This window comes from Sinohyriopsis cumingii, unplaced genomic scaffold (genome assembly GCF_028554795.1).
Source record: "Sinohyriopsis cumingii isolate HCF-2022 unplaced genomic scaffold, ASM2855479v2 utg002349l, whole genome shotgun sequence".
NCBI classification, from domain to species: Eukaryota; Metazoa; Mollusca; class Bivalvia; order Unionida; family Unionidae; genus Sinohyriopsis; species Sinohyriopsis cumingii.
Genome location: NW_028316190.1, coordinates 196,733 through 268,821, shown reverse-complemented (window position 1 = coordinate 268,821; position 72,089 = coordinate 196,733). Strand labels below are relative to the sequence as shown.

Genomic DNA, 72,089 nt, shown 5'->3' with positions numbered 1-72,089 from the left:
TATCTTGGCATTGTCGTTTCAATGTTTCAATCATTGAATCTCATAAGTATGTAATCAAAAGCGCTTCATTCTTTTGTGGCATTTTAGACTTGAACACATTATTATTTCATCTTGTACATGTAAGCTGTAGTTCCAAATTGTTCTTTAAGCCTATTTGGGAGTCTCTCGAGTTTGAAAATAATATTCGTAAACTATACTTAACTGATTTTCTCTCTTGGTCATGTGGTAGAGGTAGATGCAATTGGTTCGGGCTCATTCATGCCATCATCGAAATCACTGGCATTCACGTTTGCTGACACTACACTGTGTAAACGAGGTGACACCAAAATAAGTCGTTGTTTCTTGGCTACTCCTGGTTTCTATTCATCCTGATTCAAAACTTTGACTAGGGGGCACACTATTTCCCTACATGTAGAGTTTCTCACCCTAAAATTATATATTAATTCAGATTTATGTATATGAGTCAGAACAGGTTCCCCTTCTCGTCAGAGATTGATAGAGTCATTCGAAACAATGCTTTCAGTAAGATTACAGACTACTCCGCTCGAGATAAAAGTCAAGATACTTTATATGTTTATCAAGATAACGGACATTGGGTTCCAGAATGACCACAACGTAACAGGAAAGTAAAGGCAATGAATCATTCATAAGTTAACATTATTTTAACTGTAAATCTTACTTGAATTCAAGACCTTTTAAGAATAGTACGAAGAGCGTAGGATTTTGGTGAAGCTGCCTCTGATAATAATACTAATAGTAACATTACAAATATACAACTTTGGGAGGTACATTGAAAACAGTTTGATTATTAGGTCAAGTATTCATCAAATACTTCAGGCATTTATAATGATATTAGAGTTACAGGAAGCATTATCTGTAGTAGTTACACTTCATTCAGATGTCCATTTCATATTCACCTGTATTTATATTATTTATTTAATAACAAAGATAACCCACGGAATCTTTTTTTCTTCGTTTCCTTTTCTTCAACTTCTTCTTCAGGCTATCTCTTAAAACACCGAGCATTTAGATCCACCGATAGTACAGTCATAACAGGAACTTTATATTTATCTCCAGCAACGATTGGTTCATGTGATTATTTTAACAAAAAAACGAACGTGCTGAAACTCACGCAAAGTCAGTTTCAATACGCCTTTGAGTGTTTTGTAAGTATTTACAACTGTAAACTGTCGGAATTTGAGTGATAGAAGTGTGATGAAACAGATGCTTCGTATCCAAACTTGAAAAGTTAATTGTTAGCGAAAGTAAATACGTGAGTAATAAACAATGCCATGCCTGCGCAAAACACAAAAAAGGCCATGCTGAAATTAATGACAAATACACTTGTAAAATGCACGTAAGAAAACTAATACAGAAATCTACGATAGATCATGATAATAAATTCGAATTTAGTGTTAATGGTACACAAAGCTAATAAAGCCATGCCACTACCCCTCACACCCACCCCACACAAAAAGAATTAAAAAAATAAACGATACCAATTAATGAATAAATACAATGAAATGGAATCAAAATTAGTAGCAGAAACTAATTTAAAAATAAGGATGTACCATATCTCAATGTAACCAAATCTGTATGTAAAACGCGTATCTCAGCACATCATCGGTTTGGCCTAAAACTGAAGTGAGGCTCTTGATAATGGTTGTGGGTAAGGGCTGCCCAATCGGCAAATGTCCGTTTTCATGCTGCAACCCAGGGACTAAGTCCCCTGGAGTATTGATGGACCCCAGGGCATTTTCACTTTCATGTGTAAATATGTCTTTTCATGCAAAATATCTTTATGGTTTCCAGGTGAGGATCTTGATAGTTTTTAATTTATGATCCAGGGGCTAAGTTATTGATTGCGGGGATGCTCAAACTGAACAAAACCTGCTGAATGCAGAAAATCTTTTTCCATACCTACTCTCTCTCTCTCTCTTTCTCTGTATATATTTATATACACTTATCAAATGCTTGATACAAACAGTCTACAAGCTATGACCGATTTTCCCTGGAATATGGATGAACCATCTTAGCTGCACATATAAATTTGTCTTTTGATGCCTAGGAACTGTATATGTGGCTATACGTGGAGATCCCAATAGTGCTCATGCTATCATGCAGAATATTCATCTTTGGAAGTGGGGATAGACCCAGAAACATCGCCTTGGGGTCCTCATATCCTCTATGAAAGTAAAACACACAAAGCTAAAATTAACAACTATGTCTTATTCATAGTGGACCAGACCCATGGATGTTACGTAAGCAAAACAGGAGAGGGTAAGCAAGAGCGAATTTCACAATTCTATTCCTCCTGACAATCTACATCTTTCATGGCACCCATTCGGCTATTAAAAAGCTATTCTGAAGAAGAAAAAAAATGATAAATTCTGTTTGGATATATTAATTGATAACAATTGAGGAATAAATACTTATGTATAGCTATAAATTGCTTGTTGTTCTCTGAATGTAGTTACACAGCTGTTGTTCTAGGGTTTAACGCCATTTTTCAGCACAAGATAGGCTTGAGTTTGATATAGGCCTGATTTGTAATAAGCACAGTCAACGAGATCCTTGGCATAGTATGATAAAGAAGCGATGGGTCACAGAAGATATGATCGACCTCTGTGATTTAAGGAGAAAAATGAGGAAAAAGCGATGGGGGGGGGGGGGAGGGAGGGAGGGAAAGAGAGAGGGAAGGAGAGTCCAATTTAAGGAAGTTGAGAAGAGCCTGAACCAGAATACAGTAAAAAGGCATACAAGTTGGTGCCAGACCTGCCAACAGAGAAACAGGGAAAACTACCATTCTGGACAAGGCTGGTAAGAGTCTCTCAGAAGATTAAGAGATTCTTAACAGATGGACTGAATACTGTTCAGAGCTTTACAACCAGGATTCTTATGGAGACCAAGCTGTACTAAACTTCCCATTGACCACAACAGAGGTTGACTTCCAGATCCTCAGGGAAGAAGTAGAGGCTGCGGTAAAGGCACTAAAGAAAGGGATGTCAGCCTGGATCGACAATATAGCAGCACAACTTGTTCAAGCAGGAGGAACCTCCATGTCCTTTCAACAATCTGCAACAAACTTTGGCAAACAGGAGAATGTCCTACCCCACGGACCCAGTCTACGATCATCACTCTTCCTAAGGTAAGGAATCTGACGCTGTACTAAAACTACCGAAAAATCAGCCCCATCAGTCACCCAAGTAAAGATCATCTTCAACGGAATGAAACCCCAAGCAGAGCACATCATGGCTGAAGAAAGGCAGGTTTCAGAGATGGACGTAGGACTATATAACATACCTTCAATCTTAGAATCCTCTGTCAAACGTATTTGGAGCATGAACATATTTTGACTTCAATAATGCTTTTGACAGGGAATGGCATGCAGCATTGTGGGATATACAACATATGCGCAAAACTAATCAGCACCATAGAAAACTTGTATGACAAGGCGACTAACTCAGTTCTCAAAACCACATTCAGAGCCAGACAATGGTGCCTTCTCTCACCCACTCTCTTCAACATCTACCTGGAAAGGATCATGTCTGATGCCTTGGAAGACAACGAGGGCCGTGTCAGTATTGAAGGTAAACCAATCACCAGCCTTCAATTCACTGATGATATCGATGATTTAGTAGGAGATGAACAAAAACTGGAAAGCTTAGTGAACCGTCTCAACAAGGCATCACTAAGGTATGGGATGGAGATAGCTCTGAAAGGACCGAGCTAACAACAAACAAACCGGGTGGCATCTAGAGGAAATACGAGTGAATGGACAGAATCTGGCACAGTGACAAACTTCAAGTATCCAGATGATATAACATCTGTCGAAGGTTCCAAGCCTGGGATTCTTTCAAGGATTACGCAGACAACAACTGCACTGGTTATCCTGAAGCCTATTTATAAGGACATCAACATTACGCTTGTATCCAAGATAAGCTTGTGCTCTCCCTCGTCACGTCCATATTCCTGTATGCTTGTGAGACACGAAACCTGACAGAAGAACTAGAGAGAAGAATCCGTGCCTTAGAGATGAGATGTTGTCGAAGGTTCCTGAAAATATCTCACTTAGACTACGTCTCTAATGAGGTACGCATTAGAATCCAAGGTACATGAAGAACTGCTCAACAACGCGAAGAAACGCAAACTAAGTTGGTATGGTCGCGTCTCGTCTGACCTGTCAAAGACAGTCCTACAGGGCACAGTGAGAGGAAAGAGAAAACAAGGCAGAACGAAGAGATGGGAAGATAGCATCAAAGATTAGACAGGCATGGACTTTGCTTTGCAAAATCTCAAAGAGTTGAAAACAGTGCAAATGAAAAGAGATTGTCGCAAAGTCATCAGTAGCGCCCCTACGACGAACTAGATCAAGAGAGAAATGAATGGAAAATGAACGATTTCTTTGAATCTTATTCTGTAGTTTTGATATGGTCAAGTCAAAACAAAAGTATTCCTTATAGGCATCACCAATCTCTATCTAGTAGAATTAGTTTTCATTTTCTTTGAGACGAAACAGAAAAACTTCTGAATAAATATTAAATTGAGATATATCTAACGTTTCAAATAAACAGCAACTCTGGAAGTTTGATTTGCTGAATGTTATAGCTCTTCGATATTTTGACAAAAATCCTTCATGAAAAACCTACCAAGACACCATATTTAAAGAAAATTTGGTAGCCTATTGTCACGGCTCTGCATAGGAAGAGACTTAATGTGAAAGTAGCATGAAGGTATATTTCTTTCAAACAGATGTGACGAGAATAATTTTTTATGAGCGGTTATTATTAACAATATTCACAGACGTTAAATGTCAGTAAACACTACTATTTTTGCTCTCTCAGATATTGACCCTATAAGTTTAGAGTTGCTACTACGATAAGCAAATCTGAGAAATTTATACGTATTTACTGGATGAAAGAATATTAGCTGTACGGTTTTGTTACAGATCGAGGGTATCCCTTTTTTAAATATTCATTGCGAAGAGGTTGTTGTGTAGACAGGCACCAGTTTCTTATTGTATATGATATGGACCTCCAGAATGATGGGAGTTAAATTAATCTGTTATATGAACTGTATTCGTTGGAAACAAATTTCTATTGCGGTGAAAGAATCTACAGACTCGAAAGAAAATCCCAGTATAACCCCCTCCGAAAATTAAACATAAAATCAAGCTTTTTATATCAGTACACACGTTTTTAAATGTTCAATTTAATGATGAAACAAGGATATGAAGAAAGCTTCATGTCTGATAAATGCCGAAGAAATAGCTTTTCTTTTACATTGATTGGGAATCCATTCAGAAGAATTTATAAACAATCAAGCACGCATGGGAACACTTCCTCAGAGAAGACATCGAGCTGTTGAGCATCTGGTCTTTCTTCAAAACAGCATGTCATTTTGTTGTCACCCCCTCTGATGGCGTCACCCGGTGCAGTCCGCACCCCCACCCCCCGCATCCCCCTAGCGACGCCACTGCTGTGCCTGCTAGTCATGTATTTAACTATGATCGGTTATCCGCTTATGAAATCCGACTAGACCGAGCAGTGTGTGCTCTGTAAAATTTGCAATTTTTCATTTTGGTGTCACCCCTCTGAGATGGTGTCACCCGGTGCGGTCCGCACCCCCCGCACCCCCCCTAGCGACGCCACTGCAATAAATTCATTATGCAGCAACACTGGCAAAGTACTGAATATATGCTCCAAAAGGACCGTTACATTTTTCTAGTTAGAGTCATTCACATATCTCTCTCTGTCTGTCTCTCTCTCTCTCTCTCTCTCTCTCTCTCTCTCTCTCTCTCGTCACGGATGTTTTTAGTCAGATATCAATGGAAATGTTTATGTAAATTATAACGAAAATTCCTGTATAGCCATAGCTCTCTGATGATGTATAGAGAGGCATACAGCATAACACAGCCCCCTCTTAACAGATGCAGTAGATAAGATATCGTGACCTAAAAGCGATGCGTACAATTCTCATGCAGCAACAGATCTTATCCATTATAATTTGTGTAGCTATCTATTTTTTTTAACTTGAGCGGTGGCCTTATGAAAAATGCTAAAAACAATCTTTCTGAATTCAATTTACCTGAGATACGTGCCACCCCTTTATCAATTAGGTATCTACAATTTCATTTTTCCTTTATTGCGGTGGGGTGGATGGGTGTGGTGGACACGGTTGCTTAGTTAGTAGAGCGTCGGATTCGTTATCTCATGATTGCACTTGGGTGCGATACCTTCCCAAGTCACAATCCCCGTTGGCTATCTCGTTATGTCATATAAAAAGGTACTTAACTTATATTTCTCGGTATAATAAAGCAATCAATGTCTATAAACTGCTATTAAAACCCCATTCACCCACCCCGGCATTTTTTTGGGACAACATTTATTTGTAAGCCAACAGAAGAAATTGCAGTATTTTAAAGAGATAAGCAATATTTCGAGTTACTTTTAAGTTCCTAATTCAGAACTTTGGACAGATAACAGGGTTATTTATCAGAAACGTGTAACAAATGGAAATTAGGACTGAATAAAGAACTGGTGTAACAGAATACGCATGAAATACATATAATTTATGGCGTGCATAGATTAGAAAAATTATCATCAGCAGCATGGCACAATTATCAAACTATATGTGGGTCATGTGTTATATATATTTGATTTAATTTACATCTGATTTAATTGTTTTAAGTTTTGAAATCTTTTTATTTTTTAATTTAATTATATGTCAAAATAATGTAGTTATGTTTACTAGGAACTAGATAAAAATAAATTTATAAAAAACTTGTTGACGTGACTGTTACTAATTTTGAATTAAGGTCGGGAACATTTTTAATGAAATAACAGACAGGAACGTCAGTAGCTTCAGTTTCACTAATGGCCCTTTGAAACAAACAGGAGATCTCAGGATCTCTTTCTTGTTCGACGACATGTGATTATCGTTTGTCACCCTGATTAGAATAAAGAGAATGAGTAGTTAAAAAAGGATCACTGGGATCAATACCTTCTGATTGATCCAAACAAGGAGTGAACGTGACCTCATCAAAAGCCTGACCAATACACGTGTCAGCTAAAGGAATACTTTCTTATCAACATCATTCTCAAGAGCTTTCTTTGCCATAGCTCTGGTAACTGCATAAGCTGGGAATAAATCAGGGTATTCCTTTTCAATTGGATTGACTTTCTGATCCAAGTAAGGCTTGTCAACTACAAGTGTATTAACCACAACCTTGTCTCCAGCTAGGTCGTTGCCTAGTAATAAATGATTGCCCTCAACGGATAAAATAGACACTGTGCCGACTGTCACGGGTCCTGAGACTAAGTCTGATGACAAATTTACACAATGGAGAGGAACATTAACAAAGCCGCACTCTAATACCTGAATAACAACACTCTCGTTAGAAGAAGACTTCTCAGAAAAAGGCAAAATACCTGACAATAAAAGACTCAGAGAAGCTCCTGTGTCCCTTAAAATTTTAATAGGGATAGGCTTGGCCGAATCACTCAAGAGTGATATAGAACCTTTCGATATGAATAGTTCATAATTCTCCATAATAAAATCAGACTGGGGTTTATTAGACCCAACAAATGTATTGCTTTCAATACATGACCGTGACCTTGACCACTTAGAAATAAGAGCATTTGGAATAGGACTGTCTTGATTCTGATGCCTATTTTTCAGTTTGTAGCAATCATAAATAACGTGTCCTTTTGTCTTGCAATAGGTACATGTAGGAAGAGACAGTGATCTTAAATCAAGCTTATCAGAAGCTTGATTTTTAGAAGTTGTGCCAGTTTGAGATTTAGAAGGGCTTGTATTAGGCTGAAATACGTTTCTGCCAGAAGACAGTTGAGTAGAAGTCTTGTTTACAAAAGTCATTTCCTTCTATTGTAGCCAGTTTTCGAGTTATATGTTAATTTTTCTTCAGATTATCTGGATTCTAAAAGATTAATTCGTTTCTCTGGAAATATGTTTGTGCTCATGCAGAATTCTTGAACAAAGACATTTCTTAAAAATTGTATTCGGATTTCGAAAACCGGAGTGATATTTCTTGTGTTTCTACAAAGATATGTAGACTTCAACACAGTATAGGATACATCATACATCATCGCCTTCCATCTTGTTTTCTTCGTCGGGCTTTAGCTTGAATTCATTAGAACATTCATTATTAGGACTTCTAACATTTTTTCGTGGATTCTTCTTGGATTACTTTTGGATTTGATTCTTAAAACCGTAAGTACTTATTTTTTATTTTTACAGTATTTTTCCAGGGAAATAAATAATTTGTAAAATGTTTTCAAAGCTTGTTGTTTTGACTCTTTCCTGTGTTACTGTTTGTTAGAGCCTTAACACGTGACACATGAAAGTAGAGTACAGTTGATGCATTCACTACAAAAAGCAGAGATCAGAAAGTGAGACTTGTGTAAGGGGTGTTGTTATGATGAATAATCCAGGTGATTTAGTGGAGATAGTATGGAATGGACAATACAAAGATTTTATGTAGTAAGCTTATACAATTTGCGTTTTTTCAAAACAAACTTCTCTACAGATGAATTCGTCTGCTATTAAAAATCAGGAAGTCGTGTGCACGTGCTGATAATAACTTATCTACTATTGCAGCAGTGGATGCGAAAGTACGAGATAGTAACATGCTTCCAATTACCGCTATTTAAGGCATACCGCTACAGTGAGAATAGGGAGCGTAAGAGTACAATTCTCTCCAAAGATCGCTGGAGAGCTATACTGTATAAGGAAAACAATTTAATAAACAAGAAACGTATAGGTCATAGTAAGGTCGAATTCAGTAAGTAATATAACTGTAAACAAAACTCTCTGAAAAAGAGCGCTTCCTCCTGTTGACACTTAGACAAGTATAAATAGGTCTTAAACAAGGATGATTTTATTTCATCCACTGTTATAAATACAGATATAAAGAACGCTGTAGTCACAGATAGAGAGCAATTGACTGTCAGCCATGTGTCACAAGAAACTTGTCTTGAGCCTTTTCGTAGCCTTATGTATGAATATGGTGAGTATCATTGGTAAAGTGTTTGAGATATGCCGGACGTTTGAAAATAACTAGATTCATTTTTAAAACGGTTATACGTGTCATTTTTTAAACAAACACGAATGCAAATGTGCTGTCTGTAATGACCGACAATTTACTTGTGCATAACGTTCTATAATTATTAAAAAAGTTTATCCAAGCGTGCTATGAAAATTTCTGAGGAAAATTACCGTAGGCACATAATATTCCAAAATCATTTTCAGGTGTGCCAGGCTTCATCGTCTGGGGAGAGTATTGGTGACAGAGCCCGGTTGTACATCGGAAGTCGGAAGTGGTTGTATTCCAGTAGCCACCAGACTGGAAAAAACACCAACAAATGCAACATTTTTGTTGCAGATGTTCTAAAGGAGGAGGGTTGCCCCGCCCCAAACAGGTAGGCTGTCTCTTTCGTGTTTTGTTGAGCAAATACTAACATTTACCCCTATATTACGCTGTCTAACTGCGAGCAAGGTAGAATCTGGTGTGGAAATCATACAGCCCTGGGTTTCAGCCTGATATCGTTTTTATCTTCACCAATCACAAATGAAGTTACTTTGAAAGTTCTGTTTCTGACTGGCTTAAACTCAGTCTCAAACTCAGATTCAGGGTTTTGTGATTCCAAGACAAGGCTTGAACTTACAAGCCAAATGGGTAAGTATTTAGACTGAATTCCTATCATCCAGTGCAAACATAGATCAGAGATATGTGTCTAAGATATTCACAGTTTGATGCGCGCTGTACAATTGCTGTTTGACAAAAACAACCTTATATTAGAAAATTCGTTTTTATTTGCCTTCTCTGTTCTCAGACTCTTCACCGTGTCACTTTTATTTATCTGTCTTGCCCAAAGAGACGAAGAGCACAACGTTGTGCCGCGTATATCAGAGATGAATCTCGTTACATTCCAGCAACGGTGAAAGGCATGAACAACTTGACGAAAAATGGTTGACAAACATAAAGCTACAAGTTAGCAAAAAAATATAGTCGAATCCAAATACATGAACATATGGACTGCTTTATTGTTGTTTGTTTTAAACTGAAACAATTAAAAGTAATTAGACTATATAAACTTTGCGTGATTGCTCTTAAATTAAAAATTGAGTCAGGTAGATACTATTGTATAACGAGGTAATATGTGATTTGTGTTGTTGTTGTTGTTGTTCTAGGGTTTAACACAATTTTTCAGCACAATATAGGCCATACATGGCGGCCAGGATAACTGGTGGAGGAAGAACCCTGGAAAACCCAGGGAAGAACCACCGACCCACGAGAAGCTATTGGCAGGCTTTCCCACGTACCTGTGATTTGTGAATATAGTCTATGCATGAATAATCAGAAAACTGACGGGCCTGTAGATTTTTAATGTCCAAAATATGAGAATATGCACGAAGGCAGGAACATTCCTCTGTGTGTGTGTTGGATTTTTAACGTAGTTTTAACAATTTTTCAGTCATATCGCTACGATGTCTGCAGTGTGGCAGTTTATAGTGATGTCGAGCAGTGAGGCATCATGCCGCAGACATGTAGCATAATGTCCCACTCAGTCACATTATTCCTACACTAGTCCAACCAGTCCTAACACTAGCCTCTTAATGTTTAGCGCCAAGCGAGGCAGCTGTTAGTACCATATTTAGAAGTCTTTGGTATGACTCGGCCGGGGTTCGAACCCTCGAGCTCCCGCATCCGAGGCGAAAACGTTAACCACTAGGCGACCCGAGCTGTACATTCCTAAATGGCTAATATTCACATCATGGCTTTAAACTTAACTGAATTGATTTAGCGTAATTACACAAAAACAGTGGTAAACCTTTTAAAAATTGTTGGTATTAAATGTGGCTATACATCTAGTTCATTGGCTGTTATTATTATTATTATTATTATTTTTATTATTCCCCATTTATAGGTAGCAGTGTGTTGGGGAACCATTCCACTGACTACCTCACAATTTTCATTATATGGTCATATTACTTTATATGGGCTTATGGTTAACACTAGGATATAGTATTGCATTCTAATTCTAAACCCAATACAAAATGTAATATTGGCTACTTCATAGAGAGAGAAAAAAGAAGAAAACAAACGTATCAGCAGTCTCTTACAGAGAGAGAGAGAGAGAGAGAGAGAGATGAGTGCAATAAAGAAGATATTTTTATTGTAACCATTTTATATACGTATACTTATATACAAACAAGTGTACATACATACATACATACATACATACATGCATACATGCATACATACATACATACATACATGCATGCATGCATACATACATACATACATACATACATGCATGCATACATACATACATACATACATACATACATACATACATACATACATACATGCATACATACATACATACATACATACATGCATACATACATACATACATACATACATACATACATACATACATACATACATACATACATATGTAAATATGCATGTCACCACTAGACTCAAAATTTAACTTACTTGTTATTCAAAAGTTTATACGGTATTTATAGTATTACACACAAAATTCACCTTTTTACCCAGTGAGTGTACATAACACTAGAATTTACAATTTTGGTATTAGGATTCATCCATATTGGAACTTTAATAAAGCCATCCGAGTTCTCTGCAGTAAATTTGTTGTGTAATTCAATATATGCTTCAGATGCATAAGTCCATAATGCATTCATGAAATCTATGTCAAAAGTGAAAAACGTGTCTATTCATGGAAGTTATTAATATCTTTCCGCTTAGGTTCAGAGGTGACAAGTCTTCCCATCTAAGTGAGTTTCAACGAACGTACAAATATATTATATCGATCATGTTCAAACTGCTTTAAGAATACTCTTTACACAAATATTTCATTTTGATTTTACCTCCAACACCCTATACAAACGTATGGCAAATTACATCTAAATCTTGAAGTTTGACTTTAGGTGGGTTTGTTGAACTTAGAAACAGGTGAGCATCTTGGATATGGCTAAGTTTTTCTTTCACATCTACATTTTTCCAAGTGGGGTAAGTGATCTATTTGACCACTGTAAAAGTAAATATTTAAAGATCTAGTTTTGGTCTCATAATTGAGCTTGACCATGTCATCTAACTCCATAAATAATGCAATACCTAAATACTTGAAATAAAATGTATTCCATTGTAAATATCAGCAAGGTCTCTGTCAAGTTGGGTAACTCCCAAACTCAAGGCATATTAATGTGATCTTGGCACCATTTGGCTGATATTGTGTAAGTACTTGTGGTTTAATTAATTAACAGTTTTTGAAAACAAACAAACAACCTTGCTATGTGAAATTATATCAACAAAATCTCAGACAAGTTCGATAACCAGCATAATTCCACATGTTTGCTGAGTTATACCGACTCGAATGGTCGCCTTGGAATTTTTTGAAAGAAGATTTAAAATGATATTTGCGTTGTAGCGTGTTGTCAGAAAGATCTAGAAGAAGCCAAATACCCAACGGAATCACTGAACACGAATGATATGATCGGGGTTGTTACTGGATGATATTGAGGAAATACTATTAGATTTATTTTTATTTACAGTTTCTGACAAAACTTACTATGTAACTTTGTACCAACATTATCTCGAACACGTTCGACGAACATTAAAATGCAATTATGGTCATTTAGTCATTTGGACTTTAAGTGATTGATTTTGTTATCTCAGTTCACCTGACCGTATATTACTTGACCAACGGTTATGCTTTTAGTTATTATGCTAACATCAGCCAATCGAGCAATCTCAGGCCCGACTGGAGACAATTATTTAAGAAAAATGGATTTCTAATTTTGTTCTTTTTATTATCAAGACGGCGGTCGTATTCACCGATTGGAGCAAACGAGTGGGCTAATCCGAGTTCGACGTACTTAAGCAGTTCTAGCTGTTGGGAAAGATGCTACATTCCTGAGAAGGGTGATGTCATAGCAACGGGTGGTCATGTGGGTATTGTTTCCGATTACCAGAAAACAACGAGTGCTTCAGCAGCAGCTGACCCTCAAGGCTTGATCGTAGAGAACGACTGGGGATTCCGAAGCGGCCAATATCCAACTTGCTGGCGCTATCGACACGACGAATCCGGCTGTTAAAATGCGTCTCATATTTGAAAAAAAAACCTATCCGGTAATCTGAAAACTCGTTGTAAAACTGCAGTGACCAGAAGAATATGAAAACAAATGTTGATATAATCTTTTAATACTCATTCGGCACCACTTTTTTCCTCGTTGACCTGAAGACCAATTACGTCTTTGTTCAACTGGTTAAGAAAATCAATAATTGTTGCTAGTAATTGAAAATGAATCAGATAACATTATTAATTGGACTTCACTCCTGAAAGTTTTTTTTAAACAGATTTGGTTTTGGTTAGAATTTTTTATTTCCTGATTCTGTAAATTGATCAAAATATATTCCAATTCTTATATAAAGACTTACATATGCTTTCCTATCGGAAAATATGAGACCTGAAACTGGGAAATATGGAAGCTGTAGAATCGACAGAAGTGAAAAATATTGCATAATCTGTGCCAACCATAATATTGAAGACGAATATAATTTTAGTTTAGCACGTTCTGTATATACTAACTAATCTAATTCGAAAGTACAACCATCCATGTGCAAGCATACTGCATCGTTAACTTCTTGAAACAAGAAAGTAAAATGTTCGCTAGAGAAATTTGTTTATGAAGCATTTAAAATAAGAGATAAATTATTATTCTAGGGTAATATTTTACAAAGATTGTATATAATTGTACAACCTCTCCTTTTCAGCTCTTGATGATTTCGGTTTTGAATTTATGTTTAAAGATGTACATACAGCATTTGATAACACTACAGTATTTGTAATATTTGTAATATGTATTCTGTAAGTATTAAAAGCTTATGATAATAAACAATCGAATTGAATTCTAACTTTCTGTATTAACTTCTAAGTGTCTTGATTTCTGAAGGAGGAATCCGTTGTGGCCGAGTACTTAGATGAGAGTTAATTATTGTATCGCCTTGAGTGTCTGTACGCTACGCACAAATCCACGGCTATATTCATTTCTCTATGTGGGGATGTGTGTATTGGTGCATGAAGGCAGGGCGATTAAACCCATGGACCCGGGTTCCAATCTTAATAGAGGATGAATTAAGAATTATCTGACCTGTACAATAATACTCTTTCTCTCTCTCTCTCTCTCTCTCTCTGTGAAAGGATCCTGACTCGAGAAGCAATGTAATGGTGATCTGAAAAATATTCCAATGATGGTTTAAGCTTTTACCGCGCTCTTACCAACTTTTCTATGTATGTATGTATGTATGTATGTATGCATGTATGTATGTATGTATGTATGCATGTGTGTATGTATGCACGCATGCATACATGTATGTATACTAATATTCTTTCTCGCTTTTCTCTCATTCTCCATTTCGACAACCAAAATAATTTGCAGACATATTTTTATAAGACTTGTAGCGTGTTGTCCATAACATCGATCGATCGATCACTGACTACTAATAAACTTTGCAGCGTGTTGTCAATAACATCGATCGATCGATCACTGACTACTATTAAATGTATAGTGTGTTGTCAATAACATGCATCGATCGATCACTGACTACTATTACACCTTGTAGCGTGTTGTCAATAACATACATCGATCGATCACTGACTATTATTAAAACTTGTAGCGTGTTGTTAATAACACCGATCGATCGATCACAGACTACAATTAAACCTTGCAGCGTGTTGTCAATAACATCGGTCGATCGATCACTGCCTACCATTAAACCTTGTAGCGTGTTGTCAATAACATGGATCGATCACCATTTACAATTCAACGTTGAGATGTAAAAATATTCAGCAGTCTATGCCCCTCACTGAACAAAACATCACTCAATACTTTAAGGTATGATTGAAAAGATAGAGACAAACAATAATGGGTTGTGATGTGGGTGTTATTAGTCTGCAGATACACAGTCCTTAATCTCCTTTGTACTTGCGTATAATTTGCATAAGGCTCAATATTTGACGGTTTAGACAAGCCCATGCCCTCCCCCCGACCCTTTAATCCGGTTCTTGATGAGAGAGAGATACAACTCTAAACAGGCTTCTCGTCACAGTCGATTTTTTGTTTAAATGTGTGTGTTTTTCAGTATTTAAGAACATAGTGGGAGAATATAATACTTTCAAACTCGTTTATATGTAGATCATAAACTTAATTACTGTCAAAATGACTTTTTCACCTCATTCGGATGACGCATTACTTTAATATTCCCGTATGTTGATGTACTAATTTAAGCATTTAACTTAATGTTTGATCTGAAAACAAAAACATATGGTAATAGAAAGAACACATCCTTCACCCAAAAGTGCATCCATTTTAACGATATTAAAAAATTTGGACACATAATACAACGGTAATTATCATTAAAAATGAAACTGTAATGTCTGCCTTCCTAAGAGAGCAATACAACAGAATATTTGTCTTCGGCATTTTTAAAACTACTGTGTACACAACTTAACCACAACACCCAACTTCTTCAGAATCCATTACCTATATGATCTGTTCCTAAACACAAACACCAACACCAAAGATAGTAAAGTAGCCAACTGGATAGACGTGAAATATTTCAAAATGGATTTTATATTGAGCTATCAATGATATTATTGTCGTATATATGAAAGAGTTTGAAAGATCGGTGTCGGGCTCGTTACATATTATTACTCGTGGACCAGGCTGATTATTTATCAATAGTGTTTTACTTGACTCCATCCAATATAAAACCGGATGCAATAAATAAATACTGTCCAGAGGCGCGCTCTGTTAAGATTTTAGATTTATCTTTATCTTTATCTCAACCTTTTGATGTCGGGCCATATACAACCACATAATGCATTTGCGGTTTGATTTTCTGGTAAGTTAAGCCGAATTTCTTCTGGAGGTTCGTGATGACCGTTTAAACGCAAAGACATATATCTCTCCTAAGTCTTCGCCACGAACACATGTTTTGGTACTATAATACCATGTTTGGTATTTATTGCCATGTAGACTGTCCCGTAATATTACTTGGTGGGTGCGCATCTGTTGTATACGCGAGAAACGACGCGGTTGATGCGGTACCTGATTGCATAAACGATAACAAACGTGATTCTGTAGACAGAGAAAGGAATTGTTCTGCAATTGTAATTCTATGTTTAGTTCATTGGGATCCCAAGCTGGGTATGAGTTATACCGAGAATCTCATATGAATTTATCGACTTGCGCATGCGTGTCAAATGCTGGATCTTATGTATATTTGAAATGAGACATCATTTATATACGATTTATTTTTGCCTAATGCCTTTGGGTGACAGCTTCACGTCTAAATCCACTTCCCATTGACAAATTTGCAATCATCAAATCTGACAGTTGCTGATAAGAGTCCTCAGTAGTAATTTAACCAACTGCGGCCGTAATAGTTTATGTTAATGGTTGCTTAACTGGTTTTGATGGTGCTTGAGCCACTAATCGTTGTAGTCGATCTCGAATCGATTGGATCGCTCGCAATTACAGATCATTCAACCGGTTCCGGGCAACAAGCTCAATATTATCAACGACTCGCATGGCACCTTATTTACAACTGGTGCCAAGCTGGAAAACGATCCCTTAAGAACATTTGATGCACACGTGTACAATCCACGAACAACATCACCAGGGCCAGTTCGATAATGTCACGTTAAAGATTTCCTACAGTTTACAACACGGACTTGTATTAAACGTTCACGAACGACTGTCGTTATATTAACTGTAAGGTCGACCATTCTAAGGTGCATACTTGAAACCAATTTCTGAAAGTAGTTAATGGGGATCTTATAGGGTCTATGGGATTTATCATTACAAACACCCTTGGGAACATATAGGGTCTATGTAAATTTAACATGGAGAAAAATCGTGGGAACATATAGGGTCTATGGGAATTAACATGGCCAAAAACCCTGGGACAATATAGGGTCTATGTAAATTTAACATGGAGAAAACCCTTGGGACAATATAGGGTCTATGTAAATTTAACATGGCCAAAAAAACCCTGGGACTGTATAGGGTCTATGTAAAATTGAAACAGGGAGGGACTCTATTTTTTTTTAAAAAAAATAAAATAAAAAAAAGGGGTAGGCAATTCAAAGACTATCTCTTTTCGAGAAATATGGCTGGCCCTGAAAAGGGCCTTTGGTTTATGTTAATATGCCCTTAACATAAAGGGCATTTGCGACATCTTCTTGTCCTCAAACTTCGTCTTACAGCAGGGCCATACATCAGAGTCCTCTTGAGGCAACCTTGTCTCTCTATATAGACTCTTCTTATCCACAGGCTGCTGCTGGTCCTGTGGACAACGGTCCACTTGGATCGGACATACATGAGCATGTCCGTCCTGAACATCATTGTTGACACAAGGGTTGAAGATTCAACGTCGGTCCACATGTTGAGGCTCCGAGAATAGGTCAATCAATGCACTGAACTGCGCTTATTTATAGGGACAGGTAGGATTGAAACGGATTGAGTTCATTCACCAATCCGAACACGCGTTACAAAATTCAGCCAGCTGCATCCAATCCGAAGAGAGCAGTCTGTGACGTCACGTAGTCAATATAGATCTGCTAGCGCTTGTGTGCAGTCAATCTATGCGACAGTGATTCAACATGACGGAAACTCAGAAAACGATCCAATGGGGTGCACCAGCAGCGGAGACCGCCCAAGGGAACCCGGACTTACTTTCAGAAGAGGTGAATTGGGATTTTGTGGATTTTCTCTCCTCGCAAGAATTTGTTCCGGAACCTTCGTTACCTTCTTCATTACCGCAAGTGGAGAATTTTAGACAGAGACAGAAAGAAGAATTGGAGAAATTTATGCAACGACAAAAAGAAGCGGAACAGGCTTTTCTCCTACAGCAACAGCAACAAGAAGAAGAGGTAAGAAAAAAACAACAGCAAGAAGAAGTAGCAGCAAAGAAACAAGAGGGTGAGAATCAAACGGTCACGGTACTTTTGGATATTTTAGCGGAGTTAAGAAGTCTGAAACAAATGTATCAGACTTCTTTATCACGACCGAAGAGAATACGACCTTCCCGAGCTAAACACGTCAACCCTGTGACTAAGCCTACCGTACCACCCTTAGTGATTTCAACCCAATCATTATCATCATCATCAACATTACGCAGTCCAGAAGTAGGCCTTGGCCGTGGCAAAGGCATAAGGCAGTTAAAGTTGATTGCTTAAACTCACCCCTACATCGTAAAGAAAAAAGGCCCTTTTCAGGGCCACCCACATATCTCGAAAAGAAATACAATTTCAATTTGCCAATAACTCAAAAAAAAAATAACCCACCCATTTTACCCTTATAGTACGTGTCTGTGTATGAGTGCGTGAGTGTAGCTTCTTATTTTAAAATCATAACTCAAAGACTCTTACCTTATATCATTCATTTATTCTTTTCTCCATTTTTTACAATCCAATTCACAATTCACAACACAACACTTTAATAAAAAGTTCATTGACTTCTTCTTTCTCCTTGTTTAGTCTCTCTGTTTTTTAAATTTCTTCACCGTCACACTCTTTTCCTCTTCTTCCTCCTCGCTTTCTTCCCTTCTTCTTTTCGTCTCCTGTTTCTTTTTCTTCACCTGTCTGCTTTCTTCCTCTGAAGAATCCCTCTCTTCTTCTGAAGAATCCTTCTTTTCTTCTGACTCCTCTTGTTTCTTTTTTGGGCAATCTGGTGACCAATGTCCTTTTTCTTTACAATAATAACAGGTATCTTTACTTTTGTCTTTTTTAGCTCCTGTTTTTTGACGGTCTGGACACTCTGAAGACCAATGCCCTTTCTTCTGACAGATATAGCAAGTATCTTGACTTTTATCTCGAAAGGAAGGAGAGTAGTCCGTAGGCTGGTCTGAAGAGAATTTTCTAATGACCCCTCGCAAAGCTCTGACGAAACGTTCCATCTGGTTAGTCTCTTCCATCGTTGTGCTCGGCTTGAGAGTGAAATGAATAGTGAAAGGACAAGACACACACCCTTTTATATACGCTGGTCTGCTATGACTATAAAGTAGTTCATGGTGTTTGAACTTGAGTCATTTGACTTTTTGCTTTCAAGATGAAACGATCCCATTCATTCGAGAAGAAAGAAGAAGAAGAAAGTAAGAGGCAGAAACGTGATCTATCGCCTCGTACCAGGGCTGAAATATTGGCACAAATTCATGCCAGTGATTTTGAAGAGGACATGAGTGAACCAGAATCCGAACCCTCTAAACCAAGTCCACCACCCTTTGTCAACCCTGAAAAGTACTATTCCATTCGAGAGACGGAAAAGCGCTCCTCTAAAAAATTTAGAACCACGGCTTACAAATACACGGTGAAGTTTAAAGATTTCAAGTCCGAAGTACCGTTAGAGAAAGCAGAAGGGTTCATCACCGGAGTGTGGGATTCTCTGCTCACTGCACTCAAGCGACAATGTCAACCCAAAGAAGACGATCGCTTGAGACTTTCCATACAACACGACGGTTTGAAATCCCCTGTTTGGATCGAGTTTAGCACCCCTGCAGAATTGACCGCTTCCAAAGTCATGGACAAGATTCAACACGTGCAACAATCTAATGACCAGTTTGACATCACCGATGGAAAAGCCACATTGGACATGACCCACGTCTCTCCTCCTCAAGGGACCGGACGCAAAAAGATGTTATTGGTGAACGACCTTCGCAGCATTAAGCGTAGCCTTGTCCAAATTCACAATCCTCATGACCAGATGTGTTTAGCCCGTGCCATCGTGGTGGGACGAACCTATGCCAACAAGAACGACACGGTAGAATGGAAAAGAGACTGGGAGAACATTCGACAATCGGACCGAGCCAAACAACGAAGTGAAGCAGAACTCCTGTTACGAAAAGCTGGCATGTCCAAAGACACACCCTGTGGCATTCCTGAGATGCAAAAATTGCAAGATGCCCTAGCTCCACGATACACTTTGAAAGTGCACCCTCAAGAAGTGCGCGGGTCTCTGTTGTTTCGAGGGCAAGATTTTAAGGACGGAAAATACATTCACGTTTATCATCACGATGACCATTTCGATACCATTACCAGTATCACTGGATTCCTGGGATACGGTTATTACTGTGAGAAATGTGACTATGGTTATAATAATCGAGAGCAACACAAGCATTGTGGATGGAAATGCTCAGGATGTTTGGCCTCTTCACCCTGTCTGAGCGAAGAACCAGTGCCTTGTTCAACTTGTCTGCGCACGTTTGTCAGCCCTACCTGTTACCAACAACATCTGAAAACGCAAGGTTCACAGAAGAAATGTGCTTGTCAACTCCTGAGATTGTGCCCTACGTGTGGACAAGGCATACGTACCAATAGTACCAAGGCACACGTATGTTCAGGAAAAAAGAAATGTCACATTTGTCACCACATCGTGGACTTGGAACACCAATGTTACGTGCAAAAATACCAGCCCCCACCAGAGAAAGAGGACGGTCACAAGAAGAAAGGCAATTTCATCTTTTTCGATTTCGAATGCATGCAAGAGACTGGCATTCACATTCCTAATTTCTGCGTGGCTCATCGAGCGTGCGAGAAGTGCATTCAAGAACCTATCTTCAGTCATTGCCCTCACTGCAGCAAGATTCCTGGAGGGCGTGAAAAAATCTTTCGGGGGCCAAACACGTTAGCCGATTTTGCCCAATGGGTCTTAGACCCCATCGACAAGACGTGGAGCCAAGAGGACATCGGACTTTACGGAGATTGTCATCGTCATGCCACGGTGATGGCTCACAATTTCTCCGGATACGATGGACAGTTTCTTCTCAGATACTATACGGAACATGGCACCGAACGTCCTAAAGTGACTTTGAACGGAGCCAAAATCATTTTCATGCAAGTGGGACAAGTACAGTTTAAAGATTCGATGAGCTATTTGGCCATGCCTTTGAGTCGAATGCCTAAAACGTTTGGAATGACAGAAATGGCTAAAGGGTACTTTCCACACTTTTTCAATACGGAAGCCAATCAACACGCCGTTCTACCCCATTTACCTGAGGCTCACTATTACGACCCTGACAACATGCGTACCGAACAACGAGAAGCTTTCTACGCTTGGTACCAGGCTCATGCCTCTGACCCCTTCGACTTTCAGGAAGAAATGCTAAAGTATTGTCGTTCCGACGTGGACATTTTACGGCGTTGCTGTGGAAAATTTCGAGAACTGTTCATGGAACACGGAGGGGTCGATCCTTTGAAAGAAGCTTGCACCATTGCCAAAGCGTGTTCCTTAGTGTATCGACAACGATTCATGCCTGAAAACACCGTGGCTGTCATCAGTCCTCAAACGACCCACTATGTCAAGCGTCAATACTCGGTCAAAGCCCTACGTTGGTTACATTACTTGTGCGACAAGGAAGACAAGTGGATTCAGCATGCCCGCAACGGAGGGGGCGAAAAGACCATCGGAACGTATTCGGTCGATGGCTGGGACTTAGAAAACCCCAAGATCGTGTACGAGTTTAACGGTTGCTTATTTCACGGATGTCCCGTTTGTTATCCTGACCGTGGCACTAAAAATCAGTTTTTGCAACGAACCATGGAAGACTTGTACCAGGACACTTGTCAGCGACGCCTAAAGTTAGAACAGGAAGGATACCAAGTGGTGGAAATGTGGGAACACGAGTACGATCACCGTATGAAAACCGATCCCGAGTTTAAACGCCTCGTGGAAAGTTACCAGTTCATGGACCCGCTGAACCCGAGGGATAGTTTGTACGGAGGAAGGACCAATGCCACCTGTTTGCTGTACCAAGCCGACGAAGAGAACGGAGAAGAAATCAAATACTTGGACGTGTGTTCGCTTTATCCCTACGTGTGCAAATATTGTCGCTTTCCTGTAGGGCACCCGCAATTGTTCACGGAACACATCGACCTGGTCAACATTCGACAATACGAAGGCTTGATCAAGTGTAAAGTTTTGCCTCCCACGAACCTATACCATCCCGTCTTACCTCACCATTGCCAAGGCAAACTGATGTTTCCTTTGTGCCGTACTTGTGCCGAAACGTGCAACCAAGACCAGCCTTGTCATCACAGCCAGGAAGAACGGGCCTTGACGGGAACCTGGGTCAGCGTAGAATTGTTCAAAGCTATGGACATGGGATACCAACTGTTAGAAGTGTACGAAATTTGCCACTTTCCCAAGACACAACAATACCACAAGGGTGACCCTACTCAGAAAAGCATTTTCGCAGACTACGTGGATGCCTTTTTGAAACTGAAGCAAGAAGCCAGCGGCTATCCTTCCTGGTGTCACACTCCCGAAGACCAAATACAATTCAAAGAGAAATACTACGAACAAGAAGGCATCACTTTAGACCACATCGAGAAAAACGAAGGCAGGCGATCGTTTGCCAAAGTGATGTTAAATTGCTTGTGGGGTAAAATGGCACAACGCCCGTGTTTACCCAAGACGGAATATTTGACAGAACCTTCCCGCTACTTTCAGATGATTCACGACAAAACCAAATTCATGAAACACGTGGACGTCGTTCGAGAGGATTTGATCTTAGTCAATTACGAAGAAGATCTGGACTTTGTACAAGACGACCCCTTTGGAAATGTCATCATTGCGGCTTACGTGACAGCCCATGCTCGCTTAAAATTGTACGAAGCTTTAGAACTGTTAGAAGAACGCGTCCTGTACTTTGACACGGACAGTTGCATTTACATCCATCACCCGATTCAACATCACCCTGACATCGAAGGAGACCGTTTAGGAGCCTGGACAGACGAGCATCCCGACGACAAGATTCTAAGTTTCGTCAGTGGCGGTCCCAAAAATTACGGCTACGAATACCGGGACAAACAAGGAGAAGTGCACACGACGTGCAAAGTGAAAGGACTGACTCTGAATCATCGTACCAGTCGTGTGGTCAACTTTGGGGTATTGAAAGAAGCCTTGCAATCGGAAGAGGATGGAAACTTTAAAGTGACCACTTACCAACCGAACAAGATTGTACGTTTACCCACTCACCACATCGTCAGTCGACCTTTGGAAAAAGTTTATCAAATCGTGTACCAGAAGCGAGTGCGACTTCCCAATCATTTCACCTTACCGTATGGACACGTTGGTATAAAACATTGGTTGTAAGAGAATAGCCACCCACCAGAAAGATGACTTCGCCACAGCAAGAATCGAGTGAGAAACCCTACCATTTTCCAGTCTTCTTACCTGACTATTGTGATTGTGCCCGTCGATTGGACACGTTTCAGAAATGGCCTACGGATAGGGAAGGATTACCTTCTTCGCATGTTTTAGCTAGAACAGGATTTGTCTACTTGGGACCTGAGTCAGGATTGGGATACGAGGTACAGTGTTTCGCTTGCGGACTGAAGTTACGAATGGATCTATGTATCTATACAGATTCAGCTATTCTGGAACATACTCGATGGTCTCCGCACTGCCCTTACCTTTCTATGGCCTTTCCACGCATCACACTACGGTACAATGTTGACGGTACCTTAGAGACGGTACCTTCCGAAACAAGACATAAAAAACGTAACAAAGGAAAGATGTACAAGCTGGAGACTGCATTGCGACTAGTATAAAAAGGGGCCTATGGTCAAGATCGATAGTTCATTGTGACTACCAAGACCGAGCGAACAAGATGAATACTTTGAAAGAGACATCGTTCCAGTTTGGGGATTGTAAAAAAGTTGTATCTTCCTCTAGTGTGACTAATACTGGATGGATAAGACCCAGGCATTGCGACGGAAAATGTCCGGAAGGAAACTGCGATTGTCCATGTGGTTACCATTGTAATTGCGTAACGGAGTTTGCAGACGAGTGCGATTGTGAGCCTTGCGATGGATACGATGCTGTACCTTGTGACCTGAGCGATGCCGTAAAGCATCATGGGAACTTTAGTGCCCCTACCCCTATCATGGAAAGTGATGCTGTGCGTGTCAAACCTGTCGGATGCGAAAGTGATGCCGCTCGTCCTCTTGGACATTTTACTGGGTTTCGTTTTAAAGGGGAATGTTCACCTTCACGTCTACCCCCCTACGGATGTCATCCAGCCTTGAGCAAACTCCTACCCATGTCACTCAACCCTCATCGAAACGAACCTGTGAAAAACGAATATTCGTTTCCTGTGCGTTTGTCGGAATACTGCGACTTTGAAAATCGTCTTCAATCGTTCAAAGGAAAATGGCCAAAGTATCTGGGAGGACCGACCCCCGAAGAATTAGCCAGAGCCGGATTTTTCTACTTGGGCGAAGGAGATAAAGTCAGGTGCTTCAGTTGCGATGTGACACTTCACCACTGGGAACCGCAAGATTCGGCCTACGTAGAACATGCTCGATGGTCACCGAATTGTCATTACTTACCCTTAGTGGGACCGAGACATTGAAGTAACTTCTTACCATAATAATCTGTTCATGGATACTTTGCTAGAGAACATTCGTGCTTTGCCTGTGGAGTTGAGAGAACGCATTTACCGAGAGCTGGTGAAAATACAAGTCAAACGTAAAGAACAATTGCATCCGTTACGTCACCAGATCTTTAACCACTGGTACCTGAATGGTATAAGAGAACTGATTCGTCAGAAATTGTTTCAGTGGTCAGACCTTGTTCAACACTTTGAGTTAGTGAATGATCGAAATGTTCATTATTTTGGTTACTTCGAGATTCACCTACAGCAATACATTGAGGAAGACAAGTTAAAGGATTATCAACATATTTTACGTGGAATCTACTTAGAGGAAGAGGAAACTTCTAAACGAACTCTGAAGTTTCGGTTACAGTATGCAAGATTTAGATTCCCTACTGGAGAACGAAGATCTCTGGCTAGAAAGTACGTGTATTGTTTCCGAAACAAAGAGACTATAAAAACAGGCTGCCATGCCACGACTTATGTCACATGTCATCCAACAGATTCCGTGGAAGGAACTCAATGACCATATTCAAACCGTGGATCATTACCATCGATTATTACAAGAATTGTATCCATTCAATTTGGGACGACAAGTGGTGTGTGTCTTAGTGACTTGTTTTCTGGGATTTCGTTTACCAGCCGATTCTTTGTGGACTCTTTACGATCAGTACTTACCACCTCCATGGCCTTAAATGGTCACGAAAAACTCCTTTTGCTCAAAGCCTTGCGTTTTCATCTGGATACTTCTCGACCTCTACGGGAAAAAAAGATTCGTCAACTTTTAGCTACCCAAGACGTGTATGACGATGTGTGTGTAGCTTGTGACTTACATCCCCATTGGACAGATGTCCGTGCCTGGAAAGAATGGGATTTTGAGGCTTGGACCCAAGAAGTGGCCCAGTATGCACGAGAGTTGTTCAAGGAAAAAAGTTACTTTTCAACCCGTGTTAGTGACGGTGCCAGAAGAACCCGTCACCCAGGACAGGGCTGTCGTGGACAGACCTGAAAGACCCTTTCGGGAGGACACTTGTGTGACCTTACCCCCTGTTGAACTGGTTAGAACATTACCCAAAAGATGTGATTGTTGTACAGACACTTGTGTTTATTCCACGTTCATCGTTATCATGTGCCTTTTATCCTTGTACTTAAGCCTTTGGCTTTTATGTATTTTTGTCTTTCGTATTCATGTTTGATAAAAAAACATTCAATAAACGTGTTCTGAAAAAGTATATAAACTCTTGTCTTGTTCGTTTTCGTGTCACAAGTGACATTTCTCACACCATGGCTACCTCTGCTGTCTCTGCTCCCTCTTCCTCTACTGTCAAAGTCATCGACGAACACTTAGATCGTGCCAGTTGGGAGGCTTTGTATCTTCGCCATCCCTTTAACATGCTCATTGCTGGACCTAGCGGTTCAGGCAAAACCGAATTCGTCAAACGTTTGATCGAACATAAACATCATTTGATCGATCGGCCACCTCAACGGATCGTGTGGTGTTACAAAGAGTGGCAATCGGCGTACAGCCTCTTGCGAGAAAGTCAAGGCGATTCCATCGTGTTTGTGGAAGGCATTCCTAAAGAAGACGACGGCATCGTCTCTGACTCCCGTCAAACCCATTTGGTCATTTTCGACGACATGTTAGGAGAAGACGAAGAAGAAATTAAATTGTGGTTCACGCGCAAAGGGCATCACCGTAATGCCAGTGTCATTTACATCACCCAAAATTTGTTTCAACAAAGTAAAGCCCATCGCACCATCAGTCTCAATGCGCATTACGTGGTCTTGTTTAAAAGCCCTCGAGATAAATCGCAAGTGCAAGTCTTAGCCAAACAGTTAGGAACGCCTTGGCTGACTCAGGCGTACGACGATGCCACTCAAACGCCACACGCCTATTTACTCGTCGATTTGAAACCTACGACCCCCGAGGATTTGCGATTTCGTACCCACTTGTTTCACCACTGGTGCCAAGACGGAGGGCCTGTCCTGTACACGTCTCCGTCCTCGACTTCATTTCACTCCCCATCAAAAAATCTATAAAAACCTCAGACCCTTTTTCGTCTGTCTCACACAGTGTGAACATGACGTCCCTTCAGTCGCATCTTCCCGTCAAATTGATTCGTGCTTTGTATGGCATCAGTCGAGAAAAAGATCCACAAACACGAGCCCGTGTCTTAGAAGCTAGTCTCAAAGAAGTCTTACGATGGTTCACGGTGACGGCACGTCAATTACTCCAAGGAATCATTCAGATTCCTCATCAAACCAAACGCTTTTTCGATCGAAACAAAGTCGCTTTGGTCCAACTGGCCGATCCCCGCATCGACACTCAAACCAAAAAACAAATCATTTTGAAACCTGGAGGGAGCGGTACTCTAGGAGGGGTCATCATTCGCTCACTCTTAAGATGGGATCCTAATGCCCCCAAAGTTATCCCCAAGACAAAAGTCCAACGAAGCCCCAAGAAGAAAAAGAAAAAGACCAGGTCCCCAAGAAGAATAACTTCTCCAGTGGCAGGACCCTCCTCTTACCAGACACCACCACCCCGGAAAAAGAAAAGAAGCCCCCAGAAAAAGAAACAGAGAAAAAGTCCCCAGAAAAAGAAAAGTCCACAGAAGAAAACTAGTCGCAAGAGAGGCACTTCGGCCAGGACGCAACCTTACACTCGCAAACCACGACCTGCCACGGCAGTGACTGCGTCTCCGGCATCCTCACGTTCATCCACTTCTCCGTTGATGACACCCAGAACTGAAGAGTACTTGGAGACGTTGATCACACCAAGAACATCTCCGTTGATGACTCCCAAAAGAACTTCCCCAGTGGCAGGACCCTCCAATTTAGTGGCAGTGGCTGCTGCTCACAAAGTACCTTCTCCCAAAATCAAAGTCCAAGAAAGATCGGGCATGTTACAAAGTTTACTGGATTTGTCCAAGCAAGAACTGGCTCGATTTAGTCCGTTGCGTACCCCTGCACGACGTGTCATGCCTGTCCTCAAACTGATAAAACGTAAAGACAATCAGTGGCGACGCGTTCCAGTATAAAAAGAGCCTGTGACCAAGTCGGGGTATCAGTGAACTTGTAAAAGATGTCACCTCCAAGAAGCCACAAAAGAAAGAGACAAAGGCAGACGCGTCATCCGACAAAGCGCTTAGCCAAGCATCGACATTACCCTAAGAAAAGACACAGTCGTTCCAAGAAAAAGAGGCGTCAACAAAGGGGAGGATTCCTTGGTGATTTTGGGAAAAACATTGTCACCTTTATGACAAAGCGATAGTCCCAAAAAAAAAGATAAAAGGGTGTGCGTTAAGTCATCGACGTTAGTGTCTGTTCGGTGAATGTCCCGGAACCCACAAGCAAAAATGTCACCCTCCAGAAAACCCCAAGGAAAGAAAAGGAAAGGACTGCCACCACGTTTAGCTAAACATGGGGACATGTTATCTGTCCTGTCCAAAGCTTCTTCACCCCTACGAAAAAAACTCATTCAAACGGCCTCCAAAGAGGTCATCGATACCGTGTGCGAATGTTGTTTGAACGTTTTGAAAGGCACGATCCATTTGTCCAAACACCAGAAACAATGCTTAGGCAAACATCGTCACGTTCTTCGCCAAATGGTTCGAAAGAAAATTCCCATTCGTCAAAAAAAGAAGATGTTGGTCCAACGTGGAGGCATTTTACCTCTCTTGTTAGGCCCCATACTGAAAGGAGTCTTGGGAACCATGTTGGGAGGACTGGTGGGAGCAAGATAAAAAGGCCTCGGAAGTTCCAAGATCTCAGAATCGACCCCTGACAACCCCATGGAAGGACGAAAACTAGCTTTAGTGCCTTACAAACGATGGATGGAATACCATCGGTGGCAAGAACAACACACCCCGCATTTACCTCCCAATCCCCATTTGAGCGAGATGTCCCAGTTACAGCACGAATTGCAATCCTTGATGGATCGCCAAGATTTGTCCGAAACAGAAAAATCGCAAAAGTACGGTCAACTCTTGCAACGACTGCAACTCTTTCACCAGAAAGCTTTAGACGAAACAGCTTTACCCACTCTGAAAGATTTTAAGACCTTGATGAAAAGTCCAGCACCATCATCATCATTACCACCACCACTACCATCCCCAAGGGTCACCAGAGATGCTACCCCACAAAGACCTGAGGAAGAAGAGATGCGCGAAGTGTTTCAAACACCGTCAGCAGCTCCCATTTCGAGTAAGATTGCAGCATCCTTGTTGACCCCGTCCCCCACACCCCAACGAGAAGAAATGAAAGCTTGGGTTAAAAAGATGATGTCCACGCCTCCTTCGACAGAAGTGAAAAAGAAAGAAGGGAAACCAGAAGTGAAAAAAGAAAAGAAAACCAAAGCCATTCCATTGCCACCTCCACCTCCACCACCACTACCTTCGACTTCTACTCCCGTAGCCCATCGGACACGTAAATCCGTTTCCAAACCACCCTTTCGACCCACCCAAAGTAGCATCACCGAAGAGTGGGTGACTTATTAACACACCAACACAAAAAAATGGAAAAAGTCTTAGCCAGCATTTACTACGATCCCTCGCATCCTGCAGGTTACGCAGGAGTTCAAAAATTGTATCGTGCTGCCAAAACTCGACTGAAAAGTCTCCGTTTACCTCAAGTGCAACGATGGTTACAAGAACAAGCTACCTACACTTTACACAAACCCATTCGACGCAAGTTTGCCAGAAGTCGTACCCGAGTGGAAGGCATCGATCATCAATGGCAAGCCGATTTAGCCGATGTCTCTCATTTGGCCAGCTACAATCGTGGCTACAAATATTTGTTTTGTGTCATCGACGTCTTTTCCAAATTTGCCTGGGTCGTGCCCTTGACTTCCAAATCGAGCAGCGAGTTAGTGCGAGCCCTGCAACGGGTGTTGAAACAAAGCGGTCGTCACCCTCTTCGATGGCAAACGGACAAAGGCACCGAATTTCTGAACCAAGCTTTCCAAAAAGAATTAAAGAAACGTGACATTCATTTTTTTACCACCGAGAATCCCGAAACCAAAGCCAGCATCGTGGAACGTTTTCAACGCACTTTGAAAGAACGCATGTGGAAATATTTTACGCATCACCACACTCTGAAGTACATCGACATCTTACCGCACCTGGTGCAAGCGTACAACCAATCTTACCATCGAAGCATCGGACGTGCCCCGCAAGACGTGACTCCCGACAATGAAGTGTTGGTGTTTGAGCGTCTGTTCGGTACGTCCCCGACGAGGGCTGTCCCCAAGAAAAGTGGAGAGTTGGCCGTAGGAGATTGGGTGCGCATTGGCAAAACCAAACGCACTTTCGACAAAGGTTACTTACCTAACTGGACGACCGAATTGTTTCGCGTCACTGGACGAGTGCATGGCCGTCATCCTGCCGTCTATAAATTGGAAGACATGAACGGAGAAGTGCTCAAAGGAACGTTTTATTTGCCCGAGTTACAACGTGTCACCAAAAAAGAAGACGACGTGTACGACATCGAAAGCATTCTCGAACGCAGAACCCGTAAAGTGGGCAAACGACGTGTCAAAGAAGTCAAAGTACGTTGGAAAGGATATCCACCCAGTTTCGATTCTTGGATCGACGCTTCGCAAGTCATCGACTATAAAAAGAAGTGACCATCATGCCCTTTCACACATCAGACGCAGCTACGTCGACCAATCCTCCTTCACCTAGTTCTTCTGTGCAAGATTTACAAAAACAACCCTTGTGGGTGTGGTGTGGAGAACGTGTGCCTAAAACGCAAATCGTCTTTTTCTGCCAAATCTTCGTGGTGTATTGTGTCATCGGGGCAGCCATCGCCAATTTGAGTTTGCAACAAGGAGACAAACAATTGTGGACCATTTTATTGAGCAGTTGCATCGGTTACCTGCTTCCCAATCCCTCCCTGAAATTCTCCTCGAACGGGAACGTTGTGTCCAGTGCCAGTGCCAGTCACCACTCCAACAACAACCACAACCAGAACCCCATTTTGGGCGGAGACACACCTCTGACGTCCAGTAATATCCCCTCGGACAGCCACAGAACTCTGGAATTATGAGTCACCAAAACCAATTTTACTTAACCTTACCCAGTGACAGTTCCATGGAGGTGTTTCCCAATAACACATTGTGCTGTTACACGGCCAAATTACCTCAAGCCATCCCCTTAGATCACGAAGCCCATTGGGAAGTGGCTTTAGTAGAAATGATTCACCCTACACAAATCAAAAACATCACCGAAAAGCAAAACTTTTTTGAGGTCGAAATCCTGAACCAACAATTACAAGAAGCCATGACTGACATCGGGTTTTCAGGGATCACAACAACATCCACCAGCAATCCAGCCTTCAAAATCTACACCTTGAAAATTCCACCAGGGTTTTATTTTAGTGGCCAACATTTGGTGGACACTATTGCGGACAGGTTCGAGTTCGCCTTTGGCAAAGCCCTGAACAGAGCCAAAAAAAGTGTCACCCTGGAGTACCATAAAGTGGCTCGTCGCTTACTGATGAAATTTCAGGATACCCAAACGATGTCCATCAGTTTCAATCGTGACTTGTTTGATATTTTAGGTGGAGACACAAACATGGCTCCAAATTTTAATCCGAAGATCAACAGCAATACGGAATTTTACAAGTATTTTCGATTCCCTGTAGAACTGAATCAAGGACTGAATTTAATGTTCGTGTACTCCGATGTGGTGGAGTACAACGTGGTGGGACACACCTCTGTACCGTTACTGCGTGTCATTCCTTTCAAAGTGGATAATACCATGGCCAGTGACCAGGAAGGTGGAAACACTTACCACGTCCACCGCGAATTTGTCCATCCTCATTATTTGCCTGTCAGCAAGTCGTATTTGGACACGGTCAACATTGCTATAAAAGGAGATTTGGGACAAAATATTCCATTCACCAAAGGAAAAGTCACGGTGAAACTCCATTTTCGAAAACGGTTCTCTCACGACTCGTAAGTAAGTCATGTATCCAGTGTACCAAGGGGTGGCTCGACAACGAGGACACGGTTTAGGAGATATGCTGAAATCGGCCTTTCGTTCTGTGGCCCCAGTGTTGAAACCGATGGTGACACGCGGATTGCACGCCTTGAAAGATGCGGCACTGACGCAAGGCAAAGAATTTCTCCAAAATGTCATCATCGACAAACAAAACCCTAAAGAAGCCTTCATGAGGGCAGGCAAAAATGTCTTGCTGCAAACGGGCAAAGACATTTTGGGCCGACGAGACACACCTATAAATGCCCTGCACGCTACCGAATCAGGCATTCAGCAAGGACAAGGCAGAAAAAGACGACGACGAAGAAAACACCCTTTCACCAGACTTCAAGCGAGAAAGGCCAAGAAAAGAAGAACCGTTCGAGACTTAGACGTTTTCGATTATTGAGAAAAGAGCCAAAAAATGATGCACCGAGAGTCTTGCGCTTGTTCCAAGACGGAACTGGATCTGTTTGCCATGCCCCCCACGATGATGACCATGCAAGAATCCCAATGGGTGGAATTTCACCCCGTCTCCTCATTGACAGCCTCAGCTCCCATCGAGTTTGAAATCAAAGGACAGCCCGAAGATTACATCGATCTGAATAGCAGTTACTTGTACTTGAAAGTTAAAGTTGTCGATGAGGACAATTCACCCCTAGATGGCGATGAGGTAATAGCTCCCGTCAACAATTTTATGCATTCCTTGTTTAGCGGAGTGGACTTGTACTTGAACAACAAACTGGTCAGCAGCAGCATGGATACTTACCCTTATCGAGCGTACCTGGAAAATCTCTTGACGTACGGAATAGACGCCAAGAACACTCATCTCAATGCCTGTGTGCTATGGGAAGCTGACGAAGCAGGCCAGTTTGAAGAATTAGAAATTGATACAAAGGATAAAACTAAATCAACAAATGATGGATTTATAGAACGAAGAAACAGAATCAAAAGTGGAGATAGTTTAGAACTGATGGATCGTTTGCATTTGGACATGTGGTTGCAAGACAAGTATTTGCTGAACGGGGTGAATGTCCGCCTGAGACTGAATCGGAGCAGTGCCACTTTCCATTTGATAGGCAGTACTGCTTGCAAAACTGTCATCGAGGAAGCCAGGCTCTACGTACGACGCGTGGAAGTGTTACCTAAAGTGGGTAACGACATCAGTCAAACATTGAGCAGAACGACCGCCAAGTATCCCATACGACGCGTGGAAGTGAAAACGTTCACCATTCCCAAGGGACAGCGATCCATGATCGAAGATCATCTGTTCCAAGGACAGCTACCGAAACGTTTGATCGTTGGTATCGTCGAGAATACAGCCTTCAACGGAGATTTGGGTAAAAATCCTTTCTACTTTCGACACTTTGGCGTGTCCAAGATCGAAGTCAGTCGCGACGGCAAGACCTTGTGTACCCGACCTTTTGAACCTGACTTTGCCAAGAAGAATTACTTGAGATCGTACTTGTCCCTGTACGAAACCACGGGTCAGTTAGGAACCAACACCAGTCACGGCATTACGTACGAGGATTATGCCGGAGGCTACACTTTGTGGGCTTTCGATTTCACTCCAGACCAAGGCAGCGACGAGGGACATTTCCACCCTATAAAATCTGGCCAGATTCGTGTGGAAATTCAATTTGCAAACCGAATCCCTGATGAAACGGTGAACGTCATCCTGTATGCAGAATTCGATAATACCATAGAAATCAACAGTTTGAGAGAAGTCATTCTAGATTATTAGAAGCCATGGAAGACTGCTATCCCTCTTTACAAAGTGGAGAAACTTTGGACATGAAATGTGAGGAGACTGTGGAAGAAGAAGTGATCATGATGAAGTCAAGATGGCCAGAACAAGAAGCCCATTTAGTCTCCTGTTTTGCCAAACACTTGGTCGACAAAATGACGGAATTGATCAAGAAAAATTGTTATGGATGTCAAAACGATCATCCCAGTCAAATTCAACACGATAAATGCCTGATGTTGAGTCAAGAAGAAAAATTGGACGAGTATCTGGACGAAGCTTGGAGTCTCATCTCGAACAAAGACGTGTTGCACCAGTGGTATAAAGACTTGCGTGAACATTCTTGTCCACCATTAACCACTCAAGAGATCCATCGTATCGAAGCTCTCCTGAATCAGAGTGAGGAAACAGAACGAATAACCGTTTATTCGTCAGACATTTTCAAGCAAAAAGTCAGGATCGAATTGACGACTTATTATTACCTGTGAAGAAGAAAAAAACACAAATCAATGGATACCTGGGAACTTTATTACCTTTTGAACCATAGTTCGTATACGGCTTCTTGGAATCCCGTCGTCTGTGCTAAAGATGAACTCCCTCATCGCAAACCTAAAGACCATCAAGCTTACGTGATCAACACGGACGACAGTCATCTCCCAGGAACCCACTGGGTAGCCGTCTACTTTCCTCAAGAAGGATGTGTGGAATATTTCGATTCGTACGGATTGCCCCCTTTGGAAGACGATATCATCGACTTTATGAGAAGAAATGCTCAAACCACCCGATTCAATAATGTGAAATTACAAGGCACAGATTCCTTGGTGTGTGGACAGTACTGTGTGTATTTTCTGCATCATCGCAGCCTGGGCTATTCCTTAGAACATTTAGTGACTCATTTCGATCCTCGTTCTTCTGCTAGAAACGATGTGAAAGTAGATCGATGGTTTTGTGACCATTATGCTTATCTTTTGTCTCAAGCTAGGAAACGTAGTGTCCATCAATGGCCTAATGATTTCCAACAGTGGAAATCACAATTTCATTCACAACGTTGTCAGCCTTGTTTAAAGTAGATGGTCAATTGAAGAAAAAAATGTTAGTGATTTGAAAAAAATGGTTTGATGTTATAGTGTTGGATTATTGTTAAAAAATGTTAGAGTTGTTGTTTAGTGTTAAGTGATTTTTGAATAAAAAATGTTGTGTTTTGAAAAAATGCTTTTGTCTTTTGTTTAGCTATAAGAATGTTGAATTGATGCTCTTTCATTTCTTACTATCCCTCTCATGACAATCACTGAACGTTGCGAATCGAAAACCGTGTGGGGGATGTTTTCCTTCACGTCCGCGCTTTCACTATAAGAACCGGGGTTGTTTCCAGTCTAACCATCCATTGTCGACTCATCCTCCTACGAAGATGTGCTCCAAACTAGCTAAGCTCAACGAAGCCTACGTGAATTTGCATAGGGTCAGACACAGTCTGATACCGAAGCCAGAAGAAATAGAGAATGTGAGAATGTTAAAAATCACTGAAGACCTGATAGAAGAGCTCTTCAGAGAAGAAGTGAACAGGAAGAAAGAAGAATGGACGGAGAAGTACAGACTTCAGAGACAGCAGCAACAGCAGCAACAACAGCAACAGCAGCAGCAACCTGAAGCTGACAGAGGCTTTGTCGATTGTCGTATCGACACCAAAGAGTTCTTCTTCTCTTTCCGAAGAAGCAGACCTATCGCCAGAAAGTCTATCCTCAGAGGACATCGCATTCTTAGAAACTAAAAAAGAATGCCATAGCAAAACAAAAAAACAGCCCTTTTCAGGGCTACCCAATACTCTAGAAAAGAAATAACTATTAATTTGCCAATGTGAGTAGGTAGAGTAGTGTGAAAATAAACACTAACTCTTTTTAAAAATGTGAGGGTATGTGTTGGTGTGTTTGTGTTTGTAAGAGCTCAAGTAAGTTGGTGTGGATAGTAGATTAAAATGATATCTTTTCTTAGTGTTTGAGGTGTATATTTGGAGTGAGATTGAATTGCTTTGAGTATGTGGATAGTCTATTGAAGTGATTTATAAAAAAATTTTACAATAGTGATGGGTAGCATAAAAAGTGAGTGAGTGTTTCTTTTAGGTCCGCGCGTTGTTGTTGATTTTGGTCACGATCTAGGTAAGATGAATTTTATGTTATTAGGGGGATGTTTTCCTTCACGTCCGCGCTTTCAGTATAAATTGAAACTCGTTCGGCAGTCCAGCTACCCTTGTTGATTGATCAACACCAAAAAATGAACACGAGACTTGAGAAACTGTTGGAGCTTCATGTGCATCTGGAATATGCCAGGCACATATTAAATGAACTGGCCGCGGAAGCCATTGTCGAGGAGGGAAGGATAAGAGAGGAGGAAAGAAGAAACAAAGAAGAGGAGGAGAGAAGATATAAAGAAGAAGAAGAAAGAAGATATAAAGAGGAAAGAAGAAACAAAGAAGAGGAGGAGGAAAAGGAGAGAAGAAATTTCAAAATCCCAGAGAGCGAAAATTGGGATTCTGAAGCGACATATCCTGCCTCTGCTCTCTGCCCCCAAAAGGTAAAAAGTAACTGGGGGATAAGATGCGTATGTGGCGCCAGGCCTGGAAGGTGCCACCATTAACCAGGTGTCCATGAAGTTCCAAACAAAACAGCCCTTTTCAGGGCTACCCAATACTCTAGAAAAGAAATAACGATCGATTTGCCAATGTGTGTAGGTAGAGTAGTGTGAATATAAACACTAACTCTTTATGAATAGTGGAAGTGTATGTGATTGTGTGTTTGTGTTAGTAACTAATAAAGTAAGTTTGTGTGAATAGTAGATTATGGGTTTCTTTATTGTTTCTTAGCGTATGTGGAGAGTATAGTTTGGGTTATATTATATGAAATGAGAAAAGTGGGGATGTTTTCCTTCACGTCCGCGCGTTGTTGGGTCATGATCTAGGTAAGATCAATTTTATGTTTTTAGGGGGGATGTTTTCCTTCACGTCCGCACTTTCAGTATAAAACTAACAGTGTTGGCCATTGGAGCTCATTCTACGGAATAAGCAAACAAGAAGATGCCAGCAGCTTCAGCTTTATACAACGATCTTATGGGAAGTTGGTATTGGATGGTAGATGGATTGAGTGTAGCAGAAAGGGTTGAACAGGAATGGAGGTATGAAGTGACAAAAGACTTCGTCTCAAGACAAGTAAACAGCCTGCACTTAGCCGTAAACATCGTGAAAGAAATGATAGAGGATGAGGAGAAGAGAATCAGAGGTTTAATTAACCCACTGTATGTCAAAGTGGGTAAGTTAAAAGAAGCAATAGATCATGTGACAAGTGCAAGGTGCTTTTTAGAAGACGTTGTAGAATGGACAGATTGGTGTTTCGCAAAGTGGGGGTTAGAAAAACTTAAGAAAGCTGAAGAACTAATGAGGAATGTGCTGACCAAAGAGGTCAAGAAGATCAAAGAAAAGTGGTCCAATGAAAGAAAAGACGAAGAAAATAGAAGAAAAAAGGATGAATTCGAAAAACTGAACACAAACTGGATGAAAATCCAAGAGAAGTTCCGGGCCATGGGCCACCCGGACTGGCTGCCGGAAACAGAAAAGAAGAAGAAAGGAATGATGGACAAATTAAGAAGATGTTGGAAAAAGTTAAGAAGATAAAAGAAGAAGAAGAAAAACCCAAAGGCCCTTTTCAGGGCCAGCCATATATCTCGAAAAGAGATAGCCTTTCAATTGCCTACCCCTTTTTTATTTCATTTTTTATTTTTTAAAAAAAAAAATAGAGTCCCTCCCTGTTTCAATTTTACATAGACCCTATACAGTCCCAGGGTTTTTTGGCCATGTTAAATTTACATAGACCCTATATTGTCCCAAGGGTTTTCTCCATGTTAAATTTACATAGACCCTATATTGTCCCAGGGTTTTTGGCCATGTTAATTCCCATAGACCCTATATGTTCCCACGATTTTTCTCCATGTTAAATTTACATAGACCCTATATGTTCCCAAGGGTGTTTGTAATGATAAATCCCATAGACCCTATAAGATCCCCATTAACTACTTCTGAAGCTGACACAGTTTAATTTATACTTCAGTTAACCAAAACCGACAGTGACAATTTCATATTATAGAATATAGTGTTTTGCGAAGTCTTTGCCTTCACGGTCTCGTTATCCCCCACACTCCACACGCACATTACGGATGGGATGCATAATATACCTATTGCCATGTCCAACTGTATGTGCTATGTACCTGTTTCTCCATAATCTGTTTGGAAACATTTTAACTTTTGGAGCATAACTCTCCAACCGTTCAGTTTATTTCCATGAACTTTGGAACATATATTTGACAATTTTGTTTCCCTGGCAAAATTCCCAAACAATTTATGGTAAGATATCTCGATGGAACTCAGTGTATAGCGCCAACTTACAGCTTTTGGAATACTGACAAACTCCATCCATTTCACGAGGTATCTGCAGGGTAACATTAAGTACAGACAGGAGGGATGCACAAGTAGATAGAGGATATCTGCGTGTTTGAAAGTAGATATAAGGAAATATTTCACGAGTGAACAGAGAAGCATCATATTGTCGCGACCACTCATGACAATGTATAACGTTTCGACTTCAGGAGTGAATTAATTCAATATTTCTTTTAAAATGATATTTTATTTTCATTTTATTTATTTTCAAGGCAAAACCAGTCGATTTTCATGGATTTTTCTCTCTCCATTCTGTGACAACGGCTATATTACTACATCGATAAAAAGAATTTCTAAAATTTACAATCATTTTAAAAGGAACTTTAGAAATTTGGCTTGTGCAAATAATCCTTCTAATTGTGTGAAATTAATGACTATATTCAAATGAAAATGATGAGTTTTGTATTTTCGTTAGCATGCTTCTTAATCGGATTGACTCGATGAACACTGTTGACAATAGAATATCGAATAGCAAAAGTTCATTTAGGTTCAGTCATTAATACTTTGCTGGATTAATGTGGTAAAGTAATTTTAAAACGGTTCATACTTGAAGCCTATATTTTATTTGGAGTTCGTTTGTAGGCATTTGTTGATGACGCCGCCTTATTAGTTACTAGAGGACGTACATCCTCGACTCATTTAATGCCTGTTCCTCACGAGAAAGGCAAAGAAGAAGAAGAAGAAGAAGAAGAAAGCAAAATGAGAAGAAAAATGAAATAGGCATAAAGTTAGAAATACAGATTTTAATATCATAATTCAGATTTTAACATCATAGATAAGGGCAGATATCTTTCCTAAATGGAAAAAAGTAGTTCCAGGAGTGACATCGCCACTGTACCTATAAAATTTGCATCGCCATTGTGGCGATGTCATTTTTCTCCCTCTGATATATTTCAACATTTAGAAATATATCATAAAAAACAGTCATTCACTCAGAAGATATATGATAAGGATGACTTTGATATATTTTTTATATAAGAACATTTTCTTTAATCTTTTAAGTTCGATTGGAATAGGACCGCTCCGGTGGCCTAGTGGTTAGAGTGTCCGCATCGGATGCGGGAGGGCGTGAGTTCGATCCTCGGCCGAGTCATACCAAAGACATATAAAACTGGTACTAAAAGCTGCCTCTCTAAGTGCGCAGCATTAAGAAGTTAGCGTTAGGACTGATCGGCCTGGTGTCAAGATAATGTGACATGATGCCTCTGTGCTAGGCATCACTATAAACTACCACACTGAAGACATCGTAGCGATATGACTGAAAAAAATGTTAAAGCTGCGTTAAAAAAAAATCCAAACCCTATTCGATTGGAATATTACGATCTGCGGAAGATAAAAAGGAAAATAACTATAATACGTGGTTTAGTTTAATCTACATTGAATCGTTAGTAAGAAATAGTTTTTTTTATATCAGTTCCTTCGTTTTATCCAAGTTTATTTCTTCATCTTCAAGTTTCTTCTCCGATTTTTTAAAACTATTTCTAGATAAATATCGTTCTGGTCGGTGCTTTAATGCCACCTTTATTCAGTATGATCAAATATTCCTAATATTTCTTGCAGAATTTTATGTTCGCAGAAACAGATAAATTATTGATATAATACCAAACCTCGTGAAGCGTGACACTGGATACGTTTGCCTAAAAGTGAGATGTACAACACAGAAACACCATCGCTTCTCATCTGCTGGTGACTATTGTACGTTTCATTTAGACCATAATTTGCAAAGCCTACGATTGACCAAAACCATATACAATCTAATCTACTTATTTTAAAAATAACAGTAGCGAACATGAATATTAATTGCTACTGTTGAAAAGCGTTAATATGACTAAAATGAGCAGGGCAAGTACACGAACCGTTCTCCGACGACTAATTAGGCAACTGAGCTTAGAGTGTAGTTAGTATAGTACTTAGAGTGTAGTTAGTATAGTTAGTACTTACACAAACTATAGCCTCCCTGCACATGTTCCAAGCTTGGGCATTTTGGACATTTTTTATGTTTAATAATTATAGTTTATTAATTGTCCTTTAAAATATGATTGGCTATAAGATGCTGAGGAAATGAGAGTTAGAAACGTTTCCCAAAGACACTGAGGCACCTGACCTTTTTTGGCCTGGTCTGATATGGAATACTAATAGACAGCATTCTCAATCTTGCAGGCTTTATATACGCTACCGAAAGATTATTCACCTGCAATTTTAGAACGTTTAATTTTTCCATGACTATTGAAACCTGCAAACCGTTTGGGGGATGGAAGTGGAATCCTGAACGTGATATATCTATCACAGAATAAATATCTTATTAATTCTTCAAATTTTTTAATATATGAATGAAAGTCAATGAAGTCAATGTAGTCCACGCAATCTAGATCAGTCCCATTGCGATATATATATATATATATATATATATATATATATATATATATATATATATATATATATATATATATATACACAGTGGCGTCACTGGGGGGGGGTGGGCGGGGGGTGCGGTCCGCACCGGGTGACACCATCAGAGGGGGTGACACCCAAATGACTGTCTATAAAATTTTCGACTTTTGTGCAGGAAGGGGGTCCATGGGGGTGACACCATGAGTTACTGTACATGACTGTCTATAAAAATTTAGAATTTTTGTGCAGGAAGGAGGTCCATGGGGGTGACATCATGAGTTACCGCACTGGGTGACACCAGCCCTAGTGACGCCACTGTATATATATATATATATATATATATATATATATATATATATATATATATATATATATATATATATATATGGGTGGGTAAGGGTGTGCTTTGAAGCGCTATGAAAGCAATCGTTTCCACCAAATCATTTCTATTTAGGCCTTCCCAGAAATGTCATACTAAACGGTTCATGACATTTTGCACAAATCGTGCACAAATAACATAGGCTGACAAAAATATGCATGCGTAAGTATTTTCACAAGTTTTGTTGTTGTTGTGTGGATATGAGATTTAGTTCTCCAACACTGTTTTAAGAAAAGATTATACATATCTAATAGGAATGACACTTTGCTGATGCACTATCAACATTTCCTTGTGAACCTTCACTCATCAGTTTATTTATCTCGTGTACAACTACACAATATATGTGGATAACACAAATCTGACTAGACACACGCTAATATGGATAGAGATTTCTAGTGTTTGTCTTTTAGTTGCTGATTGTAACATACCCTCTTTATCTGTTACAATACAAGCGGTATACTCTTAAAAGATGATATTTGGATGGTTATATTCTACGTGGGTACATGCAAACAATCACCTAAGGAGTTACGTGAATTGTGACATTTATTTATATATGTATGCATAATTTATTGCGCAAAGTCGTTAATGTAAATATCATGTTATTTATTATAAAAATGCATTATCTAGGTATACATTAGGTTCAAGATGTATAAGTAGATATATTGCGGGGGGAAAATAAACAGGGGTATATATATCTAAATATACACGGCAATCAGCCAAGATTGAGAAGAACAAGAAGAATCAAAGGCGGTAGCGATGTATCCTAAGAAATTTGCCTTGAAACTGTTTGTGGCTTTTTGCACTTTTTTGGTGAGTATTTAAAATATATACTGTGTTATTGATATTTGAAAAGAGTTTCGTGTTTTTTTTATTATTATATGTAATCATCTTTAAATCACATTTTTGGAAAAACAAATTTAATAATCCCAGTCTTTAAAAAATTAAAAAAAAACAACATATTTTTATTCGTGTAACAAAAACTGTACATAACTTTAAAAAGTATGCGACAAAACGTTATGCGATAAAGATTTTTGCTTCCAATAACGCCACTATCTGCACACTTTCTAAATGTTAAGATAAATTCTGCCAGTTTTACTTATTTGGTTTACATCAAAGTTTTATGTGATTTTTACTGCACGATTCACCATCTATAGTCTTTTATTTGTTACTTTATTCAGTTTGTATAGCGAAAATATAACAAAAAAAAGATGACAATGAATGTGTAAATAAACGTCGCAGTACGTTACAATTATCTTATTTCTTACAATATTCTGGCCAGTTTAATTTAAATTTAGAATCATATTCCGCAAGGAAATCACAATTTTATGACAATGTATTCCACTTATAATGTGTCATTGTGTCAAGATCGGGAAGTCTCAAATGGCAGGACTGAGCTAACTTCGACCAGGTATAAAATAAAGTTTGTTGCTGATGTTTGTTTTTTTGCAATGCTTCTCTCCGCTTAGCTTCAATACATTTTGTTAAAGAGAAGGAAAATCCAGGCTATTCAATTAAACAAGATAAAACATTTAGGAAATTTTAATAAACGTCCCTGATGTTTTGTGTAAACACCCTAGTTGTACCTCTCCAGAGGGTGTCGATTCCTTCGATCAGTTTATGTGCTTAATCAGTTTTAGACATCTCAAGCAATTGATGATATCATAAATGGAAACTTTAGATATAGAAAATACGAAAATGTGCTAACAATAGCAAATATCAGGTCTGCAATGGGTGATGTGTCCGTCCACTTCAAGCGTATTTTATATATACCGCTCGTAGTGACCAATGCTTTAGTTTTGCATTATTTTCTATAATTGTTTAAAGAAAATTATTCGACAGGTGTGCGAGGCTGCCTCCCTTGGGTGTGCGTATTGGTGACAAAGCTCGGTCATATATAGGAAGTAAAAAGTGGTTGCTTTGTGGCAGTCATGAAACTGGACCAAACACCAACAAATGCAACATTTTTGTTGCTGATGTTCTAAAAGCGGAAAACTGTCCGGCGCCAAACAGGTTTGAAGACTCTTTAATCTTTTATAGAGTAAATCGTTATATGACCGTATCTAACGGTGACCAATTGCAGAAAAAAATGGATTCTGGTGTGGAAATATCAAATAAAGCTCTTAAACTCAACCTAACCTCGATAGTTTGTTTCCACAAAGTGCCTTACTTCTGACATTTTTCTGATTGGTTTCATATTTAATATTAGAAACTCAGTGGCAAACTCAAACTTTCCGTTTTGCTACTTCCTGATCAAACGCACATTCATAAGCGAAATGAACATAGTAACCAGAGTGATCTGCCAGCACGTTATGCAAAAGCAGATCTGTGTTTACGATTTTAGCAGTTCGAAGCGCGTTAGATACGAGTACTTCTGGTAATCTAAAACACGCAAAAGGCAAAATTCAAATAAAGACATTTGTTTGCTGACAGATAAGTTTAAAAAACCCCAGGAAGAATAATCGCCTTCTCGGATATCAGTCATTTCTCCGATATAATTTTCTTTGATCGTTTTGTCCAAAGATCAAAAGAACACAAGAATGACAACTCGTCCAGGCCATCTAGCGCTGATGTCAGAGACAAATCGTATAGCATTCCATCAACGGTCAAAGCACAGGCAACGTGGAACAATAGACCTGAACTATAAGGGCTTAAACGTGGCAAATAAACAATTAGCATTATTCAATGTTCGCAAAATCACTATGAATATAAAAATCACTTTATGATTATTCTAAAGCGAGACAAATTGTAAGTGATTAGACAGTAAACACAGTGTGTGAGTGCACTTAATTTTTTATTTGACTGACAGATCCTACTGTGTTAGGAGAGAATCAGCGTTGTGTGACGTTGGTGTCTGCCTCATTATTCTGATGTCCTAAAAATGATAATTTTCATGAAGAAATGTTTATTCTAAAATATTCAACGTTCATCAATGTTTTTAAAGTAATTTAATCCATTTAGTCAAAATATAAAAAGAGACTATTGTAAACCTTTCAATTTGAGATTTTTGACTTTCGTGATTGGATTTTTAATGTCGCTTTGTACAAAGAGTTGACAAGCTGTTGCGTCGGTCATTATCATACTATTATTTTTTGTTTACATGAAGAATATTTAGGGATTTTAGTCAGTAATAAGTTTAGGTTTTCTTAATGCTCTTCCGGTGTTTAGTTCACCCAACCTTTACCTACCTTATGGCATGCATCCCTCTTGTGGTACATCACTTAACTATTACTTGTGGACTTTCTTTAAGTTTTATTTATGACAGTTTTAGACGAAAATATCAGCTATGTTTAATGCAACTTCCTTTGTAACTTCCTATCAATAAGATCTCGGACGAGTAAGATAACTCGCAAAATCAAAGCCAATTATTGAAATGATGTGGTCACTGATTAGCTGAAATTTGGGACGTACTTGAAAATTTATTTATGAAGTTTTCCATAAAACAATGTATGTAACGTGACATCAACAAGATCTCAGACAAACACAACTCGCGCATTTTAACGGTATGACCAGGACTCTTGTGGACTCATTATGGATATTATTTATAAACAGATTTAATGAAATTTGCTTAGTAGAGTAACGTCAATATAATTTAGTGAAAGCTAAATATCCAGCGATATTCCCACATATTACTGAGGTGATCAAGGATAGGGATTACTGTAATTATTGACGTACATGTGAATTTATTTTTATTTACAGTCTTTGATGAAACATGCTATGTGTAGCACTTAGCAACTGACCTTGTTATTTTAGTTTACATTGATATATACGATGGGCACCCGCACTTACCATCTCCTCCCGGATTTCGTCTCTAATATGTTTAGGCCCACATCCGTAAAATTGAATAGCTGACCACTACAAATTTGCTCCTCCCACCAACGAAAAAAATTCTGCCGGCGCCCCTGTCGTATATTACTTGAACAACTGTTATTGTATTAGTTAATCGAACCACATCATCTCGTTGGGCGATATCAGACTTAATTGGAGAATTTAAAAAATAGATCTCCAGTTTTATTTTTGTTTCATTTTGAAGACATTGTTGGTACTCGCCGATTGGAGCAAACGAGTGGGCGAATCCGAATTCAACCTATTTGAAAAAAAAAACCGGTGCTGCGAAAAATGTTCAAGTCCTCAGAAGGGTGATGTCATAGCAACGGGTGGTCATGTGGGTATTGATTCCGGTTACCGGAAAACAACGAGTGCTTAAGCAGCAGCTATCCCTCAAGGCTTGATCTTACAGAACGACTGGGGATTCCGAAGCGGCCAAACCCCAACTTGCTGGCGCTATCAGCACCACAAGGCTAGGTGTTAAAATAGATTAACCCATAACAAGAAAGAATTATCTGAAATATCCTTATTCAGCATTTCAATAAAGGAAAACTGAATTTAATTTTTTCCCCAGAACTTCTCTGTGATCCGAAAACACTTTGAAAAACCTTGACTATTAAAAAAGATGGTATTTATTCTTTCACGATTGTTCCTCATGCACCCTTTTCTTCCCATTTGACCGGAAAGCTAAATACTGGTCTCGTCAGTTTGCTAAGATATAATTTTTTAAGGAAGTAAGTGAGTTTGACAACAATGTGAAATGTAAATACTACCCATTCATAAAAATGCATCGTAATTCTGTTTTTCAATATTTAAGTAATTAGATGTAGCTAGCTTAAAGAGTCAAAATGAATTGACACATAAGACGCACAATCTGGCGCTATCCTCATCGATAAGGAACCGTTTTTGTATCGCTTAGACCAATAGTTGAATGCAGAAACGTAAGCTTGCTTATGTGAATTATTTAAAATTTGCGTTATTGGACTTTTATGACGTTCATATAGCTAACACGATGAATACGAATGCGGTGAATGGATATATTTGACTATAGATAGAAATAATGTTAACGAATTAGACGATATGGAGAGAGAGAGAGAGAGAGATGTATATTTGTATGGGCATTCTCGATACATGATTTTATACAAAATATGTTGTGAATATGTCGGTGAAACGCTGCAGCGGATGTCTGACATATGTCTTTGTAAAAAGTAACAACAATGCCGATCAATTCTTTGAACAATCAGAATATCCGCGCAAACTGTCATCTTCCAAACATATAATGGTAAGTGTAGAAACGTTTAAAGGTCACCGGCCATACTCCAATATTTTCCTATTTATATCAGATTTGCGTTACATGATTAAAAATAGTTACACTCGCACAAAAAGAACATAAAAATTGTCAAGTGTAAAGAAGAAATGTTAATTTAATTACTCGAAATAGAAGTATACAACGCTGTTACATCCCCTTAGTTACGATTTCCCAGCTATAGAGGACACGACCGGAAATGACGTACATTTATCCCTACAAGACGAAGTACATGCTTCTTGTTGTCGAAAAATGAAACACTATAAACTATGGATAGGGAATATTTAGATGAAACTAATGAAAACTAGTTTACTTTTCAGCCTTATATTGGTATGCGTGCACGAAGCACTAGATTTTGTCACTTTCAAAACTGTTCCATTGTTTCAATTTATTTTCAAAATTCCTGTTAATACAGGTAAAAAAATCAATGAGGGCTTCCCTGCGTCGGCAGACTTTATATAAAAAGAAGATGAAAGAAATCGGCACAATAAAGAATCCAAAGGAACCAAACTCGACTTCCTTTTGTCGGCAGACTTCAGAAGAAAAAATTGGCACACTAAAAAGATACTCAAGCCAAAATTCCGGAGTTGATCTGCATTGTAATAAAATAACCTCTGTATTTGATATCATGTCGGTAAGTTTAAACAATAAGTTTATTGCTCCCTGCTAGTTATGGTTATCACCCTTGCTTCTATTTGTTTGCCACATGTAATCATAATTGATGTTTGCAGGGCAAATATTGTACACAATAATAACTTCCTTTAATAATAATTTTGTAACACATGCTAGCAAAAAGATTATCATTTGCACTCACACTGAATGTATTTTAAAATAATGATTTATTTATTTGCGAGATACCGACTTATAGTTAACCTGGATAAAATACAATCTGGGTCAGTTTGCAATTAGTAACTAATAATGCGTAAATGGCAGGTGCCTTCAAGCAATACTTTCGTGTCATTTGCGATTTTGTTATTTGACATAAGCGATACACTAAGGATGCATACGCAAGCCGGCATCCGCTACATATACGAAGTTCCTAGATATATATATATATTTTTTTTAAAAATAATTTTCGGATGAATAAAAAGAAGGAATATATGATAACAGTGCAAGTTTGATTTCTTTCATTTTATTTTCAAACAAGTGTATGTTTATCAATTTATTTTGCACCGTGAGTGTGTGTGTGTGTGTGGGGGGGGGAGGGGCACACGTTAAACACAAACTTATTTCCTTTCTAATTTGTACGGAATAATGGAGCAAAAATGGTTGACGATATTGACCAGTAATGACAAGCTTTCAATTAACGCGCGCAAACACTAAGACAACTTGAAAAATAAAAACAAACAATAAAATTAACTGGTAAGAGCTCATTTTGCAGCAACTAAATACTGACAAAATGCTCATCATTATTCTCTCTCTCTCTCTCTCTCTCTCTCTCTCTCTCTCTCTCATGTGTAATCGAGTATGTATTGTATGCAGCTGTCTTACAACGTGAAGCCTAAAATTAAGTATATTTGTTATAATATCTCATGTACACTACCCTTAGCAAAATGTATACGTATTATGTAGAATATTATCTGTTACTACGTATATTTGTTTTATAAACGATTATTGATAATTTGACCGGAAGACTTAAACTGAGAATGTCGTTGTGCAGATGCATATATCTTTTAGCATAAAAATGTATGTAAATATTTTAATTAGAACAAGCAAGATATGTCAGTTTGTGTTTTATCTCATAAATATGTACGTTACGAAGTATGTTTAGTTTCTTTCAAAGAAAATCAAAATAGCTTGTTTAAATTTATTTTGTTCCCCCTAAAACCTATCTTACATAGCATCTACTTTTTTGTTGGAGAAAAAGAACGTACAAACTATTGTCAAGTTTGGCCGAATTGTATTTCGAGTTGTTCCGAATTGTCTTTGGGCCAAATTCACTATCATCCGGCATAAATGATACAACTTTCCCATCTCTCCCCTATTCGTTCCCACAGATTAAATAAACTTTTTTTTCCTGGTAAACATGGTTTTTCGGAAAAAGAAAGAACGCTTTTTTCCATCATCACTCTTTTGGTTACATCCGAATGCAACACAGTGCACCATATTTTCTGTACAAAAGCACGATCGTACGCTATATCACATAGACATTTACGTGGGGAAATTAAGCACTTGAATGGCTAGGTTGAATAGAATGGATAAATGTACGTCATATCCGGTTTTGGCACGCGGAAACTACCGATTGTTTACGGAGATTGCCGAATAATTTTTTCGTGTTATAAAGCGGAGTTTTAAGTCTAATTAAACATTTTTTTGGTGTGCATACATAACCAATGCGTTTTGTTTATAACTATAATAATATCACACGTTTGTACAATATAGGTGGCAGGTGACCTTTAAGGAATTGCTGAAGAAAACCGCCTCGTGTAAACCAAATGATAAAAGAACAGAAAAGCGCTGAGAGATTATAAAATTCATTTACAGTGCGCGCGCGCGCGCGCGTGTGTGTGTGTGTGATTTGGATTTTAATGTAGTCTTAAAAAATTCAGTCACATTGCTACGATGTATGAAGTGTGACAGTTTATAGTGATGTATAGCACAGGGGCATCATGCTGCATCATGTTCCACCCAGTCACATTATTTTGACACCAGGCCGACCAGTCCTGACACTAACCTCTTACTGATGAGCGCCTTACGAGGCAGCTGTCAGTAGGCTACCACGTTTGTCTTTGGAATGACTCGGCCGGAGTTCGAACTCGTGACCTCCCGCCTTCGAGGCGGACGCTCCATCCACTAGGCCACCGGAGTCATTTTACAGTACAGTAAAGATCTGGCAAACTTCGTACAAAGGCAGATGGCCATGTACCTTGTTGTAAGCTCTAGAGCTATGGTAAATTAAACATTCGTTTATTTGTCTTGTTCAATGACGTCGATGCACCAAGAATTTATAATCACACGTAAAAAACCATTTCGCATCGCCAAAACAATAGAGGAAATCGTACAAACTTGAACTTCGGGGACGCCATAGAGAACCATATGAATCGTTTGCTGAGCTTGGACATCTGGTAAAGGAGTTTAGTAACTTTGGCATACCAAATATCCCCGAGATAAATCTAAGGTTGTACAAGTCTAGGTCGTAAAATATGTAACAGAGTGATATGAAATAACAAATGAGGTAAAATGAAAAGATCGATTAATTTACATTTAATAAAAAAGGAAAATTCAAAAGACACAAAAAGTATTGTAAATTTACACGTTACAGTCATGGACAAAATTTAGTTCTGTAAAGTATTATTTAAAGAACCATTTACAATCATGGACAAAGGTTAAGCAGACAATTAACTAAACATAACATGGGACCATATCAAAAGATGGTTTTCTCGTGATGTATTTCAACATCCGGTTTAATATCCAGTGCATGAGACCGACTTCATTTGTAATAAGTTTGCAAATTGTAATAAAACTCGATCCCTCAACGGAGTCTGAAGAAAGAGGTGATTCAAAAACTGGAGGAGTACAGGGAACAGACTAAATAATAGATGAATGGTGATAGAGACGATGCAGCGGTAGTTAGCAAAGTCGGGGAGGAATTACGGGTCCTTCTCAAAAGACGGAAAACACAATTAATCCCAACAAGAAACAATTAATTACAACAATAAGGTTATCATCATCGCAATCTCAAAACTTGCGACGATATGTACAAGCAAATCATCAACTAATGTATACATTCAAGGTACTTGGAATTACTAAATATATGATTTAAGTGACCTGGGTATTGGGCTGTGAGAGCTGTATAACATTAAAGTGTCTTTGCAATTTTCTGCGTCAAAAGAATACTAAATAATAACGGGAACCTTGGAGCAACTGCTCTGTTTGCTGCACATTCATTCCGGCCTTGTATACGTAAATGTAATACCATATATTAGTTTGACCAATGTACTTCACTTCTGGAATTACAAACGTCAAGGTTGTTATATTAGCTGTCAGTGCTGTATCTCTAACTAGGGTCTTCAGATCTAGTTACATTAGATATTGTTTCGCCTTTCTTTGAATGAGTTGGTATGACAGTATTATTTGTGTTGAGATTGATATGCAACTATCTACAATTTACAAAAGACAAAATGTTGTATTCCCGATTCATTCACCTAAAGGGTCTTGAAAAGACCATTCACCATGAATGAGAGAGAGAGAGAGAGAGAAAGAGAGAGAGAGAGAGAGGGAGTTGGATTTGAGGAGTGTGTGATTGATAAATGTTTTATACAACAAATCATTACTATTTTCTGTCAGGTAAACTAATCATTGACGATCATGGCAATTTCCCGCTTTTAAAGCTCGAATGCATCTAACTGTTACGATCTTCTAACTGGTGTACTGGTTATCTCGAACTAAAGACTAGTTGCAGGACAACCGATTAATTAATCAATCAAGCATTCAATGACAATAAAAATACACAAATAACGATGTAATAGCCATAAAGAAATGAGGACAGTTGTAGATACAACCCAAGTGGAGGATGCAGTTTACCTAATATTTTTATGTATTATGAAGCAGATTTTTCAAATACCGTAATTGAATTAATCCATTTTTAGTGACAATGTTTCAAATGTAATAAACTTACCTCTCCAAATCGAAGAGTTTTATAACACAACTATAGAAAAACAACATTTTTCATTATATATTTACATGGTACTGGACAAGTGCCAAATAATTAAATCTTTAAGCTGTCAAGGGATCCATCGAGGCGATACTTGCTGCGGTCAATAATACACATCCGATGGCAAGACTGGGTGTGCAGCTTCAACAGGGCCGGAATTCCTAGCATTGAGGTACTGCTGCTTAAAGCCAAGCTTAGATGGTCTTGCGATGTCTTTCGGATGGTGGAAACAGACCATCCATGGTGATCTCAGCAGGGAAAGCGGAAACTAGGTCACCCTAGGAAAAGGTGCTAAAACAACTGTAAGTGTAACCTGAAATGTTGCGGAATCTGACCCAGCAAGCTGGAAGCCTCGGCCATAGATCGGTCTGATGGCTGACGAAATAGTGGAGAATGACCGTGAAAAAAGGCACGTCGGATCATCACAGACCATCACGTAAACAGACTTCCCATCTCCAATTTGTAACATACTAACCTTGTGCTGCACAACTAGTGTCCTCATCGGTCATGATCTACAACAGACGATCACTGGGTGTTATTAAACGTGTGTCATACTGGAAAATGTAATATAGATATATCAGTCTAAATATCAGCAATGTCACTGGTTAGCGTCGGAGACTCCAGACGGAAAGGACGTGGGTTCGAATCCTACACTCAAATCAGAGTGGGTATGTCACTGCGATATTTTCTAGGCAAGGCACGTTATTCCAATTATCTCGGCACAAAATAACCCATATATATGTTCTTGTTTCGTACAACATCAAACGAAACCAAGCGAAACCAATGACACAGCAGCCGTATGATAAATGTATATATTTTTAACAGTAGACTATTTTATATATATATATATATATATATATATATATATATATATATATATATATATATATATATATATATATATATATATATATATGAATGAAGCAATAAATGTATTTACACAGTTTCCAATTATTCCTCTTGATACCAGAAGGTTTGTGTAAAAGTTTAAGATATGACGCCATGATGTCAAAAGTGATGAAAACGATGATGCTTAATAAATTTCTGATTCATGCTTGGTATAAATGTTATTCATTGCTAGAATTATTTCTCCTATAATCATTTATATCCTTTGTTTATATAAAAAAATAAGTTACGTCTAGAACATAAGATTACGGACGTTTTTATCACTTTATTACTGAATGAAGAGCATTGACTGTTTGAGTTGCTATCTGTTGAGAGTAAAAGAGATTCATTTAGCCTGGCTATGATTGCAGTGCCCAATTCGACTTTCTATTCGTCACAATCTAAGGTTCGTTAAATAGTAATAATAATAATAATAATAAATAATAATAATAATAAAGAAAAGTCCTATTATAGGTTAATCTAGCCACGTGCATTAAGCAAGGTGAAGAATCGTACTGGAGAATCTTTACGGAACGTCAGAGAAGTAAATATTTATCTGTAATAATGAACGGTCTCAACGGGTGTCAGGAAACATAGATCTACCAAAAAAACTAAAGGAAGAACGTTGCACCTATCAAAAACTGTTTCCTATTTGGAGATCTTTGTCATGAATTATCGTCTACAAACATAAAACAACAATTTATGTTATTTATGTTTTTTAATTAAGGTTTATAAAATTTCATACATTTAAAAAAATTAATGTCTCGTTCACTGTGATATCAACGTTTGACAAATTTGTCGATCTATTAAAAATGCATTATTTCAAAATACAATGACATTTTTGGACGTGTATCTCATCTTATTGCACACATCATCAAGGGCACATTGCATTTACCTGTATAGGTATTATGCCCCTATGTTGAGTTCCCTTCGAACGCGTTTAACGTCAACCGTCAAGCAATACAAAGATATAAAAATACAATGTGAACAAACAAAACCATTCATACTTAATTAATATGATTTTTTTCTCGTGCTCCATTTCCAGCTGGTGGCTAACTTAGAAATTCCGAATATTCTCGACCCAAAAAACACAAACTAAATGGATGAGTCGAGTTTTGGTGTTTAGTGTCTGGATGTTTTGAATACTGACTAACAATAGGTATGTTACAAACTTGAAAATTATATTGCATGAAGCTGTATGACCCATTAATGGACTTACGGGGCGCAAATGCTTTCTTTATTTGGACATTTAGCCGTGATTGGTTTTAAAGATGCAAGAGGATGTAAAAGGACATTTTTAACTCGTGCTAGGTTTAGAATAGTTGAAATAATAGTAATGTCCACAAATCTTATTTGTTTCTCGATTTATTAATTTAACATAGAAAGCAAACAACCCCTACCACACCACTCCATCGAAAGCAGAGTAACTTCTCTTTAAAAACCGGCATTTAGTTTAAGTGTACAGTTCTTGTTTAAATCGGTCTATATACATATATTGAGTTAATAGATCTCAGTTAGCAGACATTGTCTCGTTTTTGTACTTGACCTTGTATCGAAATTTTTAGAAATGCAATTTAAACTTCTACGCAGCTAAATAACAATATAGCTACAAGGTTTCATTTAGCTTATTATTTTGGTCACATGTGAAATAACATAGAGGCAAAATTGTTAAACACTGCAAATAGCATAGCAAATAGTTTTATATATTAGAAGTGCAGGTATTACCGGTATACCAGTTTACCTCGTTATTTCCGGTACTATATTCCACCGTACTTTTTCACTGGACCGTTTCGTCTGTAGTTTCCGTCAGTAAGGACTGTACTGAAATTCCCGAGGAATCTTGTTATAACTTTAATGGTATTTACATCGTGTTTTCATTGTTCATGACAAAAAAGTTAAACAAATTAACTTTTTTCTTCTTCTCACACCTAAACTTCCGTATCGCACACCCAGCCTGGAACTACTCTTACAACTTTGTTACGAATCTATGGTGATAAACATAAGTAACAGAAAAAAGCAAAATCAACAATTAAACAAAATCTGAAACATTATAATGATCAAAGTGATAAATAAAAATGTGAGAGGAACTTACAATATTATGAAGTGAATCCAAACTAGTCCTTATAAAGGTCTATGATAGTCCTAAACGAATGAAAAGTTCATTTTAAATTTCAATGCTGGAAATGTACTGATCCTTCAAGAACCGTAACGTTGTCAGGATGGCGTTGTCTAAAATTCCTTCACATAATTTATAACAATAATGTTATAGTCCAAATAATGAGCACTTTCTATTTCCACTGGACAATCCAAACAAAAGTTTTTCCTCTCGAATAATATCTAAATACTACATAAAACACATCTGCAGACTTATAACACAAACACACTATGTGTAACTCCAAAAATCGGCATGAATCGGAATGCTTAATTTTCTCCTTGTATATACCGTATTGTGCGACTGTATCTCGCAATAGATCTCACGTGACAGGATAAACTACTCATTTTGTGTCGAAATGGGCCTATTCACGTGACCTAGCAAGACCAGTGGGAAGTCTTAGAATTGTTTGTACAGGTTTGTAGCTCTAAGAATAAGGCCATTGGTAGGGAAATGGGCAAGAGATGGGCATATACTGTGATATGTGATTCTCTTGTTGCGTAAAGACTCAAGGCTCTGTCAGAGTACATTGTAATGGTGTCATCTTCATGATCAAAGTTGTAGATTTAAAGGGAGTTTCTTTGCATGATTTTGCCATCCACCCATGTGACAATTGTGCGAAAATAATAGGTCATTTGAATATGTGCAATGTAGCCACCTTTGTCATGGAATTTCCATCAATTCTCTGTCTATGTATCTAGCCACCTTTGTCATGGAATTTCCATCGATTTTCTGTGTATGTATCTAGGTACCTTTGTCATGGAATTTCCATCGATTTTCTGTGTATGTATCTAGCCACCTTTGTCATGCATGTATCTAAAGTAATATATGTTTAATAGGGCATAAAATGGAACATCATACAGATTTGCTGCTTTTTCTGAAGATTTATTCCTTAAGAAAAAATCCATTAATTTCAATATCTCACAAATGTTGGTACCGAAGAATTCCTAACTTGAATATATTTGTGAAATAAGCATAGACTATGAGAAGTGTTCCAGCTGGTGGAGCCACGTGAATTTATGAAGTGAGACAATTTTGATTCACGTAACAATCAGATTAAAAAGAAACACTGGTATCTAAAGAAATAACTATGATCGAGTGTATTTAGGCAAGTTATTCATTGTACCCGTTTCCATAACAACCATTAAAAATCAAGAGCAACCAGGTATGAAGTATACGTTTTTACGTCTCCACAAAATACACTGGTAACTTCATCTTGATCAAAATATTGAATAAAATATTTTAATATTATAACCTACAAACAAATGTATGTATCTTGATTCCCATGACAGCCAGGTAAAAAGCATAGTATTCACACCTTTAAAACCACTTCCATTAATGTTGTCAAACTGTCAAGAAATGTTCAAATGTGACATGTTTTAGTTAATGTTATTTCTTGTAGCCACCATAGCAACCGAACGCCTTTGAGATCATCTTGGTAGAACCTTGTTTAATATTTTAAAACTATTATGGCACTTTAAGTCTGACTTTAGAAATAAAAAAATATCTTTTAGATTTTCTAGAATAGCTGTCTGTATGGAGAACAAGAAAATGTCTGATAAAAGACACCAATTATTTTGGAAAGATGGTTGGGTACATTGAATTTATTTTCGAACCAACATATTTTTCTCTTTTACCTCAAGACAGTTAATTCTTTCCAAGTAATATAATTGGAAATATTTGCATATAATTGGATATAACACGTTCTTTTTCCACAAATTTGAGTGAGACTGTTTAAAATCTTTCTGAAGGTTTGAAATTTATAGTTCTGATGTTAAAATATACCGGCAGTCATTGAGTTTAATGCAAACAGGAGATAAATCTTTGAACAAGTTTAAACGGCTTATTGTTTTATATTATTTTTTTAATTTTATTTTTAATTTTTTATACTGTTATTTCAATCTATGGTTAGCGAGTCAAACTTTGTTCTTTTATCGTGTGTTTCCTCTACCCCTGGATAATTCCCTTCCTTTTGGAAAGGAATCAATAAATAGGACCTGTTAAATATTTCCATTTATAATATCATGCATTTTAAATTGGCGGTATAGGGGATTTACCTGTCCATCTATCTGTCTGTCTGTTTGACTTATTCATGATTAAACCCCTATAAAACTTCACGTATTAACATTAAACTTGTGTGTGAATTTGGGATGAGTATGTTTGTGTCCTATATAAACAGACTGCTCTTCCTTTTACTATTGTATTTTGTGGGAGAGATATAGATGTTATAAGGCAAACTTTCAGATGGTAACATTTTGAATCTGAAATGACTCCACGATACCATTATACAAAAGATTGCTTGCTTTATTCACTGCTTCAAACTGTATACTAAAACTTGACATCAACAAGAGTACATTACCTAGTATTAAAACGATTTGAGGAAGCAGCAACATCCACTCCCACGCAATTTACTGTTAACGCCTTAGATTACTGTCTTGATCCACGCGTGATCTTATTAACGTTGTCCAGCTCTATTTTTCGATGAGGAAAGCCCTACCTTCTTAGACATTTGGTCATTATAAATGCTATTTACAGCCTTACTATATTAAACATAACCTTATTTTGAATTTTTCGACATTTTGAATCAAACGGAAAATACAAGCGAATTAAAATATTTGCAACTTTTTGCACTAGAGCCCCATTCAGCGCATCTACTGCATAGCATAGATCCTGATCCGCCGTTTCTAAATGTGCCAGCAAAAGAGAGTCTGTGTTCTTTGTTCCAACAATTTCAAGAAATAGCATAGACCTAATATGTGCATTATTTGATGTGCAATCGGAAAATGGGTACACATCGTACAAACTGGGTGTACATCGTACAAATCGGGTACACATCGTAGAAATCGGGTACACATCGTACAAACTGGGTACACATCGTACAAACTGGGTACACATCGTACAAATCGGGTACACATCGTACAAACTGGGTACACATCGTACAAACTGGGCACACCTCGTACAAACTGGGTACACATCGTACAAATCGGGTACACATCGTACAAACTGGGTACACATCGTACAAATCGGGTACACATCGTACAAACTGGTTACACATCGTACAAACTGGGCACACCTCGTACAAACTGGGTACACATCGCACATACTGGGTACACATCGTACAAATCGGGTCCATATCGTACAAATTGGGTACACAATTTTAAATATGATAGCATATTTATTTGTATAGATGCTGCGAAATTTAGGAGTAAGAAAATCTTTATAATTCGTAAGTGTGTTTTAGAAAGATATCCGTGGGAAAATATCGTTATGTCTTAGAGGAAAATAAACCTTCTGCTTATGTTACTCTTTTGTATTGGAGCTAAGTAACTATTCTGTAAAGTGTAATAGGGCATCTGCAAAAACTTGCAAAGGACGGTGACGAAGATTTCGACGACAAGAACAACAATTTCAAAACAATGACCTCCTAAAAACACCGGAAAAGAGATGCCTTGGCCTACTCGCCATACTGAATGAAATCTAGTTATTATTTCTTATTAAACAAGGTGTGTGTGTGTGTGTGTGTGTGTGTGTGTGTGTGTAAATTGAGGACATTCGTGAAATCACACACCAACGTTGTGAGAACATACCATTTTTAATGGTAAAATATTGCTTCAACAAACAATTTTTGCCAAGAACAATTTTAAAAAACGATTTTAAAGACTGTCCCCGTTTACACGTGTGGTGCTTCTTTAGGATTTTTGGAATGTACCTTTCCTAATAAACTGGCCGTAACACGCCCCAAATTATTTCCTCGATGACCCGGCAGAAAATTTGCATGGTTCTGCGCTATCAATTTCCAGGAATTCAAAACTATATTACCTCCCTTTACATTAAAATATCATATACCAGTAACTTAGCTTAACTAGAGAAGACGAAGCTGCTACATAAAACTGGCATTTTTTACCATTATTATTTCATACGTTTTAGTCAATAGTGATAAGATACAGTCGGAATGTACTTGTACGATAAAAACAAATGCATTTACGCCACATCATAAGTATGAAGTACATGAAAGATTGATTGAAAATATGTATATATTTCTTGTAGTTTTGTACCAAAATTGCGTACATATCCTACTTTATCGTAAAGTCAAACTGTCCCGTTTATGATTATGTTTCACATATGTAAATTGATTGAATTAAAGCCCCTATTATGAAGCATTTGTATTATTCTGTGAACTATATACTCTTCTAATTTCATCATTACTTACTTAATGGTAAAATCGGGAGAGAATGGCTGATCGTGTTACAGTAATATCGCATTGTGAGAAATCGACTTTAGAAGTTGCATACATATAACTCAGTAGGTAGAGAGACAGACATACAGACAGACAGATAGATAGATAGTCAGTCAGATCGAAAGAAGTCGAAACAAGATTGTCTGTCCTAAAAGTAAATATTTTATTACTGAAATATATGTCTTTAGTCATCGCGCTCTCAAGACTTTTCAACATGAGCAAGCAAATTATAAACAGATACATGCATTAAAGGTGCTTTTATAAATATATATGGAGGGGGATTACCGCCATAATTATATGCGTGTGTTTTCTAATCTTCCTTGATGCGTTATTGTAAATGGCTGCTTGCAAGTGCTACTTACATAATTCTATCATTGTATATTGTATTCTTCGATGATGCAGATTGTACGTGGCAGTTTGCAAGTGCTACTTTCCTTCTGCATTATTGTCAATGGCTGCTTGCAAGTGCTACATTCATAATTCTAGACAAGAAGCTTCTATTCTTCATTGATGCAAGCTGTAAATGGCTGCTTGCAAGTGCTTATATCTACTTTCCTTCTGCCTCATTGCATCTTGCAGTTTGCCAAATACGGAATTGATTCTATAGTTTGTGGTATGGCAAACACTTTGTCAGTTATTGTAGGTTTTGTACATTCTGTTTATACACTAGCCATATTACAATTACATTATTCGAACTACTGCTTTCATACAGATTTGGCCGTGCAAGAATGTAAATACTAAGTTTGATCAGTATCGTCTTTGTTGTCCAACTCGTGTCGACATCTGTCGTCATGATGGCATATTGGTTGGCATCCGTTAGTCTCGAAAGACGATGGAAGTGCGCCCATGAGAGATGTCCCAGTTGGTGGTTGTACAGCGTCTGCTCTGGCTATGTAATCTAACACGGGAGTGGCAGTCCTTGCTGCACTTGAAGGTTGCGTCTGGTATTGGTTGGGGCTGTTTCTTCTTCCTCTGTGATCGTTTTTCATCAGCTAGCAAGCGTAGCTTGTCCTCGACGGCTTTCAGACCAGTGATCAGAGCATGTCGCCAGCTTGACCTGTCTAGAGCGAGCTCCTCCCAGGTGTTGACATCGATATCAAGGGCTTTCATGTCGCGCTTGCAGACATCCTTGAAGCGGAGATGTGACCGTCCGATCGACCTTTTGCAAGGATCGTATTGTACGTCACCCACTTTGACGCACCTCGCAGACGTTTGTCTTTTCTTGTGATACTACTGTACATAAGCTCGCGGCAAAAATAATATATTTCCAAAACAACATCAATAAAACATATGTAAAAGTTTATAGGCAAAATGACATTTAAAAAATTAAGCATTCATAAAGGTTTTCTTATTTCTACCACAATCTTCATTTGGAACATATTTCTCACAAAAGTCGAAATAACGCAATTGTGGGAAATCGCATGATAAAAGTGTTTACTGGCGAATATAATTAGTCGATTTTTTGTACGATTGTTATCCAATACTTAATTTGAATTGTTAATGTACAAAATCTCAACCTTTGAAAATATTTTTTTTTTAAAGAAAAAAGAAAAAAGAAAATTACAACTGGTTTGCATTCATTAAAGCGTTTGTCTCTAAAAAGTGAGATAAAAAAATCAGAGACCAAAAAAACCCACAATCTTACAGGAGATTTAACTTTAATTTATTGTAATTCTTACCTTTATCAAACCAATTAAAAATAATTTTTTGGTCAAGAATTTCAAAAATATAAACATAGCAACCTTAGGTTCTAGTTATTCGGTTGATCTTTGCCACATTAAAGATTAAAAAAATAAACATTAAAGAATTTTTGTAATATGAATATAGTGACGCATAATTCCGACTTATTAAGTGTGCTGCTCTTTACAGCATGAAAGTAGTTTAGCGAATTATCTATGATCAGAGAGAGAGAGAGAGAGAGAGAATGCACCAAAACAGCATACTTCATTAAGTTATTGTGACTGTATACATGTATGCTGGATGGATCAGCGTGTTTTGGGATAGTCTTAGGGTCTTACATTCTGCTAGTATTAAAAAGAGAAAAGACTCTACTGATCTTACTCGATATTTATACAGGGTAGAATTTTACTGATCACTGTCTTTTTATTTGGTTTGATTTTATTTAATTGCCTACATGTATAGTTGATGGTGTTTTGGGACAGTCTTTAGCTGTGTTAGGGTAGTCATGGGGTCTTTCATTTGGTGATAATTACCAACATTGGGGAAAAAAACTCTCCTGATCTTACTTGATATTTTCACAATGCAGGATTTTACTGGTCACGGTCTTTCTAAAGGTTTGATTCAGTATAATTGTATACATGTATCCTGGGTAGGTGAGAGTGTTTTCGGACAGTCTTGTGCTAGACCCATGCCTTTTAGGGTGATAGGCAGAAAAATCAAACTGATGGATGCCTAATTCATGCATAAGTTGTTGGAAATAATCAAACATAAAAAATTGCTGGACAGATTTGGGTGGCAAACAAGTGTTAAAAAACATAAACGAAACTTTTGAAACAATTTTGCTTTGATATTCTTGAAAGGAATACCCTGTGGAAATCTTGACGACACACACATTAGGGTCAACAAGTGTTGATTGCTTGACTTGGTATTAGGTAAGGAACCGAGACTCTATCATTTTTCTGCTAAATGGCTTGTCAAGTGGTCAAATGCAGGAACATATTACAGATGTGCCTTAGCCTAGTTTCCTTTTAATGAAAAATGTATACATCTCATGGTATATCATTGATACAGCGTACACACACACACACACACACTATATATATATATATATATATATATATATATATATATATATATATATATATATACTGCCACTGTAAACTGCAGATTAACAGTAAAAATTAATTTCATAGGGATGAGAGAATAAGCAGAATCCTTTTCTCTGTAATTTACTCTCTCTCTCTCTCTCTCTCTCTCTCTCTCTCTCTCGTGAATAAGAAAGAAAAAGAAAGTATGGCCTTGAGGTGCAATTATCTTCAAACCTTATGAGGTCTTTACTGATACTAAAAGCAGAATTTGCATTGCACTCTAAAATAATAAACATGCTCTAAATTGATAACATTGGGAATGAGAAAATATAAACAAATTTTGCCTTAAACCTTGCTTGTAGGCGGCTACCATATTCTGCCACCGTGCGACAGTGGTAACTTACACCCAAAAAATGTCCAAATAAAAGTGGGAAGGGTCAGCGGAAATACGTCAACGCCGAAATATGATTGGCTCAAAAGGTTATACTTTAATGTACACTGTCATTAATTTAACATCATTAAAATGATTCCTAACATGATCCGATCATGTTATTACCTATTTTTGCCGGGATACAAATAGTATTTATCGTGAAACGATTCTCTGAGCCATGGATGTTATTTAAGTATAACCTTTTGAGCCAATCATATTTCGGCGTTGACGTGTGTGCCACATAGTTCACATATTTTGAAAATAGAGTCGCATGTATACAATGTATGTGCAGTGAAGAAGACAATGTCTATTGTCTAATTCTTGCATGGATCAGGATTCCTAAAGTTGAATCTAGTTAATGGCAAGTAAAAACTTACTTTTGCATATACCACTGTTCTGTAATTCAAGAATGGATGCACCACAGAGTTGAAAAGACGGTACATGTACGTCTTTTCACCGGTTTTCATATGTGCATGCACTTATCCACAATGAAAAAATTTGCGAAAATTGCACGTTTCGGAGCCCGTAACTTCAGTTTGGTACAACGCAGAAAATTCATTGATGGCTTGATAGATATAAAAATATCTCTTGAGTAAAACAAGCCATATAGTATGGTCGTGTGCCTTTAAAGACGGAAATAGCAGAAGGAAATCGAGGGTCATAGGGTGAAACGAAGTATTTGGAAGTTCCGTACCTTCTCTCTTATATATTATGATAGAGAGGGTCCTATGACAGAACGGGCCATAGGGGTAATCTAAGGTACTTTTGTCACTCTGGATGATTTTTTCCTATAGATTATTGTTTTCTTTCTTCTCAACATCAAGCTCGCGTCGAGCACCTGTAGTAAAGTGGTATAACCTCTTTTTGCTAGGGTCAGGGGGTAGTCGCATTGTAAGAAATTGACGTGTCACAGCGCCATCTGTTGTCATTATAAGGCATTATGCTAACTTCCGTGATACTAACTTGCAACGTGCTTGATTCTACATTAAAGGTGCAATCTGTTCAACTTGTGAGATACCAAGTTTATAAATGGAATATTAAAACTTGTAATAACTGACAATTCAGAAGTTGGCAAATTGCAAGATACAATAAGGCGGAAGGAAAGTAGATCTAAGCATTTGCAAGCAGTCAATTACAGTTTGCTTCAATGAAAAATTGAAAATTCATGACTAGAATTATAAATGTAGCACTTACAAGCAGCCATTGACAATACTGCAGAAGGAAAGTAGCACTTGTAAACTGCCATGTACAATTTGCATCAATGAAGAATACAATGCACATGGATAGAATTATGAAAGTAGCACTTGCAAGCAGCCAGTTACAATAACGCATCAAGGAAGAATAGAAAATACATGCATATAATTATGGCGATAATCCCCCTTCCATACATATATGCTTGCTTCAGTTACCGACCACAACGATAGAAAATCAAGCGTAAATATACGTATTTTTCATCTCTGTTGACCTCTGCAAACCGTTTGGGATGTGGGAGTATAGCACGGAACATGATATGTCTATCATAGCATAAATTAATTTTTTCTTCATATCGTTCAAAGTTGATGATGTGTATGGTTTGGAGTTTTAACGACAGTTTTTGGCCGTCACCGGTGCCGGTGTATAGGCCACAAAAGGTCGCCTTCTGAAGCTATACTCCCACATCCCAAACGGTTTGCAAGCTTCTGTCCTTGCCATCCACTCGAGCTGACTCCAGGTGTAACCCAGCTAAGTCATATCCGTCTTATGGTCGCGTCACCAGATGCTTCTTGGTTGGCCTCTTCTCCGCTTGCCTTAAGGGTTCCACCTCAATGCCTGTCTGGTAATGTTGGTCGGCGGCTTACATAGGATGTGTATGATCCAACCACACCTTCTCTTTTTGATCTCGTTATCAACCAGAAGCTGGCAGGTTCTTTGCCACAGGTTGGTGTTGCTGATGGTGTCTGGTCAGCAGATCTGGAGAATCCTTCTTAGGCAGCTGTTGATGAAGGTCTGAACTCATTTTACGGTCGACTTGGTGGTTCTCCAGGTCTCTGCTCCATACAGTAGGACTGACTTCACGTTGGAGTTGAACAGTTTGATATTGACAGTCAAGGAAATTTCTTTGGCGCTCAAGATGTTCTTGAGTCCTAACACTAGCCTCTTAATGCTGAGCGCCTAGCGAGGCAGCAGTTAGTCCCAATTTGGTATGACTTGGCCGGGGATCGAACCCGTGACCTCCGCATCTGAGGCGGACGCTCTAACCACTAGGCCACCGGAGCGGTCTAAAGTTGATGATAAAATATACGAATGGAAGTCAAAGTAGTCAACACAGTCCAGATGAGTCTTTTTGTCACATATATTTGCCTTGAAATTTATGAAAGCTTTCATTTAAACCAAATCAGTTATATATATATATATATATATATATATATATATATATATATATATATATATATATATATATATCTTCCCAAAAATGTCGTGATAAAGTTTAAGAAATACTCAAACATGTTTACTTTCCATTAAATTTATGGTCACACTCAAATTTACCTGTCAACTTTCATCATTCATTATGATCCCGACAATAGCCGCGCGATACACACACAAACTCACAAATGTAATGCACTCAGACACGTGCGAACTTCAAGACGGTCGGCTGTTAACAAGGACAGTGCAAACATCGTGATGTTGGGTGTTTTTACGTTTTTTAACCTTAATCACATCCTTGTACCCCTAGATTGAAATATAACACACATGCTATTTATAATTCGTACACAAAACACATAATAAAAAATACACACGAGGATATTTTCACAAGTTCTCTATGCATTTGATTTTAGTTCTCCAACACTGGTTATATAAATGATAGTGTGTACCTTTTACATGTAGTTTTGACAACCCGTCTGTCTCAATGAATAGGAATGACAGGTTGCTGATGCATTATCAACATTTCCTGCTCAACAGTTTATTTTTCTCGTCTTTACATCAATAGCAAAAATATTTACACAAATTTCAGTGGCCACAGGAAATTATCAAAGGAGATTTATTGGAGTGTTTGAATTGGAGTTTCTAATTATATCATAATTAACCGCTTTATATGTTACAAGTGGAGCACTGTTTTCTGACGATTGTTGGAGGGTTATGAAATACGTGTGTACATGCAGGTAATCATATAGGCAGTTACGGGCTTCAAGACATTTATGTATGTTGGTATATATAATAAATTGCGCAAAACCGATAAGACACACACTTCCAACTCAATGTAAATATCATGTTATTTATTCCAAAAATGCATTACCTAGGCACAGTAGGGTCAAGATGAATAGATGTAAATATTGTAGAAAAAAGGATCGTTGTTTTGTTTAAAAAGGATATTCCGTGTGATGTTACGTTTATAACCAGTTCTGAGAACAAGGATGCATCCTATATACAATATATATATATATATATATATATATATATATATATATATATATATATATATATATATATTAGGACAGATTATTTTAGTACAAGTAACATGATTGAAATTTTCTCTAAATTGTATTAAACGTAAGTGGATACATTATATTGAAAGTAAATTTCTATTAAAATATATTGAGATTGAATCCATTTATTCGTTGTTACAGTTATATACTACTATTCAACAATGATTACGCTATTATGATCAAGTACGAACCGTCTTATACACACAATGCTTGTATCTCAGACTCAGAAAAAAGTACATTCATTAAGTTACGTAAATAGATGAACTAGACAGATTCCATAGATTTTTCTAGAGGGCAAATGCGCTGATCTTGCAGAAGTACCTACGTAATAATGTACATAGACCCAGACGATAATATGTAGAGACTACGAAGCCTCGTTTTGAGATTCTGGCCAACGCAAACGAACCAAGACTCCTACCCATACTTGGCTTTGTCTTAAGAAACTGGTATATAAAGCCCCAGCCACGGGCTGACACCAGTTTTGAAGGCCAGAAGCTCATACAGACTTTTGTCTTTACAGCTCGATCCCAAGTACTCTCGCATGCCAACATCCCCCAACATGTAGCTGTATTTACAACATCAACATGTGACACCTCTTTCAAGATGATTGAACTTCCTTCCTTTTCTCTCTCTCTCTCTCTCTGTCGGGTTTTGGAAACAGATTGACTTAGACTTTACGATGCAAATATCTTCGTAAAAGCTTACGAAGCAAATCTCATCGTAAAAGCTGGCGGAAAATCTTTTCATAAAAGCAGGTGGAGAACGAAACAAATCTTATCATAATATATAATATATATATGTGTGTGTGTGTGCGTGTGTGTGTGTGTGTGTTTATGTTTAAAGCGCTCACTGTAACGGATCACTGCCATCTAACCTCTAACATTTACATTTTTCATGCTGATGTTACACACCTGTAATTACCTGTAATGGTCACCTAACAGTTTGAAAAACTGTTTAATGGGCAAATCCTCTAGAAAAGTAGACTACCTGACAATCAAATGTGCAGCAAGATAACCAGGTTTGATTTGGGATTTACAACATAACACTTTTAATGGTGATACAAATAAAATGTTTAAAGATGAATGACTTCAATGGGAAGAGAATTATGATTAATACGTGCTTGTTTAAGGTCCAAATATTAGACGAATTAAAATAATCCGCACGAACCTAATAATGCAACAAACGAAAATACAAAGAAATGACCTTGCACAGTACAAGGACAGGGTGAATGATTCACTGTAATTTCACACGACGAAAACATTGTGTTTTACTCAAATAGTGAAATATGTAGTACTTTAATCGTATCGTAAAATGTATTCACTTGGTGAAAAATGAGGTATTTTACTCAAAAAGTAAAATGATGCAAACAAAGGGACAGATATACGCTCTGCAAATTCCGTAAGACAAAGCGGAAGTGACGTGCTGTAGAGAACTGTGCATTTCCACTTTCGTTGTCGGTTGCATTCAGTAGATGGTACCGTGCGTTATCCGACCAGTCACTGGCGAGATAGTCTGCAGTGACCATTTGCGAGCCGACGATTTTGATACCGTCTATAAATTTTAAGAGTCACTTGGTATTACGACCATCAGACGACTCCTGCCAAATGCAGAACCAAGCGTGTTTGCTCGCCAGATAACTGAGTCCGTGAACACCAGTCAAGTAAATCAACCCCACAAATCTGTGTTTATACAGATGGACGATGTCGTGGGTATGATGTCACATGTTCATTAAAATGTGCAATTTTGCTGCATGCAGATCATTACGGAACAAACCCGCGTACACTTTAGACACATACCAGTTATTGGTATTAGCCACATAAAGCGCCAAATTCAAAATTTCCACAGGACAGATGGTTGTGCTATTCCTTTTGGATTTACAAGTCACCAAACATATTATTTGCTCAGGAAATATAATCTACATGTCACCAAAAGAACCCTTCAGACGACGGTTGCTGCACAGCCACGAGAAATACCGATAAGTGTATAAAATATACACCGATGTGTGCTGCAAAATTTGAATGCAGATAATTGCATCTTTTAATGACTAGGTGATATCAGCCCCTCACCTGAAAAGCAATAGCATCACGGGTGAAGGACAGATATATCGGCCTACGTGAACACCAGATCAACAAAAACCAAGGGGTACGGCAGGGCTAACAACATGTCGACGGAGAGAAGCTTGTACAGAGGCGAGAGCTAGCAAGGGATAATATATTTATACATCTTAATCTTGCTATATTATTGGTTGTCAGCCCCTACCCCTGGGCACAAATATACCTAGCAAAAGAACGATCAACGGGAGAGGGCGGTTTTAGTGGGAGGGTGTTTGCAAACATTTATAGCCCCCCCCCCCAACGAATCCTGCTTTACCATAACGAGCGTGTTTGTGTGTGACCCATGAATTTTAGTTTAGCCCACTCCCTCATTATCCCTCCCCCCGAAAAATTCGTTTGCATGCCCATGCTTATTTCAGGCCTGTTCAACAATAATAATAATGACAAAACAAGTTTTCTGCCAAAGCCAAAATGTTGTGAATACTTGTTGTATTGATTGTGCTTAATTGTAAAAACTAATTAGCCCTTCGTGTTGAGGCACTCGGAGTAAGTTACAGTGTTTGCCAGAATATACACAAATGTGTCAACGGAGGACGGTCTAGGTCAGAGTCAAACCACAACCCATTGATTGTGAGTGTGAATACTAATGTCCATTCGGTGAGAAGAGTGTAGTATTAGTATTCACAATATGCGCAGAACAATAGTTAAAAGGAATTTTTGTTGAAAATACTTTAATGCTGTCGGTGTAAAGATTTTACCTTCTAATTATTCTCATATATATATATCTTTATTTAGATACTGAATGAGAATTTTGAGAACCAGCACCCGGAAGATAATGCACTAGATAGAACCGAAGACAGTAGATGGTGTGATATATCCCGTGGTGCATTTTGATGTAAGTGAACTTTCCATTCATTCCTTGTTTACATGGTTTGTATAGCTTCATAGTTGATATGGATTCCTAAGGCCTCTTAGATTGTGTCAGCATATGAGTCAGTAATTATGTAATTTGTTATTGCGGAAAAACTATAATGTATTGGTAATATGTCAAACTTTAAGATCAACCCTTAGTTGTAAAAGTAATCAAAAAGATTTTTGTGCAATTGTCAATTATTATTCAGACATGCAAAAGACTTCATGTGTGACTACCATATCTACTGCACAGGCATGAACACATTGTTAATACTCTTATTACAGGGACTTGTCAGCATTTAAACATTAAACTTTTTCAATATTACTTATGCAAAAGTCCATTTTTAAAACGTTGGTAAGCACCTTTAAGCTATGTACAGATGATGTCATATTTCAAGAAATAGAAGCATTGCTAATTTTGCTCGACACATCTTTTTCTTTACTTTTTTTCAGATCAGTGAAGAGAAGAGTAGTTATGACATGGAGAAATAGGGACTTTCTAGAGCCAGACAAAAATGAAGAGTATTGTTTTATTATTATGTTCCTACCCTCATTCTTGAGGCCTTAGTGATTTATATATTGCATTTTGGTCAGAAGGATGAGTTCTTGCAATATAATACATTTCCCGTTGTAACTAACAATATCTCAAGTTATTGCATGCAAATGCACGTTTGGTGATTGGAAATGACTATCGTTTCTGTTGTTTTTGCTTAAAATTATTTCTGGACAAAAAATACCCTTGTCGGAACTAAGATGAAGGTAGATTGGGGAAAAACAAAACTACAAAAAAAAAAAAAATGCGTTCATATCCTCCTAGCCTCATGTAATACAACACACATTGTTTTATCTCGCCTGTTTAAGCGGATTGCATGTCACCTATATACTGTTACTTTCCTGTAGCAATCACGGCTAATGTGAACAATTTAAAGATTTTTTTTTCTATTCTGAAAAGGACCTTTGGCGTATTTGTGTGTGTGTGTGTGTGTGTGTGTGTGTGTGAGAGAGAGAGAGAGAGAGAGAGAGAGAGAGAGAGAGAGAGTATAGTGATGTGTCTGTAAACACTTCATATCCTTGTGATTTTACGTCTTGTGTTAGTATGCTTATGTATATATAGGTATAGGATGTGTGTCTCAACACTCGTACCCTTTTAGTTAGTAATTAAGCGACAGGTGTTTAATAGTAAAGGCATGTGTTGCATGAAATCAAAAAGTAGTTGCTGCATCATAGATGTATGCAGCTAATAAAACTCTTTAATTCCTTTCATGACCGTATGAAACGTTTTGACCCTATGACACTTTTGACCCCGTAACACAAATGCTATGCTAAACCTATTGACCAATTTTAACATAGGAATTTCCGTATGACTCCATAGAGACCCAGTGTTGTAATGGGATAATATTGACTCCAGTTAGACCCACAATACCCAAATAAAACTGTTGATAGATGCAAAATATGCATGATTATATCTGGACACATGCCTTTAAAACTAACGTTACAGTAAAGCAAACTTAGAATAGGCGAGGGAAAAAATGATATATAAATATATAATTAAGAAAAGTTTGGCGATCAGTTTTCCAGTAGGTGCAGGTGCAATATACAATTTTGTCTTTTATTTCGATATCATTGAAAATATGTTTAAAAATCAGAAATTCGCCTAAATGAAAGAGTCCATATAATCCACCCGCCTTGGCAGCATTTCTGTAAGAACGGTAGTTTCTACGTAATCCAGAATATATTACAGTGAATCTGACATGACAAAATTAAAATTAACTCCATTAATCAAGTTAAGGTCTTGAGTGTTAACGCTGAGGAACAGTTGCTAAATATTTAAATCCAAAATGTTTTGTGAAAAGAAGACTGACCTACATCCTGGCTCTATTACTGTGTCTCAGCTATTTATATACTTGCATTTACTTGAAAGGTTGCTCATTCTTGCCTTAACATCTGAAGTAGAATCAGTCTTATTGTTTTGTTCAGATTTTAATTTGGTTGGATTTATTTTTTCAAATTATTATTCACTGAAATTACGGAGTGTTCGATAATATTCGTGGACTTAAACATCAATTTGGAATTATAGTGAATTCAGACGAGGACATCTATCACTATGTTATTGTGATACATCAGAAGACTGAGTGTACATCGCCAGACTCCATGCCATTAGCAAATTCGAGACTGCAAGCGCATCAACACATTCAATATCGGAATTTATTTGGAATAAAACTGGAATTCAATTAAAATTTCATACATTTGGACTTGTTATATAACTTTTAGGACTATTTGGGACTTTATTCACATTACTGCAACTTGTCAAAGATCTATTATGACTATTAGTGATTTGTTTTCACAAGAATGTAAGTTCTTTTTAATTTGTCACTGCGTATCTTGGGAAATCATTGTTTAATAGAGTTAACTAGTACAATAGTTATGTTTAATGGAGTCTCTAAAAATTACTTGTTGAATTTTACAAAACTTGTTGTTTTTCGCTCTTTACTGTAACTTAGTTTGAAACCAAAGAGCCGTAACAATATATCTGTATCTCTATTTATATATGAAGGGAAATAACTCTGGTTTCAGAGGTTTCCCCTTTGTCTATGTTTAGTTATTTCCCTTTTGGATCGTACGTCATACGCGCATCAGGCCAAAAATTTTGTCTGGCATTTAGTGACTATTCCGCAGGGTACGCCTCGACTTTGACCTTGAAAATGATGTTTTCCCTTAATTGTTTAATGATGAAGTCACATGAATTTCATATGGATTACTTTGGAAATACCATTCTTATAGTCATGCTAACATGGTGGACGATTGATTAATTCATTATTTTAGGCGAAACAGGGTAGAGACATTTTTTTAATTAAAACAGCTCAGGTAAAATAACGAATTTGCATTCTGCACCCCAGCTTACCGAGATAATTAGTTGCCAAACCTTCATTAATTATATAGCTCTCTATAGTGTTGTTCTATTTTTTTCTTTCTTTTATTTGGATAATCTTACATGTTCTTTTGAGTTTCAAAGGCTACTTTCCTGCAGATCGTGTGTGCATGTGCATATGCAGTGTAAATTTGACATTTCATGCACGTTATCGGAATATGCCATTTTCTTCCCGACAATACATGTGTGTGTGTGTGTGTGTATGTGTGTGTGTGTGTGTGTGTGTGCACATAACAAAATGGAAAAATGTAAATAGTTGATTTTCTTTGTCTTTTGGGGTTTTAATGAAAATTTAATAATTTTAGTTGCCTTCAAAATAACATCAAATGCTCAAACGTAAAATCAATGCAAATTAGTGAGGTCAAAATCATTGAAACATTTTGTCAGCATTGGTTGGTTTTGGTCAGTGAATTCCACCTGGGAAATGTTCTTCCAAATAATCTAAGTACTCCTGCAGAACGAACTCCTTATCTTCACGGCAGACCTGTTTACCGCAGCATTTTGGGAAAATCTCCGTTCTGTTTTCGCTCATATAGCACCACAGTCTGGTCACGGACTGGATGGAGTCGGGGCACGTGGAATAATTATTTGGACTCCGTGAAAGCGGCTAGCTGATTTTATCATTCTTGCTCAATACACGTATTGTACTATATATTTTAGTATGAATTTTCGAACGAATGCAAATTGTCAGTTCTTCTTAGTTTATAATATATTACAAAGGGGTTGAATAGCTTGATTATGCAGTCGTTGTTTTTGATATACTGGTTCAGGGCCTTTTCAAGCAAGAGTCAAAACTTATCAAATCTTGGGCACCAGCAAAGACTAGTCACACGTATATGTTTTTTTCACAGCCTCGAGCAGAATTTTCTATGCCTTTGTAGAGTTTAAACAGATTGAACTTAACTGCGTTTTGAAGGATGCGCCAATAACGATCATATACGGTTTTCGAGTTAAAATGTTTTGATCTTGCACAATTTAAATACATAGTCTTTGCCATCGTGTTTAAAGATCCTACTTTATAATGGCGCATCATTGGACGTATTTACATGTTGTCTTTGTATCTAATTTAGAACATTTCCGGTAGGTAATATTTCACACCGAAGAAGGATACTCTATACTTCGATAATTTGGTCGTATATATTTTCATTAAACAGAATATATTCAACACACCGCACCGGTGGCTTAGTGGTTAGAGCGTCCGTCTCGGACGCGGGAGGTCGCGGGTTTGAACCCCGGCGAGTCATACCAAGGACTTAAAAAATTGGTATTAACAGGTGCCTCGCTTGGCGCTCAGCATTAAGAGGTTAGTGTTAGGACTGGTCGGCCTGGTGTCAGGATAATGTGACTGGGTGGGACATCATGCTGCATGTCTGCGGCATGATGCCCTAGTGCTATACATCACTATAAACTGTCACACTGCAGACATCGTAGCGACGTTAAACGTTTAAATCACACACACACACACACACACACATTACACACACACACACACACACACACACACACACACACACTATATTCAACCTTCTGCGCGTGCTCAAGTAAACTGTAAACTGTTTACAACATGGTCTTGAGGCATAAAACGTATATCATCTGTTGAGGAGTGTTTTCAGCATATCGATACGGAGGGTTGCCTCCCTTTGGAAGGATAACATCATTGCCACAACGGAAAAAATATGCTGGTAATATGCCACCTAAAAATGTACGCTTTGATAACTGCATTACGCTCAGTTTATGTTGTTTTTTTCTGCGATCTTTTCTCTACAGTGTTTTCAGTTTACAAAGTGAAGCTTGTACCTAATACGTTGGAAGAAAACGTCAGGAATTCTCTAATTGCATAGAAAGGGACGGATCAGATCAAATGTTGGGGGACGTGTTTCCAAAATTTCAAAAAGGTCCTGACTTTCATCGAAAGGGTATCAAAGCAGTATATATATATATATATATATATATATATATATATATATATATATATATATATATATATATATATATATATATTATTCAAAGTTTGC

At 38.2% G+C, this 72,089-nt stretch overlaps 1 protein-coding gene and 1 pseudogene across 1 annotated transcript; both read left to right on the top strand.

Annotated features, from left to right (window-relative positions):
• The first annotated feature begins 8,872 nt into the window (after positions 1–8,872).
• Positions 8,873–13,960, top strand: LOC149770791 (uncharacterized). Its single transcript, XM_089949116.1, has 3 exons — positions 8,873–9,028; positions 9,271–9,440; positions 12,870–13,960. The coding sequence occupies exons 1-3, from the start codon at positions 8,975–8,977 to the stop codon at positions 13,144–13,146; spliced, it is 501 nt and encodes a 166-aa protein (XP_089805242.1). The 5' UTR covers positions 8,873–8,974; the 3' UTR covers positions 13,147–13,960.
• Positions 13,961–41,789: 27,829 nt separating this feature from the next.
• LOC149770790 (uncharacterized) lies at positions 41,790–44,709 on the top strand (annotated as a pseudogene).
• Positions 44,710–72,089: the final 27,380 nt, after the last annotated feature.

What these genes read in the sequence shown, in the direction of transcription:
- LOC149770791 (XM_089949116.1), top strand. Translation starts at nt 8,975, where the DNA reads ATGTGTCACAAGAAACTTGTCTTGAGCCTTTTCGTAGCCTTATGTATG. An exon ending in TAGCCTTATGTATGAATATG is followed by an intron (nt 9,029 to 9,270) that starts GTGAGTATCATT and finishes AATCATTTTCAG; the next exon opens with GTGTGCCAGGCTTCATCGTC. An exon ending in GGTTGCCCCGCCCCAAACAG is followed by an intron (nt 9,441 to 12,869) that starts GTAGGCTGTCTC and finishes TTTATTATCAAG; the next exon opens with ACGGCGGTCGTATTCACCGA.